A 72,089-nucleotide genomic window follows, 5' to 3' on the forward strand; every position below is an offset into this window, starting at 1 on the left:
TAAGTTTTAGTAGGGTAATTATTCAGTGATATCCAGTTTATATATACCTACAATATACATATTCTATTTCTACTGTGAATTCTTGGCTCAACGCTATCTATAATTATGTCTATGAATTCAGAATGGGATGTCATTAAAGCTCCTGCAGTTGTAATGTGTGATCCTTTTGCCCATACAGTGAATCTTATGAGAGAAAATACCTTATTCTCTTATCAGCTGCCCTCTTTCCTAAACTAAATAACGTGCCTTATGGCTACTAGCGCCTTTTAGCAACAATGTGTATTTATTGCATCATTTATTATACCATATATATACTATACAGTTTTTATCCTCTTATTGAGATTTCTGCATTATATATTTATTTATCATATAGGGACATCGGCTCCTGTCTTATATATATATATATATATTTTTATTTGTATTTCATCTTTATTCATATTTGCCTCTATAGCTATATTTATATTCATATGCAGGGCCGCTGATAGGCCAGTACAGCTGGCCCAGTTGTACCGGGCCCGGCTGGCAGGGGGGCCCGGGCTGCCGACTCCCGAGCCATTTTAATTTTTTTGCTGTCAGTGGGCTGGCTCCAGTAACAGCAGGCAGTGTGGGGGCGGCGCTCACTCACTGACGTCACACGCCTGCTCCTCCCACTAGGCGGCGCAGGCGCGTGACGTCAGTGAGTGAGCACTGCCGCCCGCACTTGTTACTGGAGGCTGGAGGGTGGAGGGAGGAGGCAGGAGCTGAATGTAAGGTAGTATTTTAGTAAAGAGATGAGCGCTGTGCCTGTGCTAAAATTAAAGTTACTGTCTGCAGCCTGCACGGCTGCACCGATTTATTAATGTATACTACTGTGAGTGGCGGGGGGGGATCTATATGGATGACGTCATGACGGCACTGTTATAGGGAGGGCGGGGGATCCGTGGATGGCACTGTTATGGGGGGGGGGGTCTGTCATGTGGATGACACTTATGGGGGGGGCCGGGGGGTCTGTGGATGACACTTATGGGGGGGATCTGTGGATGGCACCATTATGGAGGGGGATCTGTGGATGACACTGTTATGGGGGGGATCTGTGGATGACACTGTTATGGGGGGATCTTTGGATGACTGTTATGGGGGGGATCTGTGGATGGCACTGTTATGGAGGGTATCTGTGAATGGCACTGTTATGGAGGGGTATCTGTGGATGACACATAGCATAAGATGCTATATACGGTATGTGTCATCCACAGATCCCCCTCTATAACAGTGCCATCCACAGATCCCCCCATAACAGTGCCATCCACAGATCCCCCCATAACAGTGCCATCCACAGATCCCCTCCATAACAGTGCCATCCACAGATCCTCTCCATAACAGTGCCATCCACAGATCCCCTCCATAACAGTGCCATCCACAGATCCCCTCCATAACAGTGCCATCCACAGATCCCCTCCATAACAGTGCCATCCACAGATCCCCTCCATAACAGTGCCATCCACAGATCCCCTCCATAACAGTGCCATCCACAGATCCCCTCCATAAAAGTGCCATTCACAGATCCCCTCCATAACAGCGCCATTCACAGACGACCCCCCAGCGCCATAAATATCACTTGTAGACAAATCTGCATGTTGTTTCAAGGCGGCGTCTGGGGAGGGGCCAAGGGCGGGGCCAGGGGTGTGGCTGAAGGAGGGATCAGGGGGTGGAGCTGAAGGGGGCCCCGTCATGTATGCTGTACGGGGCCCCATGATTTCTATCAGCGGCCCTGTTCATATGCACCCTCCCTAATCGTGGGAAATATATATACACCTTCAATATAACAAGCCCTGTGTGTTTGACCTCGATCACGGTCCTGCGCCCCACTGTGACAGCCGCCTGGTGTGTTGTTAGTGGGAGCGCACATCCTCCACAGACCGGCGTCCCCGTAGCCATGGACACTGGCCATGTGATCGTAAGGCTTGCGATCACATGACCGGGTGCCCGTGCAAGAAGGATAGCCTAACAGAGCGCAGGCGCCGGGTACCATACACAGGAGTTACTCTGCCCCGATCACGTGACCGCATCAGTGCGGTCATGTGACTCCTGTCCTCCGTCCTTATTCATAATAAACTCATGAGAGAATCGCCGATTATATGTAATATACCCCCTTATATTATCTCTATATATCGACTGCAATTACATACTGTGACCATATGTATAATTTGAACAGTTATATTTATATTTGTGACACATTACCTGCAGCTAGCCCCTCCCATCTGTGGGCAGCTCTCAGGTAATCCGTTTTTTGGCGTTTTTTTTGTATCTTTATATACCTGTACTGACATTATTCATTGTGACTACTGTTAACCTGATGAAGGGGACATTTTGAGCCCCGAAACGCGTTGTTCTATTTTATTTATGCATTAAAAAAGATTCACCTATAAGAGACGGATTGGATCCTATATGTTTTGCGCCTGACCAGAAAACCTTCTTCTCTCTTTCCTAAACTAACCTTACAGGTACATTTTACCTTTTAGTCAATTCCATCTTGTGAGACCAACCGGGCTGCCTTCCCTATGAAGAATCAAAATTACATTACCACCCACAGAAGTCTAGGAAGTGGTCAGAAGGTAGGATAGGTTAACAGTACATGACTTAGAAGCTAAAAGTAAGTGTTATATCTCACTCCAAGTGCTTTATTCACATCACTTCATGATATCTCTATAATGTGCTCTCTGGTTCGTTCAAGTGACTCTTTGTGAGTGAGAAGTAGCTGTGGAGCAGAATCTGTTGTCTCATTGTGTAGTCTTTGGGCAGACACGATGCCTGTAAGTTTGTCTTAGATAAATCTTATAGCATATCTCCCAACAGTCACAGATCCGGCGGGACAGACCTGGATTTGAGTGGCTTTCTCTCTGTCCCAGAATGGTTGAGGTATGCCCCGTTCTCAGCTGTCTCAGTATCCATAGAATGCAGAGACTGTTTGTAATGGTGAAGCTGGGGGCCGTCGGCTCCCCGCGTCACCATTCAGCTCAGCTGCCGTGCTCCGCATTTCTGGACTGTGTAGGAGGAGTGGTGCTGGCCCAGGAATCAACCTGTGGACTCCCCCAACTCAGGCCAGCATCACGATGTGTAATAGTATCCTGATTGCTGCTGCCTATGCAGGGTGAGCTGTAATGATAATTGGATAAACTATTTCAGTATTTTTTTTTTTTTTGTAAAAGGAGGCATAACTATTGTGAAGGTTGCACATATCTGCACATAGAAGACTTACTGTCCCACATAGAAGACTTATCAATAAACTGCAGTCATTGAGCATGGACTCCCATATTGTTGAGTGGATTAGGCAGTGGCTGAGTGACAGACAACAGAGGGTTGTAGTCAATGGAGAACATTCAAAACAAGGTAATGTTACCAGTGGGGTTCCACAGGGATCTGTACTGGGACCGATTTTGTTTAATATCTTCATAAGTGATATTGCAAAAGGCCTCGATGGTAAGGTTTGTCTTTTTGCTGATGACACAAAGATATGTAACAGGGTTGATGTTCCTGGAGGGAAACGCCAAATGGAAAAGGATTTAGGAAAACTAGAAGAATGGTCAGAACTCTGGAAACTGAAATTTAATGTGGATAAGTGCAAGATAATGCACCTGGGGCGTAAAAACCCAAGGGCAGAATATATAATATTTGACACAGTCCTGACCTCAGTATCTGAGGAAAGGGATTTAGGAGTAATTATTTCAGAAGACTTAAAGGTGGGAAGACAATGTAATAGAGCAGCACGAAATGCCAGCAGAATGCTTGGATGTATAGGGAGAGGTATAAGCAGTAGAAAGAGTGAAGTGCTTATGCCGCTGTACAGAACACTGGTGAGACCTCACTTGGAGTATTGTGCGCAGTACTGGAGGCCATATCTCCAGAAGGATATAGATACTCTAGAGAGAGTTCAGAGAAGAGCTACTAAACTAGTACATGGATTGCAGGATAAAACTTACCAGGAAAGGTTAAAGGACCTTAATATGTATAGCTTGGAAGAAAGACGAGACAGAGGGGATATGATAGAAACTTTTAAATACATAAAGGGAATCAACTCGGTAAAGGAAGAGAGCATATTTAAAAGAAGAAAAACTACCACAAGAGGACACAGTTTTAAATTAGAGGGGCAAAGGTTTAAAAGTAATATAAGGAAGTATTACTTTACTGAGAGAGTAGTGGATGCATGGAATAGCCTTCCTGCAGAAGTGGTAGCTGCAAATACAGTGAAGGGGTTTAAGCATGCATGGGATAGGCATAAGGCCATCCTTCATATAAGATAGGGCCGGGGGCTATCCATATTATTCAGTATATTGGGCAGACTAGATTGGCCAAATGGTTCTTATCTGCCGACACATTCTATGTTTCTATGTTTCTATGTTTCTATAACCAGTTTAACTTTAACTGTGAAGAGGGCACATCTGGGCAAAGCTACAGTGAGGGGATACATATAGGCAAAACTACTGTGGGGGATCTGGGCATAACTACTGTGAAGGGGACACAAATCTGGGCATAACTACTTTGAAGGGGCACATATATGGACATAGCTATTGTGAAGGAGGCACATATCTGGGCATAACCACTATTAAAGGAGGCACATCTGGTCATAGCTACTGTAAAGGTGGCACATTTGGGCATAGCTACTGTGAGGGGATACATGTAGGCATAACTACTGTGAAGGAGAACAATCTGAACATAACTTCTGTGAAAGGGGACACAACTGGAAATAACTACTGTGAGTGAGCAAAATGTGGGCATTACTACTGTGAGGGGGCATAATGGAATAATAATTACTATGTGGGTATTAAGGGGACTGGGTGTGTATGATTATATTTTGGGCAGAATTAGAGGTATGGCCTAGTGTGCTTTTCAAAAGTTGGGTGGTATGGCTATAGAGGGAAAATCAGCTAAAATGGAGATACAAGTCATATAATGGCCAGATATTGTGTTATTCCTCATGTACACACATGGCAGCTTATTCTGAAAAGTTCTCTGAAAGTGTCAGTAAACTTTTTATTTCTTGTTTATTTGCTTTTGATAAAGTTTTACTTTTTTATTTTGGAAACTTTGTGACCTCTTGACAGCACATATGAAGTTTTCCTCCTCAGAGATCTCGGCCCCAGAAGACACATGAGGTAATGGTAATTGGTTTCCACAGCCCATTCTCTTCACTATGTGGATATACTATATATACAGGCGGTGACATTGCTCCTGTGAACCTCCCAGAGGTTCTCTACACCAGAAAGCTGCTGCATTACATTGTAAAATGTTCTATTCTTTTTTTATTAGAAGAATATTTACGTGGAAACAATGAATGGAACATCTCATCAATAAAGAAGTCATCTGTCAGGAAAATCCCTAAAATCTGATGTAAGTTCATATTCAGTGTGGAGACTCTCAGTCATTGCAGGAATAGATATGTGACACGGTAGGTTTATTGCTGTCAGACATTGATTTATTATTATTAGTGTTGAATGAATAGTAGTTAATGAAGTGGACTTTGATTCGAAATTTCAGGAAAAATTTGTTTCATCATGAAGGTGAATTTCCTCTTGTTTTGTGGAAATGAATCAACTTTTCCTGAAATGGTGGGGAAAAATGTGGCATCTGAGGGGTTCAATGACCGGGGGCAGCGCCATGGCGGTTCTCATTTTTGCGCCTACTACATACAATGTAATGTGATTCATGACAAAGTAATTTGTAACTAATTAAATTTCTTGTTGGAGTTTGGCAAAGCAGCCGAATCGAATTTTTGAAAACTTCGCTCATCTCTAATTATTATTATTGTGCTTGTTGTTCAATGCTGTAATGTAATTGCGACTTTATTTCAATATTTCTGCAATCTTAAGGAGACACGCCACTTTTCAGTGTGGCCTTTGTGTACGGCAGAAAAGTGAGATTAGGTTCACTGCCTAAGGGCTCATGCACACAAAACTATTTTTTGTCTGTGTCCATTCTGTTTTTTTTTTTTGCATTCATTTCAATGGGGCCACAAAAGAAAAGGAAATGACTCTGTGTGCATTCCGTATCCGTATGTCCGCAAGTCTATTCCGCCAAAAAATAGATTATGTTCTATTCTCATCCATTTTGCGGACAAGGACAGGCATTGTTACAATGTATCTGCGAAAAAAAAGGATGTAACACGGACGTTGCCTGTTTTTTTTTTTTTGCATATCAGTGTTTTGAGAACCACAAAATACCTACGGTCGGTGCATGAGCCCTAAAGGATGGTAAAACAAAACAAGAAATAACTTTATTGATACCGTATCGCTAATTAAATAAGATAAACATCCTGTAAATGTAATAATAGTTGACTGCTCCTTCTCAATATAAATGATGGGCAGCAGATAGCGGTACAGTTGTGTCCCCTGCAGTATGAGCAGCACCAGGTCCCCAGAAAAGTATCAGTCCTAGCAGTGTTCTGATGTAGTAGTGTGCAGGCATCAGTCTCTACTGTATGGCTAAACACAATGTATCTGTGCTATGTGTCAGGGACTGTGCACCACTACAGCGTGTAGTCTGTCCTGTAGACATGCAGATACTGCCAAAGGTCAAAATGTTCTGATATGGGAAAACTATGTGTATCCTTCTCTACGCCAGACAGACAGACAGAGCGTGATTCCCTAAATGCATATTGGAGTGAGGGGTGCTGGATTCACGTGCATTGAACAGCCAGTTATCCGGCGCTGGTATGGCTGTAAAAACCCACCCATTCCCACTCATTTTATGGGGATGTGCTGGAGCAGAAATGGACGCTGTCCTAACAGAGACAAAGAGGAGGGGAGACTTCTACTGTCGAAGTCAGAACCGCCCCGAATCCAAGTGCACTCTGTGTGATGTACTGTTATGTGTCATCTCATTATTTGCAAGTGGTGGTGAAGAAGGGATCATCAAGCGGCTTACAGTGATGAGCGGCAGGGCCGAAGATTTGAATTTGCAATATTTTGCGAACATTTGGGTGAATATTCATAATATATTGGCAAATCATTATTTTCTTGATTGCAAAAATCGGCAATCAAAAAATTAGCAATAAAAAAAAATGTGTTTCTTCCAAACATCTCAACTTTGGTTTAATCTGTCCACAGAATATTTTGCCAGTACTGCTGTGGAACATCCAGGTGCTCTTGTGCAAACTGTAAACGTGCAGCAATGGTTTTTTTTGACAGCAGTGGCTTCCTCTGTGGTATCATCCCATTGAATCCATTCTTTCTCCATTTTCCAGCTTTATGCAAGTCAACAATTCTTAATCGTAGGTCTTCTTAAAGCTCTTTTGTGCGAGGCATCATTCACATCAGGCAATGCTTCTTGTGAAAAGCAAACCCAGAACTGGTGTGTATTTTTTATAGGGCAGGGCAGCTGTAACCAACACCTCCAATCTCATCTCATTAATTGGACTCCAGTTGGCTGACACCTCACTCCAATTAGCTCTTGGGGATTTCATTAGTCTAGGGGTTCACATACTTTTTCTACCTGCACTGTGAATGTATACATGGTGTGTTCAATAAAAACATGGTAACATTTAATTCTTTGTGTGTTATTTGTTTAAGGAAACAGTTTTTGTCTATTGTTGTGACTTATCAGATCAAAGATCACATTTCAACAAGGTGCTGATAGCATTCTTTAGAAATGTTGGCCCACATTGATAGGATAGCATCTTGCAGTTGATGGAGATTTGAGGGATGCACATCCAGGGCACGAAGCTCCCGTTCCACCACATCCCAAAGATGCTCTATTGGGTTGAGATCTGGTGACTGTGGGGACCATTTTAGTACAGTGAACTCATTGTCATGTTCAAGAAACCAATTTAAAATTATTCGAGCTTTGTGACATGGTGCATTATCCTGCTGGAAGTAGCCATCAGAGGATGGGTGCATGGTGGTCATGAAGGGATGGACATGGTCAGAAACAATGCTCAGGTAGCCCGTGGCATTTAAACGATGGCCAATTGGCACTAAGGGGCCTAAAGTGTGCCCAGAAAACATGCCCCACACCATTACACCACCACCACCAGCCCCTGCACAGTGGTAACAAGGCATGATGGATACATGTTCTCATTCTGTTTACGCTAAAATTCGAACTCTACCATTTGAATGTCCCAACAGAAATCGAGACTCATCAGACCAGGCAACATTTTTCCAGTCTTCAACAGTCCAATTTTGGTGAGCTTGTTCAAATTGTAGCCTCTGTTTCCTATTTGTAGTGGAGATGAGTGGGGTCTTCTGCTGTTGTAGCCCATCCGCCTCAAGGTTGCGCGTGTTGTGGCTTCACAAATGCTTTGCTGCATACCTCGGTTGTAACGAGTGGTTATTTCAGTCAACGTTGCTCTTCTATCAGCTTGAATCAGTCGGCCCATTCTCCTCTGACCTCTAGCATCCACAAGGCATTTTTGCCCACAGGACTGCCGCATACTGGATGTTTTTCCCTTTTCACACCATTCTTTGTAAACCCTAGAAATGGTTGTGCGTGAAAATCCCAGTAACTGAGCAGATTGTGAAATACTCAGACCGGGCCGTCTGGCACCAACAACCATGCCACGCTCAAAATTGCTTAAATCACCTTTCTTTCCCATTCTGACATTCAGTTTGGAGTTCAGGAGATTGTCTTGACCAGGACCACAACCATACATGCATTGAAGCAAGTGCCATGTGATTGGTTGACTAGATAATCGCATTAATGAGAAATAAAACAGATGTTCCTAATAATTCTTTAGGTGAGTGTATAGCACTATATTATAAATATTTGCAAATCTTCAAAGTGCCGATATTCACGAAAAAAAACAAAAACTCGCTCTCAACATTAGTGCTCGGGCAGTTAGTACATCCAGTAATACATTCAACTGGCTAACAGTAGATATAGTCCAAGCTAAGTTAAATAAGGTAAGTGTGAACAAGGCTCCGGATCCAGACGGATAACACCCAATAGTTCTTAAAGAGCTCAGTTCAGTCAACGGCATACCCCTGTTTATAGCATAGTACAAACCGGATTCCAAAAAAGTTGGGACACTATACAAATCGTGAATAAAAACTGAATGCAATGATGTGGAGGTGCCAACTTCTAATATTTTATTCAGAATAGAACATAAATCACGGAACAAAAGTTTAAACTGAGAAAATGTACCATTTTAAGGGAAAATATGTTGAATCAGAATTTCATGGTGTCAACAAATCCCAAAAAAGTTGGGACAAGGCCATTTTCACCACTGTGTGACATCTCCCCTTCTTCTTACAACACTCAACAGACGTCTGGGGACCGAGGAGACCAGTTTCTCAAGTTTAGAAATAGGAATGCTCTCCCATTCTTGTCTAATACAGGCCTCTAACTGTTCAATCGTCTTGGGCCTTCTTTGTTGCACCTTCCTCTTTATGATGCGCCAAATGTTCTCTATAGGTGAAAGATCTGGACTGCAGACTGGCCATTTCAGTACCCGGATCCTTCTCCTACGCAGCCATGATCTTGTGATTGATGCAGAATGTGGTCTGGCATTATCTTGTTGAAAAATGCAGTGTCTTCCCTGAAAGAGATGACGTCTGGATGGGAGCATATGTTGTTCTAGAACCTGAATATATTTTTCTGCATTGATGGTGCCTTTCCAGACATGCAAGCTGCCCATGCCACACGCACTCATGCAACCCCATACCATCAGAGATGCAGGCTTCTGAACTGAGCGTTGATAACAACTTGGGTTGTCCTTGTCCTCTTTGGTCCGGGTGACATGGCATCCCAGATTTCCAAAAAGAACTTTGAATCGTGACTCGTCTGACCACAGAACAGTCTTCCATTTTGCCACACTCCATTTTAAATGATCCCTGGCCCAGTGAAAACGCCTGAGCATGTGGATCTTGCTTAGAAATGGCTTCTTCTTTGCACTGTAGAGTTTCAGCTGGCAACGGCGGATGGCACGGTGGATTGTGTTCACTGACAATGGTTTCTGGAAGTATTCCTGAGCCCATTCTGTGATTTCCTTTACAGTAGCATTCCTGTTTGTGGTGCAGTGTCGTTTAAGGGCCCGGAGATCACGGGCATCCAGTATGGTTTTACGGCCTTGACCCTTACGCACAGAGATTGTTCCAGATTCTCTGAATCTTCGGATGATGTTATGCACAGTTGATGATGATAGATGCAAAGTCTTTGCAATTTTTCGCTGGGTAACACCTTTCTGATATTGCTCAACTATCTTTCTGCGCAACATTGTGGGAATTGGTGATTCTCTACCCATCTTGGCTTCTGAGAGACACTGCCACTCTGAGAATCTCTTTTTATACCCAATCATGTTGCCAATTGACCTAATTAGTGTTAATTGGTCTTCCAGCTCTTCGTTATGCTCAAATTTACTTTTTCCAGCCTCTTATTGCTACTTGTCCCAACTTTTTTGGGATTTGTTGACACCGTGAAATTTTGAATCAACATATTTTTCCTTTAAAATGATACATTTACTCGGATTAAACGTTTGATCTGTCATCTACAATCTATTACAAATAAAATATTGACATTTGCCATCTCCATATCATTGCATTCAGTTTTTATTCACAATTTGTTTAGTGTCCCAACTTTTTTGGAATTCGGTTTGCATATAAGGCCGAAAAAAGACATTTTTCCATCCAGTTCGTCCTGTCGTCCTGCAAGTTGATCCAAAAGAAGGCAACAGGAGGGAAAAATTCCTTCCCGACTCCATTCAGGCAATCAGAATAACGCCCTGGATCAACGATCCCTCTCTAGTAGCTATAGCTAGCGATGAGCGACCCGAACCCGAACATTTTCGTAAAAGTCCGGGTTCGGGTTCGGTGTTCAGCGCTTTCTTGGCTCTTTTTGAAAGGCTGCAAAGCAGCCAATCAACAAGCGTCATACTACTTGCCCCAAGAGGCCATCACAGCCTTGCCTACTATTGGCATGGCTGTGATTGGCCAGTGCAGCATGTGACCCAGCCTCTATATAAGCTTGGGTCACGTAGCACTGCACGTCACTCTGCTGATTCAAGCATAGGGAGAGGTTGCAGCTGCGACGTTAGGGCGAGATTAGGCAGATTAACTCCTCCAAAAGACTTCATTCTGTGATCGATCTCCAGCTGTGGATCATTGAAGTGCTAATATCGAATTGCTCACTTTTTTTAGGCTGCCCAGAGCGTTTTTATATCACTTTTTTCAGGGGTGATCGGCGGCCATTTTGTGGCTTGTGGTGCGCCAGCACAAGCTATCACCAAGTGTATTTAACCATCAATAGTGTGGTTATTTTGTGCTATATCCTACATCAGCTGCAGGCTGAGCCTGTGTCACCGAAGTGCATTTAACCATCAACAGTCTGGTTATTTTTTGGCCATATACTACATCAGCTGCAAGCTGAGCCTGTGTCACCGAAGTGCATGTAATCATCAACACTGTGGTTAATTTTTGGCCATATACTACATCTGGTGCAGGCTGAGCCTGTGTCACCCAAGTGCATTTAACCATCAATAGTGTGGTTATTTTTTGGCCATATACTACATCAGGGGCAAGTTGAGCCTGTCACCCAGCGCCTAAAAAATAGACCTGACATTTCTATTCAACCAAATCTGTACTGTTTTAGCTGGTCAAGTTATTTGTAGTGACAGTAAAAGCACAGTTTTTGTTGTGGGTTGAAAAACTATTCCCAAATTTGCCATTCTCAAAATAAGTAGTTTCTGCTATATCAGGCCTACTTGAAATCTATCCCAAAAAGGATATCTTAGATTCAAGGTGCTGATAGTGTCATTCATAAAAACTTAACACACACGCTACCGTGCAGATACAAGTCTAATTCTGTGATTAAACCTATACCTGTCACACAGCGCAAAAAAAAACATGCCTCACATTTCTATTCAACCAAATCAGTACAGTTTTAGCTGGTCAAGTTATTTGTAGTGACCGTAAAAACACAGTTTTTGTTCTGGGTTGAAAAACTATTCCCAAATTTGCCATTCTCAAAATAAGTAGTTTCTGCTATATCAGGCCTACTTGAAATCTAACCCAAAAAGGATAGAAACATAGAGACATAGAATGTGTCGGCAGATAAGAACCATTTGGCCCATCTAGTCTGCCCAATATATCTGAATCCTATGAATAGTCCCTGGCCCTATCTTATTTGAAGGATAGCCTTATGCCTATCCCATGCATGCTTAAACCCCTTCACTGTATTTGCAGCTACCACTTCTGCAGGAAGGCTATTCCATGCATCCACTACTCTCTCAGTAAAGTAATACTTCCTTATATTACTTTTAAACCTTTGCCCCTCTAATTTAAAACTGTGTCCTCTTGTGGTAGTTTTTCTTCTTTTAAATATGCTCTCCTCCTTTACCGAGTTGATTCCCTTTATGTATTTAAAAGTTTCTATCATATCCCCTCTGTCTCTTCTTTCTTCCAAGCTATACATATTAAGGTCCTTTAACCTTTCCTGGTAAGTTTTATCCTGCAATCCATGTACTAGTTTAGTAGCTCTTCTCTGAACTCTCTCTAGAGTATCTATATCCTTCTGGAGATATGGCCTCCAGTACTGCGCACAATACTCCAAGTGAGGTCTCACCAGTGTTCTGTACAGCGGCATAAGCACTTCACTCTTTCTACTGCTTATACCTCTCCCTATACATCCAAGCATTCTGCTGGCATTTCGTGCTGCTCTATTACATTGTCTTCCCACCTTTAAGTCTTCTGGAATAATTACTCCTAAATCCCTTTCCTCAGATACTGAGGTCAGGACTGTGTCAAATATTCTATATTCTGCCCTTGGGTTTTTACACCCCAGGTGCATTATCTTGCACTTATCCACATTAAATTTCAGTTGCCAGAGTTCTGACCATTCTTCTAGTTTTCCTAAATCCTTTTCCATTTGGCGTTTCCCTCCAGGAACATCAACCCTGTTACATATCTTTGTGTCATCAGCAAAAAGACAAACCTTACCATCGAGGCCTTTTGCAATATCACTTATGAAGATATTAAACAAAATTGTTCCCAGTACAGATCCCTGTGGAACCCCACTGGTAACATGACCTTGTTTTGAATGTTCTCCATTGACTACAACCCTCTGTTGTCTGTCACTCAGCCACTGCCTAATCCACTCAACAATATGGGAGTCCATGCTCAATGACTGCAGTTTATTGATAAGTCTTCTATGTGGGACAGTGTCAAAAGCCTTACTAAAATCTAGATATGCAATATCTACTGCACTTCCACAGTCTATTAGTTTAGTCACCCAGTCAAAAAAATCTATAAGATTTGTTTGACATGATCTCCCTGAAGTAAACCCATGTTGTTTTTCATCTTGCAATCCATGGGATTTTAGATGTTCCACAATCCTATCCTTTAATAGGGTTTCCATTAATTTGCCAACTATTGATGTCAGACTCACTGGTCTATAGTTGCTCGGTTCCTCCCTACTACCTTTCTTGTGAATGGGCACGACATTTGCCAATTTCCAATCTTCCGGGACGACTCCTGTTACTAATGATTGGTTAAATAAATCTGTTAACGGTTTTGCCAGCTCACCACTAAGCTCTTTTAATAATTTCGGGTGTATCTCATCAGGCCCCTGTGACTTATTTGTCTTCACCTTAGACAGCAAACTTAGAACATCTTCCTCTGTAAAGATACATGCATCAAACGATTTATTAGTCATCCTTTCTAGTGGAGGTCCTTCTCCTTTTTCTTTTGTAAAAACTGAACAGAAGTATTCATTAAGGCAGTCGGCTAGCCCTTTATTCTCTTCTACATACCTTCCGTCCTTTGCTTTTAATTTAATGTTTTAATTTCCCTTTTTCATTTATATATCTGAAGAATGTCTTATCCCCTTTTTTCATAGACTGAGCTAGTTTTTCTTCTGCCTGCGCTTTAGAAGTTCTTATAACTTGCTTGGCCTCTTTCTGCCTAATCTTGTAGATTTCCTTATCTTCATTGCTCTGGGTTTTTTTATAATTACAAAATGCTAGCTTTTTATTTTTAATGATTTGGGCCACTTCTGCTGAGTACCACAGTGGTCTCCTCCTTTTTTTGCTTTTACTGACAAGTCTAATGCAATTTTCTGTTGCCTTCAATAATGCACCTTTTAAGTAGTCCCATTTCTCCTGGACTCCATGTAATCCGTTCCAGTCTGATAAGGACTCATTTATGACTAATTTCATTTTTGAAAAGTCTGTTTTTCTAAAATCTAAAACTTTTGTTTTTGTGTGGTGGGACTCTTTCACAGTTCTTATATTAAACCACACTGACTAGTGATCACTAGATCCCAAGGTTTCGGCTACAATGACATCATATACCGAATCCCCATTTGTGAATACCAAATCCAAAATGGCCTCCCTCCGGGTTGGCTCCTCAGCCACTTGTTGTAGAGATAACCCCAGTAGGGAATTTAGAATATCTGTACTCCTGGTAGAACTTGCTATTTTGGTTTTCCAGTTTATATCTGGAAGATTGAAATCTCCCATAATGATAACTTCTCCTTTCATTGTCATTTTAGCTATTTCTTCAACTAGTAGATCATCTAGTTCTTTAACTTGCCCAGGTGGTCTATATATCACACCTACACGAGTTACTGCATGGTTAGCAAACTGCAACGTAAAACAGACTGACTCTATGTTGGCCTCACCAACTTGTATTAGGTTAGATTTAATGCTATCTTTCACATACAGGGCCACTCCTCCTCCTTTCTTGCCTTCTCTGTCTCTTCTGTATAAAGAGTACCCTGGTATGGTTATGTCCCAGTCATTTCTTTCATTAAACCATGTCTCCGTAACAGCCACTAAATCTACATTCTCAGATGCCATTATTGACCCAAGTTCATTGATTTTTTTACCTAAACTGCGAGCATTTGTAGAAGACTCTGAGCTTATCATTTCTTAACCTCTGTGCTTCTGACCTGTTCTGGCATTGTTTCGGGGGGCAATTGGACTCTTTTATTTTAACTCTTTTGCCCCCCCTTCCTATATTCAAGGTGCTGATAGTGTAATTCAGAAAAACTTAACACACACGCTACCATGCAGATACAAGTCTAATTCTGTGATTAAACCTATACCTGTCACACAGCGCAAAAAAAAACAGGCCTCACATTTCTATTCAACCAAATCTGTACTGTTTTAGCTGGTCAAGTTATTTGTAGTGACCGTAAAAGCACAGTTTTTGTTCTGGGTTGAAAAACTATTCCCAAATTTGCCATTCTCAAAATTGTGGTGAACGGGAACAATGAGGAAAACATCTAATAAGGGACGCGGACGTGGACATGGTCGTGGTGGTGTTAGTGGACCCTCTGGTGCTGGGAGAGGACGTGGCCGTTCTGCCACAGCCACACGTCCTAGTGAACCAACTACCTCAGGTCCCAGTAGCCAGCAGAATTTACAGCGATATTTGGTGGGGTCCAATGCCGTTCTAAGGATGGTAAGGCCTGAGCAGGTACAGGCATTAGTCAATTGGGTGGCCGACAGTGGATCCAGCACGTTCACATTATCTCCCACCCAGTCTTCTGCAGAAAGCGCACAGATGGCGCATGAAAACCAAGCCCATCGGTCTGTCACATCACCCCCATGCATATCAGGGAAACTGTCTGAGCCTCAAGTTATGCAGCAGTCTCTTATGCTGTTTGAAGACTCTGCTGCCAGGGTTTCCCAAGGGCATCCACCTAGCCCTTCCCCAGGGGTGGAAGAGATAGAATGCACTAACGCACAACCACTTATTTTTCCTGATGATGAGGACATGGGAATACCACCTCAGCACGTCTCTGATGATGACGAAACACAGGTGCCAAATGCTGCATCTTTCTGCAGTGTGCAGACTGAACAGGAGGTCAGGAATCAAGACTGGGTGGAAGACGATGCAGGGGACGATGAGGTCCTAGACCACACATGGAATGAAGGTCGTGCCACTGACTTTCACAGTTTGGAGGAAGAGGCAGTGGTGAGACCGAGCCAACAGCGTAGCAAAAGAGGGAGCAGTGGGCAAAATCAGAACACCCGCCGCCAAGAGACTCCGCCTGCTACTGACCGCCGCCATCTGGGACTGAGCACCCCAAAGGCAGCTTCAAGGAGTTCCCTGGCATGGCACTTCTTCAAACAATGTGCTGACGACAAGACCCGAGTGGTTTGCACGCTGTGCCATCAGAGCCTGAAGCGAGGCATTAACGTTCTGAACCTTAGCACAACCTGCATGACCAGGCACCTGCATGCAAAGCATGAACTGCAGTGGAGTAAACACCTTAAAAACAAGGAAGTCACTCCGGCTCCCCCTGCTAACTCTTCTGCTGCTGCCGCCTCTTCTGCTGCTTCCGCCGCCTCGGCCTCTTCTGCTGCTGCTGCTGCCGCCGCCTCGGCCTCTTCCTCCGCCTCTGGAGGAACGTTGGCACCTGCCGCCCAGCAAACATGGGATGTACCACCAACACCACCACCTGCGTCACCAAGCATCTCAACCATGTCACACGGCAGCGTTCAGCTCTCCATCTCACAAACATTTGAGAGAAAGCGTAAATTCCCACCTAGCCACCCTCGATCCCTGGCCCTGAATGCCAGCATTTCTAAACTACTGGCCTATGAAATGCTGTCATTTAGGCTGGTGGACACACACAGCTTCAAACAGCTCATGTCGCTTGCTGTCCCACAGTATGGGACGCTGTCCCACAGCCAGGGACGCTATATCTCCCTAACTGCACACTGGGAAAATGTAGTGGCGGCTGGGCCCCAGGCGGAGAGCTGTTTGGCGCACGTCCTTCCGCCGCCAAGGATCGCAGGGCAACATTCTTTGCCTCCTGTCTCCTCCTCCGCCTACTCAGCTTCCTCCTCCTCTTCTTCCACCTGCTCATCCAGTCAGCCACACACCTTCACAACGAACTTCAGCACAGCCCGGGGTAAACGTCAGCAGGCCGTTCTGAAACTCATATGTTTGGGCGACAGGCCCCACACCGCACAGGAGTTGTGGGGGGGTATAGAACAACAGACCGACGAGTGGTTGCTGCCGGTGAGCCTCAAGCCCGGCCTGGTGGTGTGCGATAATGGGCGAAATCTCGTTGCAGCTCTGGGACTAGCCGGTTTGACGCACATCCCTTGCCTGGCGCATGTGCTGAATTTGGAGGTGCAGAAGTTCATTCGCAACTACCCCGACATGTCAGAGCTGCTGCATAGTGGATTTTCAGCTGCAGCACACATGGGTCAGTCGCACTGCGGATCAGACCCACTTCACCACCAATGACTGGGCCTCCATGCGAGACCTGTGTGCCCTGTTGTGCTGTTTCGAGTACTCCACCAACATGGCCAGTGGCGATGACGCCGTTATCAGCGTTACAATACCACTTCTATGTCTCCTTGAGAAAACACTTAGGGCGATGATGGAAGAGGAGGTGGCCCAGGAGGAAGAGGAGGAAGAGGGGTCATTTTTAGCACTTTCAGGCCAGTCTCTTCGAAGTGACTCAGAGGAAGGTTTTTTGCAACAGCAGAGGCCAGGTACAAATGTGGCCAGACAGGGCCCACTACTGGAGGACGAGGAGGACGAGGATGAGGAGGAGGTGGAGGAGGATGAGGATGAAGCATGTTCACAGCGGGGTGGCACCCAAAGCAGCTCGGGCCCATCACTGGTGTGTGGCTTGGGGGAAACACAGGACGATGACGATACGCCTCCCACAGAGGACAGCTTGCCCTTACCTCTGGGCAGCCTGGCACACATGAGCGACTACATGCTGCAGTGCCTGCGCAACGACAGCAGAGTTGCCCACATTTTAACGTGTGCGGACTACTGGGTTGCCACCCTGCTGGATCCCCGGTACAAAGACAATGTGCCCACCTTACTTCCTACACTGGAGCGTGATAAGGAAGATGCGCGAGTACAAGCGCACGTTGGTAGACGCGCTACTGAGAGCATTCCCAAATGTCACAGGGGAACCAGTGGAAGCCCAAGGCGAAGGCAGAGGAGAAGCAAGAGGTCGCCAAAGCAGCTGTGTCACGGCCAGCTCCTCTGAGGGCAGGGTTAGCATGGCAGAGATGTGGAAAAGTTTTGTCACCACGCCACAGCTAACTGCACCACCATCTGATACGGAACGTGTTAGCAGGAGGCAACATTTCACTAACATGGTGGAACAGTACCTGTGCACACCCCTCCACGTACTGACTGATGGTTCGGCCCCATTCAACTTCTGGGTCTCCAAATTGTCCACGTGGCCAGAGCTAGCCTTTTATGCCTTGGAGGTGCTGGCCTGCCCGGCGGCCAGCGTTTTGTCTGAATGTGTATTCAGCACGGCAGGGGGCGTCGTTACAGACAAACGCAGCCGCCTGTCTACAGCCAATGTGGACAAGCTGACGTTCATAAAAATGAACCAGGCATGGATCCCACAGGACCTGTCCATCCCTTGTGCAGATTAGATATTAACTACCTCCATTTAACAATATATTATTCTACTCCAGGGCACTTCCTCATTCAATCCTATTTTTATTTTCATTTTACCATTATATTGCGGGGCAACCCAAAGTTGAATGAACCTCTCCTCTGTCTGGGTGCCGGGGCCTAAATGTGTGACAGTGGCCTGTTCCAGTGGTGGGTGACGTGAAGCCTGATTCTCTGCTATGACATGAAGACTGATTCTGTGCTGACATGAAGCCAGATTCTCTGTTACGCGACCTCTCTCCTCTGCCTGGGTGCCTGGGCCTAAATATGTGACAGTGGCCTGTTCCAGTGGTGGGTGACGTGAAGCCTGATTCTCTGCTATGACATAAAGACTGATTCTGTGTTGACATAAGGCCAGATTCTCTGTTACGGGAACTCTCTCCTCTGTCTGGGTGCCGGGGCCTAAATATGTGACAGTGGCCTGTTCCAGTGGTGGGTGACGTGAAGCCTGATTCTCTGCTATGATATGAAGACTTATACTGTGCTGACATGAAGTCAGATTGTCTGTTACGGGACCTCTCTCCTCTGCCTGGGTGCCTGGGCCTAAATATGTGACAGTGGCCTGTTCCAGTGGTGGGTGACGTGAAGCCTGATTCTCTGCTATGACATGAAGACAGATTCTGTGCTGACGTAAGGCCAGATTCTCTGTTACGGGACCTCTCTCCTCTATCTGGGTGCCTGGGCCTAAATGTGTGACAGTGGCCTGTTCCAGTGGTGGGTGACGTGATGCCTGATTCTCTGCTATGACATGTAGACTGATTCTGCGCTGATATAAGGCCAGATTCTCTGTTACGGGACCTCTCTCCCCTGTCTGGGTGCCGGGGCCTAAATATGTGACAGTGGCCTGTTCCAGTGGTGGGTGACGTGAAGCCTGATTCTCTGCTATGACATGAAGACAGATTCTGTGCTGACATAAGGCCAGATTCTCTGTTACGGGACCTCTCTCCTCTGCCTGGGTGCCGGGGCCTAAATGTGTGACAGTGGCCTGTTCCAGTGGTGGGTGACGTGAAGCCTGATTCTCTGCTATGACATGAAGACAGATTCTGTGCTGACATAAGGCCAGATTCTCTGTTACGGGACCTCTCTCCTCTGCCTGGGTGTCGGGGTCTAAATGTGTGACAGTGGCCTGTTCCAGTGGTGGGTGACGTGAAGCCTGATTCTCTGCTATGACATGAAGACTGATTCTGCACTGACATAAGGCCATATTCTCTGTTACGGGACCTCTCTCCTCTGCCTGGGTGCCTGGGCCTAAATGTGTGACAGTGGCCTGTTCCAGTGGTGGGTGACGTGAAGCCTGATTCTCTGCTATGACATGAAGACAGATTCTGTGCTGACATAAGGCCAGATTCTCTGTTACGGGACCTCTCTCCTCTGCCTGGGTGCCTGGGCCTAAATGTGTGACAGTGGCCTGTTCCAGTGGTGGGTGACGTGAAGCCTGATTCTCTGCTATGACATGAAGACAGATTCTGTTCTGACATAAGGCCAGATTCTCTGTTACGGGACCTCTCTCCTCTGCCTGGGTGTCGGGGCCTAAATGTGTGACAGTGGCCTGTTCCAGTGGTGGGTGACGTGAAGCCTGATTCTCTGCTATGACATGAACACTGATTCTGCGCTGACATAAGGCCATATTCTCTGTTACGGGACCTCTCTCCTCTGTCTGGGTGTCGGGGCCTAAATGTGTGACAGTGGCCTGTTCCAGTGGTGGGTGACGTGAAGCCTGATTCTCTGCTATGACATGAAGACTGATTCTGCTCTGACATAAGCCCAGATTCTCTGTTACGGGACCTCTCTCCTCTGCCTGGGTGCCGGGGCCTAAATGTGTGACAGTGACCTGTTCCAGTGGTGGGTGACGTGAAGCCTGATTCTCTGCTATGACATGAAGACAGATTCTGTGCTGACATAAGGCCAGATTCTCTGTTACGGGACCTCTCTCCTCTGTCTGGGTGCCTGGGCCTAAATGTGTGACAGTGGCCTGTTCCAGTTGTGGGTGACGTGAAGCCTGATTCTCTGCTATGACACGAAGACTGATTCTACGCTGACATAAGGCCAGATTCTCTGTTACGGGACCTCTCTCCTCTGTCTGGGTGCCGGGGCCTAAATATGTGACAGTGGCCTGTTCCAGTGGTGGGTGACGTGAAGCCTGATTCTCTGCTATGACATGAAGACTGATTCTGCGCTGAAATAAGGCCAGATTCTCTGTTACGGGACCTCTCTCCTCTGTCTGGGTGCCTGGGCCTAAATGTGTGACAGTGGCCTGTTCCAGTGGTGGGTGACGTGAAGCCTGATTCTCTGCTATGACATGAAGACTGATTCTGTGCTGACATAAGGCCAGATTCTCTGTTACGGGACCTCTCTCATCTGTCTGGGTGCCTGGGCCTAAATGTGTGACAGTGGCCTGTTCCAGTGGTGGGTGACGTGATGCCTGATTCTCTGCTATGACATGAAGACTGATTCTGCGCTGATATAAGGCCAGATTCTCTGTTACGGGACCTCTCTCCCCTGTCTGGGTGCCGGGGCCTAAATATGTGACAGTGGCCTGTTCCAGTGGTGGGTGACGTGAAGCCTGATTCTCTGCTATGACATGAAGACAGATTCTGTGCTGACATAAGGCCAGATTCTCTGTTACGGGACCTCTCTCCTCTGCCTGGGTGCCGGGGCCTAAATGTGTGACAGTGGCCTGTTCCAGTGGTGGGTGACGTGAAGCCTGATTCTCTGCTATGACATGAAGACAGATTCTGTGCTGACATAAGGCCAGATTCTCTGTTACGCGACCTCTCTCCTCTGCCTGGGTGCCTGGGCCTAAATGTGTGACAGTGGCCTGTTCCAGTGGTGGGTGACGTGAAGCCTGATTCTCTGCTATGACATGAAGACAGATCCTGTGCTGACATAAGGCCAGATTCTCTGTTACGGGACCTCTCTCCTCTGCCTGGGTGTCGGGGCCTAAATGTGTGACAGTGGCCTGTTCCAGTGGTGGGTGACGTGAAGCCTGATTCTCTGCTATGACATGAAGACAGATTCTGTGCTGACATAAGGCCAGATTCTCTGTTACGCGACCTCTCTCCTCTGCCTGGGTGCCTGGGCCTAAATGTGTGACAGTGGCCTGTTCCAGTGGTGGGTGACGTGAAGCCTGATTCTCTGCTATGACATGAAGACAGATCCTGTGCTGACATAAGGCCAGATTCTCTGTTACGGGACCTCTCTCATCTGTCTGGGTGCCTGGGCCTAAATGTGTGACAGTGGCCTGTTCCAGTGGTGGGTGACGTGAAGCCTGATTCTCTGCTATGACATGAAGACAGATTCTGTGCTGACATAAGGCCAGATTCTCTGTTACGGGACCTCTCTCCTCTGCCTGGGTGCCTGGGCCTAAATGTGTGACAGTGGCCTGTTCCAGTGGTGGGTGACGTGAAGCCTGATTCTCTGCTATGACATAAAGACAGATTCTGTGCTGACATAAGGCCAGATTCTCTGTTAAGGGACCTCTCTCCTCTGCCTGGGTGCCGGGGCCTAAATATGTGACAGTGGCCTGTTCCAGTGGTGGGTGACGTGAAGCCTGATTCTCTGCTATGACATGAAGACTGATTCTGCGCTGAAATAAGTCCAGATTCTCTGTTACGGGACCTCTCTCCTCTGTCTGGGTGCCGGGGCCTAAATATGTGACAGTGGCCTGTTCCAGTGGTGGGTGACGTGAAGCCTGATTCTCTGCTATGACATGAAGACTGATTCTGCGCTGAAATAAGGCCAGATTCTCTGTTACGGGACCTCTCTCCTCTGCCTGGGTCCCGGGGCCTAAATGTGTGACAGTGGCCTGTTCCAGTGGTGGGTGACGTGATGCCTGATTCTCTGCTATGACACGAAGACTGATTCTACACTGACATAAGGCCAGATTCTCTGTTACGGGACCTCTCTCCTCTGCCTGGGTGCCTGGGCCTAAATGTGTGACAGTGGCCTGTTCCAGTGGTGGGTGACGTGAAGCCTGATTCTCTGCTATGACATGAAGACAGATTCTGTGCTGACATAAGGCCATATTCTCTGTTACGAGACCTCTCTCCTCTGTCTGGGTGCCGGGGCCTAAATGTGTGACAGTGGCCTGTTCCAGTGGTGGGTGACGTGAAGCCTGATTCTCTGCTATGACATGAAGACTGATTCTGTGCTGACATAAGGCCAGATTCTCTGTTACGGGACCTCTCTCTTCTGCCTGGGTGCCTGGGCCTAAATGTGTGACAGTGGCCTGTTCGAGTGGTGGGTGACGTGAAGCCTGATTCTCTGCTATGACATGAAGACAGATTCTGTGCTGACATAAGGCCAGATTCTCTGTTACGGGACCTCTCTCCTCTGCCTGGGTGCCGGGGCCTAAATGTGTGACAGTGGCCTGTTCCAGTGGTGGGTGACGTGAAGCCTGATTCTCTGCTATGACATGAAGACAGATTCTGTGCTGACATAAGGCCAGATTCTCTGTTACGGGACCTCTCTCCTCTGCCTGGGTGCCTGGGCCTAAATGTGTGACAGTGGCCTGTTCCAGTGGTGGGTGACGTGAAGCCTGATTCTCTGCTATGACATGAAGACAGATTCTGTGCTGACATAAGGCCAGATTCTCTGTTACGGGACCTCTCTCCTCTGCCTGGGTGCCTGGGCCTTAATGTGTGACAGTGGCCTGATCCAGTGGTGGGTGAAGTTATGCCTTATTCTCTGCTATGACATGAAGACTGATTCTCCGCTGACATAAGGCCAGATTCTCTGTTACGGGACCTCTCTCCTCTGTCTGGGTGCCTGGGCCTAAATGTGTGACAGTGGCCTGTTCCAGTGGTGGGTGACGTGAAGCCTGATTCTCTGCTATGACATGAAGACTGATTCTGTGCTGACATAAGGCCAGATTCTCTGTTACGGGACCTCTCTCCTCTGTCTGGGTGCCTGGGCCTAAATGTGTGACAGTGGCCTGTTCCAGTGGTGGGTGACGTGATGCCTGATTCTCTGCTATGACATGAAGACAGATTCTGTGCTGACATAAGGCCAGATTCTCTGTTACGAGACCTCTCTCCTCTGCCTGGGTGTCGGGGCCTAAATGTGTGACAGTGGCCTGTTCCAGTGGTGGGTGACGTGAAGCCTGATTCCCATGCTATGACATGAAGACTGATTCTGCGCTGACATAAGGCCATATTCTCTGTTACGGGACCTCTCTCCTCTGTCTGGGTGTCGGGGCCTAAATGTGTGACAGTGGCCTGTTCCAGTGGTGGGTGACGTGAAGTCTGATTCTCTGCTATGACATGAAGACTGATTCTGCTCTGACATAAGGCCAGATTCTCTGTTACGGGACCTCTCTCCTCTGCCTGGGTGCCGGGGCCTAAATGTGTGACAGTGACCTGTTCCAGTGGTGGGTGACGTGAAGCCTGATTCTCTGCTATGACATGAAGACAGATTCTGTGCTGACATAAGGCCAGATTCTCTGTTACGGGACCTCTCTCCTCTGTCTGGGTGCCTGGGCCTAAATGTGTGACAGTGGCCTGTTCCAGTGGTGGGTGACGTGAAGCCTGATTCTCTGCTATGACATGAAGACTGATTCTGCGCTGAAATAAGGCCAGATTCTCTGTTACGGGACCTCTCTCCTCTGCCTGGGTGCCGGGGCCTAAATGTGTGACAGTGGCCTGTTCCAGTGGTGGGTGACGTGAAGCCTGATTCTCTGCTATGACATGAAGACAGATTCTGTGCTGACATAAGGCCATATTCTCTGTTACGGGACCTCTCTCCTCTGCCTGGGTGCCTGGGCCTAAATGTGTGACAGTGGCCTGTTCCAGTGGTGGGTGACGTGAAGCCTGATTCTCTGCTATGACATGAAGACAGATTCTGTGCTGACATAAGGCCAGATTCTCTGTTACGGGACCTCTCTCCTCTGCCTGGGTGCCTGGGCCTAAATGTGTGACAGTGGCCTGTTCCAGTGGTGGGTGACGTGAAGCCTGATTCTCTGCTATGACATGAAGACAGATTCTGTGCTGACATAAGGCCAGATTCTCTGTTACGGGACCTCTCTCCTCTGCCTGGGTGCCTGGGCCTAAATGTGTGACAGTGGCCTGTTCCAGTGGTGGGTGAAGTGATGCCTTATTCTCTGCTATGACATGAAGACTGATTCTGCACTGACATAAGGCCAGATTCTCTGTTACGGGACCTCTCTCCTCTGTCTGGGTGCCTGGGCCTAAATGTGTGACAGTGGCCTGTTCCAGGGGTGGGTGACGTGAAGCCTGATTCTCTGCTATGACATGAAGACTGATTCTGCGCTGACATGAAGCCAGATTCTCTGCTATGGCATGAAGAGACTGATTCTCTGCTGACATGAAGCCAGATTCTTTGCTATGGCATGAAGAGACTGATTCTCTGCTGACGTGAAGCCAGATTCTCTGCTATGGGACCTCTGTCCAATTGATATTGGTTAATTTTTATTTTTTTTATTTTTATTTTAATTAATTTCCCTATCCACATTTGTTTGCATGGGATTTACCTACATGTTGCTGCCTTTTACAGCCCTCTAGCTCTTTCCTTGGCTGTTTTACAGCCTTTTTAGTGCCCAAAAGTTCGGGTCCCCATTGACTTCAATGGGGTTCGGGTTCGGGACGAAGTTCGGGTCGGGTTCGGATCCCGAACCCGAACATTTCCGGGAAGTTTGGCCGAACTTCTCGAACCCGAACATCCAGGTGTTCGCTCAACTCTAGCTATAGCCTGTAATATTATTACACTCAAGAAATACATCCAGGCCACTCTTAAATTTCTTTATTGTACTCACCATCACCACCTCCTCAGGCAGAGAGTTCCATAGTCTCACTGCTCTTACCATAAAGAACCCTCTTCTATGTTTGTGTACAAACCTTCTTTCTTCCAGACGCAGAGGATGTCCCCTCGTCACAGTTACAGTCCTGGGGATAAATAGATGATGGGATAGATCTCTGAACTGACCCCTGGTATATTTATACATAGCAATTAGATCTTCCCTCAGTTGTCTTTTATCTAAAGTGAATAACCCTAATGTTGATAATCTTTCAGGGTACTGTAGTTGCCCCATTCCAGTTATTTCTCCTCTGAACTCTCTCCATCTCTGCTATGTCTGCCTTGTTCACAGGAGCCCAGAACTGTATACAGTACTCCATGTGTGGTCTGACTAGCGATTTGTAAAGTGTAAATGTTCTTATCACGGGCATCTATGCCCCTTTTGATGCAACCCATTATCTTATTGGCCTTGGCAGCAGCTGCCTGACACTGGTTTTTAGTGCTTAGTTTGTTGTTTATTAAAATTCCTAGATCCTTTTCCATGTCAGTGTTACCGAAAGTGTTTTACCATTTAGTATGTACTGGTAACTTGCATTATTTCTTCCCATGTGCATAACCTTACATTTGTCAGTGTTAAACCTCATCTGCCACTTATCTGCCCAAGCCTCCAATCTATCCAGATCCCTCTGAGAAGTATCCTGTCCTCTGTAGTATATATACAGTATACTGTCCTCTTCAGTGTTAATTACTTTACACACTTTAGTGCAACATAGTATATAAGATTGAAAAAAGACATTTGTCCATCCAGTTCAGCCGGTCATCCTGCAAGTTGATCCAGAGGAAGGCAAAAAAAAACAAAAAAACTGTGAGGTAGAAGCCAATTTTCCCCACTTTAGGGGAATAAAAAATTCCTTCCCGACTGCAATCAGGCAATCAGAATAACTCCCTGGATCAACGACCCCTCTCTAGTAGCTATAGCCTGTAATATTATTACACTTCAGAAACACATCCAGGCCCCTCTTGAATTCCTTTATTGTACTCACCATCACCAGCTCCTCAGGCAGAGAGTTCCATAGTCTCACTGCTCTTACCATAAAGAATCCACTTCTATGTTTGTGTAGAAACCTTCTTTCCTCCAGACACAGAGGATGTCCCCTCGTCACAGTTACAGTCCTGGGGAAAAATAGATGATGTGAGTGATCTCTGTACTGACCCCTGATATATTTATACATAGTAATTAGATCTCCCTTAAGACGTCTTGTTTCTAAAGTGAATAACCCTAATTTTGATAATCTTTCAGGTTACTGTAGTTGCCCATTCCAGTTATTACTTTAGTTGCCCTCCTCTGGACTCTCTCCAGCTCTGCTATGTCTGCCTTGTTCACAGGAGCCCAGAACTGTACACAGTACTCCATGTGTGGTCTGACCAGTGATTTGTAAAGTGGTAGGCCTATGTACTTATCACAGGCGTCTATGCCTCTTTAGATGCAACCCATCATCTTATTGGCCTTGGCAGCAGCTGCCTGACACTGGTTTTTGCAGCTTAGTTTGCTGTTTATTAAAATTCCTAGATCCTTTCCCATGTCAGTGTTATTGAGTGTTTTACCATTTAGTATGTAAGGGTGACTTGCATTATTCCTTCCCATGTATATAACTTTACATTTGTCAGTGTTAAACCTCATCTGCCACTTATCTGCCCCAGCCTCCAATCTATCCAGATCCCTCTGTAGTAGTATACTGTCCTCTTCAGTGTTAATTACTTTACACAGATTAGTGTCATCTGTGAAAATGGATATTTTGCTATGCAAGCCTTCTACAAGATCATTAATAAATATATTGAAGAGAATAGGGCCCAATACTGACCCCTGAGGTACACCACTAGTGACAGTGATCCAATCTGAGTGTGTACCGTTAATACTCAGCCAGTTACTTACCCACATACAGAAGTTTTCTCCCAGTCCGAACATTCTCATTTTATATACTAACCTTTTATGTGGTACAGTGTCAAATGCTTTGGAGAAGTCCAGATATACGACATCCATTGATTCGCCGCTGTCAAGTCTAGAACTTACCTCCTCATAGAAACTGATTAAATTAGTTTGGCATGACCGATCCCTCATGAAGCCATGCTGATATGGCGTTATTTGCTTATTTCCGTTGAGATGCTCTAAGATAGCATCTCTCAGAAAACTTTCAAACAGTTTACACACAACAGATGTTAAACTTACCGGCCTATTATTTCCAGGCTCTGTTCTTCGACCCTTTTTGAATATTCACGATGTGAAGAGAGGAAAATAACAGGGTTGCGGCACTCACCAGGATGTAGGCAGGTATCTTTATTTAGGCTTCCTTGGAAGTCGATACATAAGGGATCCAGGGGCGGACACAATGTTGCAAGCGGCAACATTGTGTCCGCCCCTGGATCCCTTACGTATCGACTTCCAAGGAAGCCTGAATAAAGATACCTGCCTACATCCTGGTGAGTGCCGCAACCCTGTTATTTTCCTCTCTTCACATCGTGAACTTTTGTCTGGCATCTTTTGTTGCTGAGCACCATGCATTGGATTACCTTCATACCGCATGAACGCTGACTTTGACATTTACCAGCGTCTTTATTAGTGGGGGCAGTGCCGCCGTGTCTCTTCCTCTCCCAGTGTGCATTTTTGAATATTGGCACCACATTTGCTATGCGCCAATCCTGTGGGACATTCCCTGTCAGTATAGAGTCCGCAAATATCAGAAATAAGGGTCTGGCTATTACATTACTTAATTCCCTTAGGATACGGGGGTGTATGCCACCTGGTCTGGTAATTTGTCTATTTTAATCTTTTTAAGTCGCTGATGTACTTCTTCCTGGGTCAGACAAGTCACTTTTAATAGGGATTTTTTTTTTTTATATTCTGTATGTCATCTGACAGTTTATTTTTCTCAGTGAGTACATTGGAGAAAAAAAATATTTAACAGCTTTGCTTTCTCCTCATCGCTCTCTGCGACTCCCCCCTCATTACTCTTTAAAGGGCCGACACCTTCAGATTTATACTTTTTAACATTTATATAATTGAAGAACATTTTAGGGTTAGTTTTACTCTCTCGGTCTGTAGTTTGGCAGCTTTTATTTGTTTTTTACATGTTCTTTTTTTTTTCCTTATAGTTTTTCAGTGCTTCCTCGCCACCCTCCTGTTTTAGTGATTTAAATGCTTTCTTTTTTTTCATTTATTGCTTTATTTACAGTTCTATTTATCCACATTGGTTCTTTTTGTTCCTTAACCCTTTATTCCTATAAGTTATGTACCTCTCACAATTAGATTTTAGGATTCTTTTAAAGATATCCCATTTTGTGGCTGTATTTTTATTTTTGAGGACTTTATCCCAGTTAGTTAGGCCTATAGCCTCTCTTAGTTGGCTAAATTAGACTTTTTTGAAGCTTGGTATTTTTGTTCCTCCCTGTAGAAACGGTACATATTCACAAATGGATCTATGTCCTCCACAGGTAATTATAGACCAGTTAGTTTAACTTTTGTTGTGGGAAAATGTTTGAAGGACTTTAAAGGGACTATATACAGGAGTATGTGACTGTAAATAATATTATACGTGATAACCAACAGGGGTTTACCAAGGAAATAAGTTGTCGGACTAACCTGATTTGTTTTTATGAGGAGGTGAGAAGAAGCCTGGCCAGAGGGGCGTCTGTGGATGTAGTCTTTCTGGATTTTGCAAAGGCTTTTGATACTGTCCCTCATAGACATTTAATAGGTAAAGTAAGGTCTATAGCAGTGATGGCTAACCTTGGCACTCCAGCTGTGGTGGAACTGCGACTCCCAGCATGCTCTATTTATTTCTATTGAGTTCTGAGAGCAGCCAAGCAAGGGGACATCTTGGGAGTTGCAGTTTCACCACAGCTGGAGTGCCAAGGTTAGCCATCACTGGTCTATAGGCTTGGAAAGTATAGTATGTAATTGTATTGAAAAGAGGTGGAAGGACCATGTCCAGAGAGTTGTGGTCAATGATTCCTATTCAGAATGGTCCCGGGTTAAAAGTGGTGTACCCTAAGGGTCAGTGCTGGGTCCTCTACTATTCAACTAATTTATTATTGATATTGAGCACAATATTAATAGCACAATTTCTATTTTTTCAGATGACACTAAGCTGTGTAGAACTGCACAGTCTATGAAAGATGTCCATATACTACAAGCTGACTTGAACACTTGATTGGGCATCAACTTGGCAAATTAAATTAAATGTGGATAAATGTAAAGTTATGCATCTTGGAAGTAATAATCTCCGTGCATCATATGTCCTAGGGCAGTGATGGCGAACCTATGGCCCTCTCTGTGGGCACCCGCACTCTGGAAAAAGTCTATGGTGTACAATATGCCTTAGACTTTTCCTGACATTCATCAGCGCAGGGCGCACTATGAACAGCACAGGCAGCGCACCAAATGTAGGCAGGCTATTATAGCTAAATGATAAAGTACATAGAGGATATACTATATTGGACTGTAGTGTTCAGGTTAAATTGCTTTGTTGGCACTTTGCAATAAATAAGTGGGTTTTGGGTTGCAGTTTGGGCACTCGGCCTTTAAAAGGTTCGCCATCACTGTCCTAGGGGATGTAACACTGGGAGAGTCACTTATAGAGAAGGATTTGGGTGTCCTTGTAGATGGTAGTTTAAATAACAGCACAATGTCAATCGGCTGCTTCTAAGGCCACCAGGATATTGTCATGCATTAACCGAGACATGGACTCGCGGGGCAGGGATGTAATATTACCACATTACAAAGCGTTGGTGCGGCCTCATCTGGAATATGCAGTTCAGTTCTGGGCACCAGTCCATAGTAAGGACGCACTGCAGCTGGTAAAAGTACAGAGTAGAGCGACTAAACTGATAAGGGGCACAGAGGGTCTAAGTTATGAGGAAATATTAAAATAATTAAATGTATTTAGTCTTGAGAAAAGGCGTCTACGGGGGGGACATGATTAACCTATACAGATATATACTGTGAAAAACTGTTCCATATAAAATGCCATCAAACGACAAGGGGGCACTGCCTCCGACTGGAGAAGAAAAAGTTCAGTCTCCAGAAGCGTCAAAGCTGCTTTACTGTAAGAACTGTGAATCTGTGGAATCGACTTCCTCAGGAACAGTGGAAAGTTTAAAAAAAGGTTTAGATAAATTCTTAAAAGTAAATGACATTAATACTTATGAAAATGTGTAGAAATAGGAGTCCCACTATTTTCTGGGATTCACGTCCCCAACTATCCCTTGGTTGAACTTGACAGACTTATGTCTATTTTTCAACCGTATTAACTATGTAACATAAAATCCCAATAAAAAAAAACATTTTCAAAAGTTCATGTGGTATAAATACTTTTTCAGAACACTATGGGGATAATTTATTTTCCAGAAATACACCTATATTAGGAGCAATTCAGGTACAGATTGCAGCGCAATGGTTAGTTGCTCCGAAATCTACGACTTCTAAAGGCTCATGCCAGGTCTAAAAAAAGTGGGAGTCGCGTGGGCAGGGAAGGGGATGGACCTGATTTAGGAGTGGAAAATGGTTAACATAATGGTAACCCTAATAGCTAGTAAGCTAGGAAGCTGTCTTACATTTAGAACTGGCAGAGGAGCCACCGAAGTTATAAAGAGGCCGACACTTCATAACTTCGGCGATTCACTACCAGCTATAAAGTTTATTAAGACCTACATATAAAACGCTGGTCTTAATAAATGTGCCCATATATATATATAGTTATCTGTATAGTATAGCTATGTTGGTCATGGGGTGTATGCAGCTGTCCTGTGTGTGTCTGCCAGCTGTGTAGCAGAGCTGTTTGTCAGGTGTGTGTGTAGCAGTGCTGTGTGTGTAAGTTACTATCATTGACCCCTCCACTTTATTAAACTACTGGAAAAGCTTTAATAAGTAGAAAATGTTTTCTTTTAATTCTTTGTTGGTAAACCTGCATCTTTTTGTCTGGTCTTATTGACAGAATGGAAAATATTGCTTTTTATCATCTTGACAGCACTATTAGTAATGTGCACCGAGAACTTACCTGGCGGCGAGCTCTAAACCAACAAGGCATCTGATATACGAGCCTCTGTGGAACCAAGCGGTGCAGCCAGTCCAATAACTGTACTGAGCCCTCTGCATACTGCAGGCGGACTACTCTCAGGACGACGACAGGACGGGCAGCGTGTGAGACCAACTATCTACACAAGTAGTGGTGAGTTTGTCCTATAAGCCCTGAACTGGGGGAGTGATATTTACATCGGTGGACAAATCTCAACTCAGGACCTTCATTCTGTTGGCGCATCTCATCTATTACTTATTCTCTAGAGCATTCAGGCGCAGATCTCTTGGATATACTTCTGGTGCAGATCATCTATGGAAATCTGTGGCACAATTTTTGACACATACTTATATGGAGTATTCGGTAAGTATTAGTGCACATTTGTGCTCACCATAATACCTAGCGGAACATTGCCATTGCTGCAGAGCCTACAGTAAGTTACCCCTTGATTGGATTGCATACAGTATGTGGTTAAATCACATTTTTATGTTAAACACATTTTTAAGAATTTTTTGTGTTTTTTTTCTCAATTTTCCATATCACTATATTTTAAAATAAATTAATTTATTAATAAAATAAATCCTGCACTGGTCTCTAGATATAAAACATGTTAAGACTTCCTCAGAGCAGCAACATGGGCCACAGACACAATGGACAGGAGTAGAAAGACCAGCACTCCGTAATTCCAATAATGAAAGAAGAATTTCTTTATTCGTCACCCATATGTGACGCGCGTTTCGACACCAGTCTGTGTCTTTGTCAAAGTACAGGTGATAACAGCTGTACACAGACTGGTGTCGAAACGCGCGTCACATATGGGTGACGAATAAAGAAATTCTTCTTTCATTATTGGAATTACGGAGTGCTGGTCTTTCTATTACAAGAATCTGGGGAATCAACCCATTGACCGTGCACCTGGACCCCGACGGAAGCACAGTGCCGCCCATTTGTTTCTAAACAATGGACAGGAGCTGACCCTATTGACTTCTATTGGAGAGTTTTCTAAGGATGTTGAGTGACCTGTGCAGAGTTCAGGAGGGAGCAGATAAGCTGTGATATTGCCTATTCTGAGTGATGGATCCTTTGTTATCTATACAGAGGTGTTACTCGTCATTGTAATTCTGCCTGTGGTGATAATGAAAACAGCTGTTTCCTGTAGAAAACAAGAAATCGAGATCCATTATTTGATCTAGAGGCCAGTGTAAAAATTACTGGATTATATAAATGTAAAAATACAGTCAGGTCCATAAATATTGGGACATTGACACAATTCTAACATTTTTGGCTCTATACACCACCACAATGGATTTGAAATGAAACAAACAAGATGCGCTTTACCTGCAGACTGTCAGCTTTAATTTGAGTGTATTTACATCCAAATCAGGTGAACGGTGCAGGAATTACAACAGTTTGCATATGTGCCTCCCAATTGTTAAGGGACCAAAAGTAATGGGACAATTGGCTTCTCCGCTGTTCCATGGCCAGGTGTGTGTTATTCCCTCATTATCCCAATTACAATGAGCAGATAAAAGGTCCAGAGTTCATTTCCAGTATGCGATTTTCATCTGGAATCTGTTGCTGTCAACTCTCAAAATGAGATACAAAGAGCTCTCACTATCAGTGAAGCAAGCCATCATTAGGCTGAAAAAAACAAAACAAACCCATCAGAGAGATATCAAAAACATTAGGCGCGACCAAAACAACAGTTTGGAACATTCTTAAAAAGAAGGAACGCACCGGTGAGCTCAGCAACACCAAAAGACCCGGAAGACCACGGAAAACAACTGTGGTGGATGACTGAAGAATTATTTCCCTGGTAAATAATACACCCATCACAACAGTTGGTCAGATCAAAAACACTCTCCAGGAGGTAGGTGTATGTGTGTCAAAGTCAACAATCAAGAGAAGACTGCACCAGAGTGAATACAGAGGGTTCACCACAAGATGAAAACCATTGGTGAGCCTCAAAAACAGAAAGGCCAGATTAGAGTTTGCCAAACGACATCTAAAAAAGCCTTCACAGTTCTGGAACAACATCCTATGGACAAATGAGACCAAAATCCACTTGTACCAGAGTGATGGGAAGAGAAGAGTGTGGAGAAGGAAAGGAACTGCTCATGATCCTAAGCATACCACCTCATCAGTGAAGCATGGTGGTGGTAGTGTCATGGCGTGGGCATGTATGGCTGCCAATTGAACTGGTTCTCTTGTATTTATTGATGATGTGACTGCTGACAAAAGCAGCAGGATGAATTCTGAAGTGTTTCGGGCAATATTATCTGCTCATATTCAGCCAAATGCTTCAGAACTCATTGGATGGCGCTTCACAGTGCAGATGGACAATGACCCAAAGCATACTGCAAAAGCAACCAAAGAGTTTTTTAAGGGAAAGAAGTGGAATGTTATGCAATGGCCGAGTCAATCACCGGACCTGAATCCGATTGAGCATGCATTTCACTTGCTGAAGACAAAACTGAAGGGAAAATGTCTTAAGAACAAGCAGGAACTGAAGACATTTGCAGTAGAGGCCTGGCAGAGCATCACCAGGGATGAAACCCAGCGTCTGGTGATGTCTATGTGTTTCAGACTTCAGGCTGTAATTGACTGCAAAGGATTTGCAACCAAGTATTAAAAAGTGAAAGTTTGATTTATGATTTTTATTCTGTCCCATTACTTTTGGTCCCTTAACAAGTAGGAGGCACATATGCAAACTGCTGTAATTCCTGCACCGTTCACCTGATTTGGATGTAAAATTACAGCTGACAGTCTGCAGGTAAAGCACATCTTGTTTGTTTCATTTCAAATCCATTGTGGTGGTGTATAGAGCCAAAAAATTTAGAATTGTGTCGATGTCCCAATATTTATGGACCTGGCTGTAGGATAAAAGAATTCCGCAGCACATCCAAATAGTGAAGAAGTAAAAAGAAGCTTTATTCACCAGACATGCAACGTTTCAATCCTCTCAATGGGATTTTTCTCAAACAGTGACATAGTGAGCAGTGCAGTGTACATATTTAAACACATTGACATAGTTAAACAATCAATGGGTAAATTACATTCATTAAGGGTAATACATTTAAAAATCGTAATACAAACAGTGTTATCAATATGCTAATACAATCACCCCCTGTCTCGGAACTACATGCAGTGATACAGTGTAAATAATACCCATAACCGATCCGACATACAATATAAAAGAAAAATACTTTAATAGCAATCATAATCAATTCAGGTGTCAATCCTCCAAATAACCAGAGTATGCAGGTGTACCTCAGTAGAATGATGAACTGGATCACAGGAGTGCGCAATGGGGTCAATGCACAGGGGTCCCGGCGTCTCAGACATACCATTGCGCATGTCAAAAGACCTTCCTGGGGATTCCGATCACATGATCACCCATTTAAGCCGTTCCAAGGACCTTCAAGCATGTGATCACAGCATGTGATCACTCCTCCGGTCATGTGCTCAAGTATATCACATGATCGGAATAGACAATCTGGAAAACCAGGTGCTCAGTAATGTTACGAGCACATAACAGAACATGATTGTATGTTTCGATTCCAAATGTATTTATGTGAGACATGTATTTCATACCTAAGGTAAGTAGCGAGTATCAAAAAAATAAAATTATAAAGTCTTCAAAGAATAAAATTGTAAAATGCAGGCATGAGAATAGCTGAATACACATGTTAGTAGTGGCACTTGGTAGAGACTCATCGCGCTCCACAATGCATCGAACCATACGGAATGCAACATAAGTGAGTCAACGATCGATCAGGGAGATGAGAGTGACTATATATAACTGGAAGTACCAGGGATTTGTGTTTTTTGTATATGTATGTGTTTTTCTAGTGTGTCTGTCATGTTATATTTTCTGGTCAAGTAGGATAGGATGATATAGGGAGAGTCAGTCTAGGCACGAGGACAGGGAACCTCTACCTTCAAGGGGTGTCCCTGGGCTGAGTTTTTTCAGGGTCATGAAGGGATTTCTGTAGGATAGGATTGTCTCTCTTACTATGATATATTTTACCATTGAGTTAAATGATTGTTATCACGACCTCTAGACCACCATGGTTATCATTAGGGCCAATTAACCATTTGAACGCTTTTCTTACCAGCACTAGATCTCTATCTAGCCACAGAGCGTTACATCTTTTTCTGAGCTAACCATCTTACTCCATTCCTACTGGTATCTTAGCAAACCGTGAGTAACTAAATAACCTGTTTATAAGTGGCTCAACAATGTGTGAATAATCACGATATACATATCCAGTATTTCAGCTAACCGTGAATTTTCACGGAACATGTATTATGTGAACCTACGTAATTAGGTCATTCCAGCTAACCGTGAATTCTCACGGAATATATATTATGTGAATAAGGTCATTAGTGAACTTTAATACACTGTCCTATATGTTTTTTGTTTTCAGCTGTTTTTCACACAGAGAGTCACTCATGTGGGGGTAATCCTAATTCCACGGATTGCTCACCAGTACTACGTATACATCTATCCTTTATCTTGATAGATATAATTGTAGTCACATCCAATATACCTTCTTGCCATTATATGACAGTAATTGTTTCGTATGTCGACCTTCCTTGTACTTGTAGTCGGGCTGTAGGCCAGATTTTAACAAATAATCATTAAAAGGTATATTTTAATTGGGAAGGTGTTCCAGTATATATTCATTGATTCTTCCCTCTGATGTATTTACTGCTTTGCAGGTTTTTGAAGTGCTATAACTTATAACATAAAAATTTGCATTGCGAAAATTCGCATATTACGCGATTATTACCTTGCTTATTTTTCGAGTAAAAAAATCATAGAATATAACAAATATTCAAATTTGCAAATATTCAACGAATATTCTACAAAATATTTGTGAAATATCGCAAATTCGAATATGACCCCTGCCGCTCACCACTAGTAATCAATAAGTAACGTACACCTACTGCATCATTGTTGGTTCCAGTGTGAGTCATAGCGTCCCTGTCGTGCCAGTGCACATGCCCAAGCATCCGCGCATTCACCATCACTCACTGCCCGAGATTCGCTCCACGTGATCCCGGCTCACATCACACGATAGCCATCACGTGAACGCTACCTAGGAAATGCGGCCGCATCAGGGAAAGAAGGGGGAGTGTCACGTGATCCTCTGGCAGCCACAAGCACATGATTGGGGCACATGATACAAATACATAAACTTATACAGAAAATAAAATTAGAGTACTCAAATTTGTATACAATGGTTATGGCATTACTGGGACATATAAGAACAATGTACAAATCAATGAATGTAAACAGAACTAATGTATCCATCTATATATATGTGTATATGATTCATACACATCGGCTTCCATAAAGCACTATATGCAGAAGACCACATATGCGGAAGTTAGTAGCTGTGTAAAACAGGGATAGAGCTGTCCATGGTTAGTGCCCAAGTCCCTTTCATACACAACTTGTTAAACTAAAGGGGATAACGGGATGGGGTATGTAAATCTGCCGTATGGTGTGGGCAGATGAACAACATCTCGTATGGTCAAAATAGGAAGGGCAAAAATCCATGTCCATCACCAGTTGGCCAAAGTCTCATCCCAACTCTCCAATTGAGACACCTATTGAAATAAACATTCATTGTAAAAACACATAGTAACCCAACGGAAAAAATATCTATTCATTTTAAGTTAATAACATAGTACATTAATGAGAAAGGCCTAAATAAGGAAAAGACAGCAAAACTAGAAGACTGTCAACCAAAACCATCCCGATGCAGCAGTGGTAGAATGACAAAGATGACAAGAATCTGCAAAAGAAATAAAAATATATGAATATCAAGGTATAAAGCTACATCATTTATAGTAATCTACAGGTTGTCACGGTGAGAAAAGTTCAACCACAATGGACTGTGGCAAATCCCAAATTCTCAATCAAAGAGTCTCCACTTGAATTCTGAATTCAGGCACCTAGGCTTGAGGGTCTCTAGTCTATGACTCCACTGAAGAAATCTCTGTTTGAGAATTAACTCTCTATCACCACCTCTCTTAAGGGGTGGAACATGTTTTTTCACTTGATGTTTTATATTGGCACTTAATTATACAATGATGTTGTCTCTAAGCACTATGGGTATTTATAGAAGCTCTGCACATCATTTATTTCCTTGACAAAGGCCCCATTGAGATGGGCTGAAACGTTACTAAGGGAGAATAAAGGGTCTGACACCTTATCTTCGTAGGAGTGCTGCCTCATCCTTTGTAGATAGATAGATAGATAGATAGATATGAGATAGATAGATAGATAGATAGATAGATAGATAGATAGATATGAGATAGATAGATAGATAGATAGATAGAGTAGCAAAAAAGCAGCACTCCAAAATCAGGAAAAATGGAAAAATGTTTTTATTCACCCATGTGGATACGCAACGTTTCAGCTCAACACTAGAGCCTTTCTCAAGCAGTTATACATGTGAACAGATCATATATATATATATATATATATATACAGACAAAAGGAAGGCCAGCAGCACACCAAGGTTTTCAACAAAATGTGAAGTTTATTCCTCCAGAGTCTGCTGACTCTGGAGGAATAAACTTCACATTTTGTTGAAAACCTTGGTGTGCTGCTGGCCTTCCTTTTGTCTGTATACTACATTGGATCTCGGTGCTGATCCACACTGGCCTGACCTTGCACCCGCCATTGACAGAGTGCTGCATCCTCACTTTTTCATATTCTATATATATATATATATATATATATATATATATATACTGTATATATAAAGTGCATGTGCAATGAATCATGAATGAATATACACAATTAAATAAAACAAAAGTAAATTGCTAAAAATGCCATAAAAAGTGCATGGTGCCATAGTACATCATAATGTATTCATAGACTTGTGCACATAATTATCATATCCCTATACATAATACAGTGAGTACATCAAATCACATAATACCATGATTAATATGCATTACAAAACATGATTACACCTGTATACTTCATATGCAACTGATTATTGAAAGAATAGATCAAAAGATTAGGCTCACAGGGGACAAACAAGATGTGTGCACACCGATAACGGCGTTCACATCGCGCCAATGCGCAAGGAAAAATAGAGGAGGCAGAGGAAAGCCAAACGTGTATGGAGCATGTCTGACATGCACTCTGCCACTCTGGACTGTGCGGCAGCCATGTTGGAAAAGGGAAACAAGAGAGCAAAATGTTCTATAGTCAGTAATCACTGACAAGCTCTCTAGTTATTACTATGGCGCTAACACCCTATAGAAAAAGGGCAAACATGCTTGTAGGGCAATTACAGGGGGCCGGCATATATTAAATTAAACTAAATATAGAAAAGAGACGAGTACATAGAAAATAATACTGGATACTTAGGTTCTTAAGTCAACCAGAAACAGTGGGGTCTCCTTAATAAAATGGTAACGGTGTGTAAATAATGTGGCATTACTAGAGAAGTGAAGAAAGAGGTCATCACTGCAAAACTGGAGAGACGGCCCCTAACTGTCGGAAACCAAATGGTTGGACAACCCCACAAGTGTGGAGCGACCCCCCTTATAGGCCCCCCAGTAGACTCTTATACCTAGCTCACACCACAATGTCCCACCACCCATAGAACAAATACGGAAAGATATTCCGCCTCATGCATTACAGAAGAGAAATGGATAGATATGAGATAGATAGATCTGAGGTGCAAGCCTAAAGGACTGGAACTATAGCCAAAAAAAAATAAAAAATAAAATCAGCAGCACTCTCATGAAGCAAAAAGGTAAAACAGAAGAATGTATCACCCATGTGGAGGTGACGTTTCGGCTCAAACACTAGAGCCTTTCTCAAGCTTGATTGTTTTATTGTTGCTTTAGAAAGGCTCTAGTGTTTGAGCCAAAACGTCGCCTCCACATGGGTGATAAATTCTTCTGTTTTACCTTTTTTGCTTCATGAGAGTGCTGCTGATTTATTTTATTTTTTTAGAAGAAGAAGAAGAAAAAGAAGAAGAAGAAAATCCCTTTATTGTCCCTCAGTGGGGGAAATTTTGGCATAAAAGCAGCAATCACATTCACAACAGGAGCAAAAATAAGAGTAATTAGAAATTAAAGAGTAAAAATACAAGAACAACATAACACAAAATTTACCTAAAACATTCACTACTGGGTTTCTGGGAACAGTGGTGGTTATAAATCCTAACCGCTGCTGGGAGAAAGGACCTCCGATAACGTTCCTTTGTGCACCTAGGATGCAGCAGTCTGTCACTGAAGGAGCTCTCCAGCTCCACAACAGCTTCGTGCATGGGGTGGGAGACATTCTCTAACAGTGATGTTAACTTTAGTAGAGTTCTTCCGTCACCCACCTCCTGCACTGGACCAAGGGGACAACCTAGGAAAGAGCTGGCCTTCTTAATGAGCTTATCTAATCTCTGTCTCTCAGCCACAGATAAGCTTTTAGATAGATAGATAGAAATAAAAAAATAAAAAAAATAAAAGTTTTTAACACAAAAATGTATTTAAACAATAGGTCATTTTCTGATGACACATTACTTTTAAATATTGTGTGTTTTTTCATGTTGTGATTACATTTCAGTTATTGTCTTTCATATTTTTCTACGAGTAAATACTTTTGATATACACCTTGAAGCATTTATCCTTTAAATATGCTTCAATTTTGATTATTTTGATTCATATTAATGTTTAGTGAGGAGCGAAGTTTTGTCAAATTTGATTCGGCTGCCTCACCAAATTTTTATTTAAAAAAATTGCTATGTGTTGAAGCACATTTCTTTGTGAGTAGTGGGTGTGATGACATGGAGCGGCGATTGCGCAGCTTTACAGAAACCTGTTCATATCTGATCATGGCATCTGAGTTGAATGTTAACCCCTTCTACCCCAGGCCTGTTTTCACCTTCCTACCCAGAACATTTTTGCAAATCTGACATGTGTCACATGTGGGAACACTTATACTTATACCAAAATGTTCTGAGATTGTTTTATCGCTCCACATTGTACTTCATGATAGTGGTAAATATGAGTTGATATATTTCATCTTTATTTATGAAAAGAAATTCAAAATTTTCCAGAAATTTGGAAAAATGTGTTAAGGTCATTCTGAAAATGTCAACTTATATTTTTGGGACGTTAGAAGGCTTAGAATTTTAGAAGCAATTCTTTAAGAAACATAGAAACATAGAAACCTAGAATGTGTCGGCAGATAAGAACCATTTGTCCCATCTAGTCTGCCCAATATACTGAATACTATGGATAGCCCCTGGCCCTATCTTATATGAAGGATGGCCTTATGCCTATCCCATGCATGCTTAAACTCCTCCACTGTATTTGCAGCTACCACTTCTGCAGGAAGGCTATTCCATGCATCCACTACTCTCTCAGTAAAGTAATACTTCCTGATATTACTTTTAAACCTTTGCCCCTCTAATTTAAAACTGTGTCCTCTTGTGGTAGTTTTTCTTCTTTTAAATATGCTCTCCTCCTTTACCGAGTTGATTCCCTTTATGTATTTAAAAGTTTCTATCATATTCCCTCTGTCTCGTCTTTCTTCCAAGCTATACATATTAAGGTCCTTTAATCTTTCCTGGTAAGTTTTATCCTGCAATCCATGTACTAGTTTAGTAGCTCTTCTCTGAACTCTCTCCAAAGTATCAATATCCTTCTGGAGATATGGTCTCCAGTACTGAGCACAATACTCCAGATGAGGTCTCACTAGTGCTCTGTAGAGCGGCATGAGCACCTTCCTCTGTCTACTGGTAATGCCTCTCCCTATACACCCCAGCATTCTGCTAGCATCTCCTGCTGCTCTATGACATTGTCTGCCTACCTTTAAGTCTTCTGAAATAATGACCCCTAAATCCCTTTCCTCAGATACTGAGGTTAGGACTGTGTCAAATATTCTATATTCTGCTCTTGGGTTTTTACGCCCCAGGTGCATTATTTTGCACTTATCCACATTAAAATTTTAGTTGTCCGATTTTTTTTTTTTATAAAACCACTTCCAAAACCACTTCCAAAACCATTTCCAAAACCACTTTTTAAGGACCAGTTCAGTTATAAAGTCATTTTGTTGGGCTTACGTAGTGGAAACCCCCTATAAATGACCCCATTGTAGAAAATACACCCCTCAAGTAATTCAAAGCAGATTTTGCAGACTTTGTTAACCCTTTAGGTATTCCACAAGAATTAAAGAAAAATAGAGATTACATTTAAAAAATTCTCTTTTTTGACAGATTTTCCATTTAAATTCATTTTTTCAGTAGCACATTAAGGGTTAACAACCAAACAAAACTCAAAATCTATTACCCTGATTCTACAGTTTACAGAAAGAACCCACATGTGGTTGTAAACTGCTTTATGGGCACACAGCAGGGAGCAGATGAAAAGAAGCGCCATATGAAGGCAGATTTTGATGGACTGGCTTTTAGACACTATGTTTTATTTGAAGCCCCCAGATGCACCCTACAGTAATAACTCCCAAAAAATGTACCCCATTTTGAAAAAAACTATGAGAGAAGGTAACAATTTTATTGATACTATTTTGGGCTAAATATAATTTTTGTTTGCTTTACATTACTGTATTGGTTGTTTTGCCACAGTTTTTATTTTTACGACGTTCACCTGAGGGGGTAGGTGATATTTTTATAGAGCAGATTGTTACGGATGCGGCAATACCTAATATGTATACTTGTTTAATTAATTTCACTTTAACATAATGAAAGAATTTTTGAAACCAAAAAATCATATTTTAGTGTCTCCATTTTCTGAAAGTAATTTTTTTATATTTTTTGCCGAATGGTCTTATGTAGTGGCTAATTTTTTTCATGATAAGGTGACGACTTTATTGGTACTATTATGGGGTACATATGACTTCGCTTGGTGTTGCACTTTTTGTGATGTAATTGAAAAAAAATATATATTTTTTTTTGCACCGTTTTTAGTTATTTATTTTTCTCAGTGTTTAATGGGGTAGATTATGTGAAATTTTATAGAAATGACAGTTACGGACACAGTGTTACCTATATGTAGATTTATTTTTTTGCATTGTTTTATTTTAATTTTGTCCTCTCTGAGACTTCAACTTTTCCCCTCTACAATCCATTACAATACTTCCGTATTGTAATGCATTGCATGTTAGTGTATTACAATGACTAATACACTAACATTTGCCTAGGAGACACGGCCTGGGGTTGGATCTTCTAGGTTTCTGTAGAAGGCATATCCCAATATCTCTACAAGGCATTGGGTTGCTTTCTCACCCATCAATTTCCCAGCACCGAAGAGCAGGGACACAATGGAACCCTGACTGACCGCAAATACCTTCACCAGTGATGACCGTGGCATAAAAGGGGTTAATCTGTTGGCATAAGCATTTACAGCAATGCCAGCGGATACATCAGGGGCCTGGCTATCAGTGACTGCCTGGCTCCTGTACTGATTGAGCACACACCACTCCCGTGCCCGGCAATGAGCATGACGTACTAGTATGTCAAATTGCGGGAAGTTACTTTCCACTATGACGTACTATTATGTCATATGTTGGGAAGGGGTTAAAGAGTATAATAAAATTGTGCTTATTTCATCCATTTGATCGCAAAGACCCGGCCGTTGCCATCTTGATTGAAGATCCAGTGTGAAATCTTGCGTGGCCCGTGATGGCATCACCACATCGGCCGTTACCACGCATGGGATTTTGCACTGAATCTTCAATCAAGATAGCTACAGCTGGCTCTTCATGCATAAACTTATTAGGTAAGTATTTTTTTTTAACGCATTTCAGGGGACATCACATTAAAAAATCAAGAGAGGAGTTTCTGTCTCTGCATATGCAAGAGGATGAGGTGGGTAATTCACTTTATTTTATTTTATTTTTTTATATTTAAAAAATAAGCACAATATTAGAGTTGAGTGCCACTATGGATGACATTGGGTCCCACTTGAGGGAAATTTTTTACTTCTGGGAGACATTGGGCCACTATGAGTGACATTATTACTGCTGGGGCCACTATGAAGGACATGATGTATAATGCAGGGATTGGAATTCAAATTAAAAAAGCCAGTGAAAATCAGAAAATGGAAGCGAAACTGGCTTAAAAATGACCATGAAAAACTGTGTTTTTCATAGCCATTTTTTTCACCGTTGTGTGAATATAGCCCAAAGTATACATTTTCCTGTTTTTAATAAACTTGACTCATTTATTTATTTGCGACTTTGATTTGACGTTTTTCAGTTCCCATGTTTTGTGCCTGTCAGTGTTATGTTCACATTTGCATTATGGAATTCCGCACATATGTTAGACTACTTTCTTACTAGCGTTTTAGTTTTCCGGTATTGAGATCCGTCAGAGAAGCTCAATAGCAGAAAAAAAACACTTCAGTTTTGTCCCCATTTATTGTCAATGAGGACAAAACTGAAATGAACAGAACAGATTTCTCCATTCCGTTCCGTTTAGTTGCGTTCCCATACCGGAGAGCAAACATCAACATGTTGTATTTTAATTTCCGTCCTGGGAAGCGGAGCTAGACTGATCCGGCATGACCTCCAATGCAAGTCAATGGGGACAGATCCATTTTCTCTGCCACAATCTTCCACACTAGAAAACGGATCCATCCACCATTGACCTTTAATGGAGTTCATGACGGATCCGTCTTGGCAATGTTAAAGATAATACAACCGTATCCGTTCATAACGGATGCAGATGGTTGTATTATCAGTAACGGAAGCGGTTTTGCTGAACCCTGCCGGATCAAGTAAATACACTGGTGTGAAAGTAGCCTTAGGCCTACCAATTGTCTAAGTGGGTTGTCCTATTACAAACCCTTACAGCATATCCACAAGATGTGTCTGGTTGGTTGGGATCCAACTACTGTGGCCATCAGCGATCACGATAATGCGGGCCCAGTGTTCCTTGAATATAATGATGGTTTCTACATTATCCCAATATATGGGGCTGCCATAGACAGCCGAGCTCTTTTACTTAGCTGTCTCTGGCAGTCCCACAGTTTGGTGGAGTGACCATCACTCCATTCATTCGGAAAACACAAGGCCTCTATTTCTGAGATTGTTTGGACCCCTGCCGATACGGTACTTATCACCTACCCCATGTATAGGGTATGTGTTCACAATGAGACAACCCCTATAATATTTACTCCTATAAAATATCATGACAAATGCATTTAATGATTTACTTGTTCTGGTCGATAATCAGACAACTAATTCTTAACATAGTACATAAGGCTGAAAAGACATTTGTCCATCCAGTTCGGCCTGTCATCCTGCAAGTTGATCCAGAGGAAGGCAAAAAAAAACCTGTGAGGTAGAAGCCAATTTTCCCCACTTTAGGGGAATAAAAAATTCCTTCCCGACTCCAATCAGGCAATCAGAATAACTCCCTGGATCAACGACCCCTCTCTAGTAGCTATAGCCTGTAATATTATTACACTCCAGAAATACGTCCAGGCCCCTCTTGAATTCCTTTATTGTACTCACCATCACCACCTCCTCAGGCAGAGAGCTCCATAGTCTCACTGCTCTTACCGTAAAGAATCCTCTTCTATGTTTGTGTACAAACCTTCTTTCCTCCAGACGCAGAGGATGTCCCCTCGTCACAGTCACAGTCCTGGGGATAAATAGATGATGGGAGAGATCTCTGTACTGACCCCCTGATATATTTATACATAGTAATTAGATCTCCCCTCAGTCGTCTTTTTTCTAACGTGAATAACCCGAATTTTGATAATCTTTCAGGGTACTGCAGTTGCCCCATTCCAGTTATTACTTTAGTTGCCCTCCTCTGGACCTTCTCCAGCTCTGCTATGTCTGCCTTGTTCACAGGAGCCCAGAACTGTACACAGTATTCTATGTGTGGTCTGACTAATGATTTGTAAAGTGGTAGGACTATGTTCTCATCACTGGCATCTATGCCCCTTCTGATGCAACCCATTATCTTATTGGCCTTGGCAGCAGCTGCCTGACACTGGTTTTTGCAGCTTAGTTTGCTGTTTATTAAAATTCCTAGATCCTTTTCCATGTCAGTGTTACCGAGTGTTTTACCATTTAGTATGTACGGGTGACTTGCATTATTCCTTCCCATGTGCATAACCTTACATTTGTCAGTGTTAAACCTCATCTGCCACTTATCTGCCCAAGCCTGCAATCTATCCAGATCCCTCTGTAGTAGTATACTGTCCTCTGTAGTATATATACACAGTATACTGTCCTCTTCAGTGTAAATTACTTTACACAGTTTAGTTCATCTGCGAAAATTTATACTTTACTATGCAAGCCTTCTACAAGATCATTAATAAATATATTGAAGAGAATATGGCCCAATACTGACCCCTGAGGTACCCCACTAGTGACAGTGACCCAATATGAGTGTGTACCGTTAATAACCACCCTCTGTTTTCTATCATTGAGCCAGTTACTTACCCACTTACAGACGTTTTCTCCCAGTCCGAGCATTCTCATTTTATATACAAACCTTTTATGTGGTACAGTGTCAAATGCTTTGGAGAAGTCCAGATACACGACATCCATTGATTCGCCGCTGTCAAGTCTAGAACTTACCTCCTCATAGAAACTGATTAAATTAGTCTGACATGACCGATCCCTCACGAAGCCATGCTGATATGGCGTTATTTGCTTATTTCCGTTAAGATGCTCTAAGATAGCATCTCTCAGAAAACCTTCAAACTGTTTACCCACAACAGATGTTAAACTTACCGGCCTATAGTTTCCAGGCTCTGTTTTTGGACCCTTTTTGAATATTGGCACCACATTTGCCATGCGCCAATCCTGTGGGACATTCCCTGTCAGTATAGAGTCTGCAAATATCAGAAATAAGGGTCTGGCTATGACATTACTTACAGTTGCAAGACAAAGTATGTGAACCCTTTGGAATGATATGGATTTCTGCACAAATTGGTCATAAAATGTGATCTGATCTTCATCTAAGTCACAACAATAGACAATCACAGTCTTCTTAACCCCTTAGTGACCACCCATACGTGTTTTTACGGCGGTCACTAAGGGGCCTTGGGCTGGAGCGCCGCCTTTTTATGGCGGCACTTTAGCCCAAGTTAGCGCTAAAATCAAGCTCTGTAGCTCCGTTCCCGCAGCTACCGGAGGTAGCTGAGGGCTCGGGGCAGTGATCAGAGACCGTGACAAGCGGTCTCTGATCACGTGATCGCCGTGATACACTTTATCACGGCGATCACCGAAAATGCCGGCAGCGGATCTACCCGCACTAAACTTTCTCCCTCCTCTCATGTAAGAGAGGAGGGAGAAAGTCTCCGGTGCTAGGATCGGGTCCCCCAGCGCTGCAGGTCCTAAGCTGGGTCCCGATCCTCACCCCCACTCCCCCCTTACCCTCAAGGAAGATGGCGGCGGCGGCCCGGCGCATGCGCAGACTTAAAGCCGGCCGCCGCCGCTCTCTGTAAGGTCTTTCTCCTCAGGAGAGGAGAGAGAAGTTTGAATTATGCCCCGATCGGGTCCCCCAGCACCCCGATCGGGGCAATATGGCCCCAAGATATGTAATAATAAAGTTATTAGGGCGCCCCCCCCCCCCCATAATAAAAAAAAAAAAAAGCCACAGACATGCGCACTGGTTACTGTGCTGAAGATCTGCCTTCATCACAGTAACCATCAGGGACCAATAATAATGGTCCCTGATCATGTGATCTCCATGATAAACCTATCTTGGAGATCAGATCCATTATATTTACAAAACATGGCCAGGACAGGGGCTGTGCTTCTCTCTCCCCTCAGCGCAGTTGTTCTGTGAGGAGATAGAGATCAGACTTCTGTCCTGGCTCTGTGAATACTTACTGTGAAAAGAAAAAGAAAAAAAATCAAATTATAAACTGTCCGTCAGTAACTGGCGGTCAGTGGATGTCCGTGATTAGGCGTCCGTCATTAGACGTCTATTAGTTACGGTCAATTATTTTTATTAGGGACCCTGTGTCCGTCTGTTACTGGCGGTCAGTCAGTGTCAGTCAGTCGGTGGGTGTCAGTGAGTTGTTGGGTGTCACTCCGTCAGTCGGTGGGTGTCACTCTGTCAGTGGGTGTCAATCAGTCGGTGGGTGTCAGTCAGTTTTAGGGACGGTCAGTTATTTCTGAGCTGTACAGAAAAAAAAATAAATGGCTCGGAGATTGTTAAGTGCGGAGCAGGCCTACGAATTTCTCTGCTCTGACCACTGTGAATCTGGCACCGCTTCAGAGGCGGAAATATTTTCAGATAGCGGGGACTCCGATTCCATCCCCAGACCCCATAGCCCTATGGTGGTAGAAGTCACCACCTCCTCTTATTCTCCACCCAGCGGTCCCGTCCCTTCTGCTACGTGGGTTCCTGCCACTTCATTTTCCCCCCAAGTACCCCAATTTTTATCCACTCCCCAAAATTAATGTGGGTGTCGGCAATTGTACCCCTTATGATTTTTTTCATTTATTTTTGGACGATAACGTCCTTGAGTTAATTGTGCAGCAAACTAATTTGTACGCCACACAGTTTGCTGTACAAAAGCCCACGTCTATTTATGTAAGACGGTGGACCCCCACAAGTGTCCCTGAAATAAAAAAAAATTTGGGGCTTACCCTGAACATGGGCATTGTAAAAAAACCCTCTGTCTGATCCTATTGGGCTGCGAGTACTGTCCACTCAACGCCTGTGTTTGCAGCAGTTATGTCCCGTAACCGCTATGAAGTTCTAATGCGGTTCATGCATTTTTCAGACAATTCCCAAGTCCCCCCCAGAACTGACCCAGCCTTCGACCGCCTAAATAAATTGAGACCCCTTATTTCCCTCCTTACAGATTTATTCTTGAAATTATATACCCCTGAGAAAAATTTATCCGTTGACGAATCCTTTTTTAGTTTTAAAGGCCGCCTTTCCTTCCGTCAATATATTCCCTCCAAGCGTGCCAGATATGGGATAAAATTATATAAGGTGTGCGAGAGCACAACCGGCTACACCTGTGGTCTGTCTATTTATGAGGGCAGAGACTCCCAACTTAACCCCCCAGGCTGCCCTGAAAATATTGGGACATCAGGAAAAATTGTGTGGGATTTATTGGCGCCATTCCTGCACAAAGGGTACCACGTGTACACCGATAATTTTTACACTAGTATACCCCTTTATAAATCCCTCCATGCTGCAAACACAGGGGCTTGTGGGACAGTCCGCAAAAATAGAGTGGGATACCCACAACCGCTGGTCACCAAACGTTTGGAGAAAGGAACATCCTTCACCCTCGCAAGTGACCAGCTGCTTGCTGTGAAGTGGAAGGACAGGAGGGATGTCTACATGCTGACCACCTTGCATGCAGACACCACAGTGGCAGTTAGGGAGAGGGGGGCTACGGCGGACAAGCACAAACCAGTCTGTGTGACAGACTATAATAAATTTATGGGAGGTGTAGACCTCTCGGACCAGGCGCTTCACCCCTACCTGGTGAAGCGAAAAAACAGGGCCTGGTATAAAAAGGTAGCAGTCTACCTCATCCAGATTGCTACCTACAATAGTTTTATTTTATTTAAAAAGTCCCAGGGAAACCTCAACTTCCTAGAGTACCAGGAGAAGGTGATTGAGAGTCTCCTGTTTGAGTCCCCCGCCCCTAGGCAAACCTTCGAATCGGAGGACGTTCGAAGGCTTTCAGAACGCCATTTCCCTCACCCCGTCCCTGCCACTACCAGCAAAACGTATCCCCAGAAAAGATGCCGGGTGTGTAGCAAACATGGAAGGAGGAGGGACACCCGGATTTACTGCTCCAGTTGCCCATCACAACCAGGCCTCTGTAATTACCCCTGCTTTGAAACATACCATACGGTTGCGAATTATTAATTTTATTTAATTAATACCAAAAAGAACGGGGGGGGGGGTTCAGGAATTCAATTTATTCTCATTTTCTGTTTAGTTTGTGGGCTTTCCAGGGAGGGAGGGATCCCTTTGGGATGGGTCGTAGAGACATTGGAATAAATTTTACCTTTTCTGATTTGCTTTGCATAAATTTCTACAAAAAACTAGGGGGTCTACATGCTCACTACACCCCTAGGTGAATATCTTAGGGGGTCTAGTTTTCAAAATGGGGTCCATTATGGGGGTTTTCTATTGTTTTGGCAGCTCAACGCCATTACAAGTGTGCAATGGGGCCTGAACCATTTTCAAGCAAATTTTGTGTTCTGAAAACAACTGGGTGTTCCTTTATGTTTGGGCCCTGCCGTTTGTCAAGACATAAGATTAGGGCCACAATGGGGGTATTTCTGAAGACAGGAGAAAAATGGGGTGATACATTTTGGAGTGTACATCTTCATTTTCATGTGCTCTGTAGAAAAAAATCTGTCTTTCAATTGACACTTTTGTGTAAAAAATGAAAATTAAATTTTTTCCGCCTGCTTTGCATTAATTTCTACAAAAAACTAGGGGGTCTAAATGCTCACTACACCCCTAGGTGAATACCTTAGGGGGTCTAGTTTTCAAAATGGGGTCCATTATGGGGGTTTTCTATTGTTTTGGCAGCTCAACGCCATTACAAGTGTGCAATGGGGCCTGAACCATTTTCAAGCAAATTTTGTGTTCTGAAAACAACTGGGTGTTCCTTTATGTTTGGGCCCTGCCGTTTTTTTAAGACATAAGATTAGGGCCACAATGGGGGTATTTCTGAAGACAGGAGAAAAATGGGGTGATACATTTTGGAGTGTACATCTTCATTTTCATGTGCTCTGTAGAAAAAAATCTGTCTTTCAATTGACACTTTTGTGTAAAAAATGAAAATTACATTTTTTCCGCCTGCTTTGCATTAATTTCTACAAAAAACTAGGGGGTCTAAATGCTCACTACACCCCTAGGTGAATACCTTAGGGGGTCTAGTTTTCAAAATGGGGTCCATTATGGGGGTTTTCTATTGTTTTGGCAGCTCAACGCCATTACAAGTGTGCAATGGGGCCTGAACCATTTTCAAGCAAATTTTGTGTTCTGAAAACAACTGGGTGTTCCTTTATGTTTGGGCCCTGCCGTTTGTCAAGACATAAGATTAGGGCCACAATGGGGGTATTTCTGAAGACAGGAGAAACGGGGTGATACATTTTGGAGTGTACATCTTCATTTTCATGTGCTCTGTAGAAAAAAATCTGTCTTTCAATTGACACTTTTGTGTAAAAAATGAAAATTACATTTATTTTCACCTTCTTAGCATTAATTTCTTTAAAAAACTAGTGGGTCAAAAAACTCATTACACCCATAGATAAATACGTTAAGGGGCCTAGTTTTTAAAATGGGTTCACTTTTGGGGGCGTTCTATTATTCTGACACTTATAAGCCTCTGCAAACTTGGCTTGTTGCAGGAAAAAATATGTACTTCAAAACTGTTAAAATTTATGTTAAAATGTAAAGTCTCCTAAATAAAAAAATAAAAAGTAAAGAAAAATTGTGAGTGCAGCCAAAATAAAGTAAAGATGTGAAAATATATTTCTGATAAAAAAATATTGAATAGTATTTATGTATGTATATGAAATATTGCAGTTTAAAATAGGAAAATGTGCAAATTTTTACAAATTTTCATAAATTTTCACTTTTTTAATAAAGATACGCATATTTTATCGGTATAATTTTACCACCTAAGTAAAGTACAATATGTGACGAGAAAACAATGTCAGAATTACTTTGATGTGCAAAACCGTTACAAAGTTATTCTAAGCTAAAATGACACATGTCAGATTTCCAAAATTTGGCTTGGTCATTAAGGCCCAAACAGGCTTGGTCACTAAGGGGTTAAACTAATAACACACAAAGAATTAAATGTTACCATGTTTTTATTGAACACACCATGTAAACATTCACAGTGCAGGTGGAAAAAGTATGTGAACCCCTAGACTAATGACATCTCCAAGAACTAGATGGAGTGAGGTGTCAGCCAACTGGAGTCCAATCAATGAGATGAGATTGGAGTTGTTGGTTACAGCTGCCCTGCCCTATAAAAAACACACACCAGTTCTAGGTTTGCTTTTCACAAGAAGCATTGCCTGATGTGAATGATGCCTAGCACAAAAGAGATCTCAGAAGACCTACGATTAAGAATTGTTGACTTGCATAAAGCTGGAAAGAGTTATAAAAGTATTTTCAAAAGCCTTGCTGTTCATCAGTCCACGGTAAGACAAATTGTCTATAAATGGAGAAAGTTCAGCACTGCTGCTACTCTCCCTAGGAGTGGCCGTCCTGTAAAGATGACTTCAAGAGCACAGCGCAGACTGCTCAATGAGGTGAAGAAGAATCCTAGAGTGTCAGCTAAAGACTTACAAAAGTCTCTGGCATATGCTAACATCCCTGTTAGTGAATCTACGATACGTAAAACACTAAACAAGAATGGATTTCATGGGAGGATACCACAGAGGAAGCCACTACTGTCCAAAAAAAACCAGTGCTGCACGTTTACAGTATGTACAAGAGCACCTGGATGTTCCACAGCAGTACTGGCAAAATATTCTGTGGACAGATGAAACCAAAGTTGAGTTTTTTGGAAGAAACACAAAACACTGTGTGGAGAAAAAGAGGCACAGCACACCAACATCAAAACCTCATCCCAACCGTGAAGTATGGTGGTGGGGGCATCATGGTTTGGGGCTGCTTTGCTGCGTCAGGGCCTGGACGGATTGCTATCATCTAAGGAAAAATGAATTCCCAAGTTTTTCAAGACATTTTGCAGGAGAAATTAAGGCCATCTGTCCACCAGCTGAAGCTCAACAGAAGATAAGTGTTGCAACAGGACAACGACCCAAAGCATAGAAGTAAATCAACAACAGAATGGCTTAAACAGAAGAAAATACTCCTTCTGGAGTGGCCCAGTCAGAGTCCTGACCTCAACCCGATTGAGATGCTGTGGCATGACCTCAAGAAAGCGATTCACACCAGACATCCCAAGAATATTGCTGAACTGAAACAGTTCTGTAAAGAGGAATGATCAAGAATTACTCCTGACCGTTGTGCACGTCTGAACTGCAACTACAGGAAACGTTTGGTTGAAGTTATTGCTGCCAAAGGAGGTTCAACCAGGTATTAAATTCAAGGGTTCACATACTTTTTCCACCTGCACTGTGAATGTTTACATGGTGTGTTCAATAAAAACATGGTAACATTTAATTCTTTGTGTGTTATTAGTTTAAGCAGACTGTGATTGTCTATTGTTGTGTCTTAGATGAAGATCAGATGACATTTTATGACCAATTTGTGCAGAAATCCATATCATTCCAAAGGGTTCACATACTTTTTCTTGCAACTGTAATTCCCTTAGGATACGGGGGTGTATGCCATCCGGTCCTGGCGTTTTGTCTATTTTAATCATTTTAAGTCGCTGTTGTACTTCTTCCTGGGTCAGACAAGACACTTTTAATGGGGAATTTATTTAAACATTCAGCATTTCATCTGACATTTTATATTCCTCAGTGAATACATTGGAGAAAAAAATATTTAACAGCTTTGCTTTCTCCTCGTCGCTCTCTGCGACTCCCCCCTCATTACTCTTTAAAGGGTCGACACCTTCAGATTTATACTTTTTAACATTTATATAATTTAAGAACATTTTAGGGTTAGTTTTTACTCTCTTTGGCAATTAATCTCTCGGTCTCTAGTTTGGCCGCTTTTATTTGTTTTTTACATGTTCTATTTTTTCCTTATAGTTTTTCAGTGCTTCCGTGCCACCCTCCTGTTTTAGTGTTTTATATGCTTTCTTTTTGTCATTTATTGCTTTCTTTACATTTCTGTTTAGGCCTCTTTCACACTTGCGTTGTTGGGATCCGGCATGCACTTCCGTTGCCGGAGGTGCCCGCCGGATCCGGAAAAACGCAAGTGTACTGAAAGCATTTGAAGACGGAGCCGTCTTCAAAATGCTTTCAGTGTTACTATGGCACCCAGGACGCTATTAAAGTCCTGGCTGCCATAGTAGGAGCGGGGAGCGGGGGAGCGGTATACTTACAGTCCGTGCGGCTCCCGGGGCGCTCCAGAATGATGTCAGAGCGCCCCATGCGCATGGATGACGTGTCCAATGTGATCACGTGATCCATGCGCGTGGGGCGCCCTGACGTCACTCTGGAGCGCCTGGGGAGCCGCACGGACGGTAAGTATGCTGCTCCCCCGCTCCCCGCTACACTTTACCATGGCTGTCAGGACTTTAGCGTCCCAGCAGCCATGGTAACCACTCGGAAAAAGCTAAATGTCGGGTCCGGCAATGCGCCGAAACGACGTTTAGCTTAAGGCCGGATCTCGATCAATGCCTTTCAATGGGCATTAATCCCGGATCCGGCCTTGCGGCAAGTCTTCAGGATTTTTGGCCAGAGCAAAAAGCGCAGCATGCTGCGGTATTTTCTCCGGCCAAAAAACGTTCCGTTCCGGAACTGAAGGCATCCTGATGCATCCTGAACGGATTTCTCTCCATTCAGAATGCATGGGGATAATCCTGATCAGGATTCTTCCGGCATAGAGCCCCGACGACGGAACTCTATGCCGGAAGAAAAGAACGCAGGTGTGAAAGAGCCCTTATCCATATTGGTTTCTTTTTGTTCCTTAACCTTTTATTCCCATACGGTATGTACCTCTCACAATGAGATTTTAGGATGCTTTTAAAGATATCCCATTTGGTGGCTGTATTTTTATTTGTGAGGACTTTATCCCATTTAGTTAGGCCTATGGCCTCTCTTAGTTGGCTGAATTTAGCTTTTTTGAAGTTTGGTATTTTTGTTCCTCCCTGTAGAAACGCTCTTTTGAATGATAATTGGAAGGTTATTACTTTATCTTAACACTTTTATTGTTATTTATGCAGGAGAAGAACATGACTACGGTCACTGAGTTTTTCATTGTAGGATTTCAAAGCAGCCGTTATTTAAGAATTTTCCTAATCTGTCTCATCCTGATGATATATTTTGGGACAATATGTGGGAATCTCCTGATCATCACCCTGGTGTCCACCAGCAAGAACCTCCATGCCCCAATGTACTTCTTCATCTCACAGTTGTCTATTACTGATATCTTCTTAACTGCAAATATTGTTCCCAACATGCTCCACATCCTACTGAATAATGGGGCGACCATTACCGTTATTAGTTGTATGACACAAGTGTATGTTTTTTGTACTACAGAAGGATCTGAATGTTTTCTACTTACAGTGATGTCTTATGACAGATATGTGGCCATCTGTAATCCCCTCCTCTATTCTTCTATCATGACAAAAAAACACTGTCTGATATTGGCCGCCATGTGTTGGGTGTTAAGTTTCTTCTTGGCATTTATTGAAACCTTATTTACATCAAAGCTGACGTTTTGTGGACGAAATGTCATTGACCATTTCATCTGTGATCTAGTTCCCTTAATGAAAATTGCTTGTTCTGGGGTGTATACTATGGACTTAGTGAACTATATACTGAGCTTTCCTGTACTCCTGAGCCCAATAACGATAATTATCATATCTTATGCTAATATTATTGTCACCATCTTGCGGTTTCAGTCCAGAATCAGTAGACAGAAAGCCTTCTCCACCTGTAGCTCCCACCTCACTGTAGTCATCATATTCTTTATTACTCTACTGAGTGTTTACGTATTCCCAACAGAAGGACAAACCCTGAATAGTAGTAAACTCCTATCTCTGCTGTATACTGTATTTACTCCATTCATCAACCCCATCATATACAGTCTGAGGAATAAGGAAATCAAAAAATCTCTGCAGGAAATATTCAATAAACGTCGAATTTGCAGTTATATAATTTAAGTATTGTAACGGACCGTTCAGCACACAACTCCGTTCAGACGATATTCCCCTTTCCATGCACAGGTAGCTACTGCAAGCACCAGTCTGCCGAACTGCAAACTGCACAAATCCTGGAAACCGCGGAACAGGAAAAGCATACAATCGGCTTACACTCCTGGCAATCAGCACACAATCCAATTCCCCCAAGAACGAGACGACACTTCGCTTGAGGGTTAAGCAGAACTGACTGTCCTGGGGCATACAGCCTCTTTTATTCACAATCCACAAACATAGTACTGCCCACAGGGTTTTGAAATACAACCAATCAATCCGTACAATACACACAGACACTCCCACACAAAATCCTCCTCTCGGCCTGTGATAGGATTACTGAACACAATGGCGAATATAATTATCAAAGGCAGAGAAATACAGTTTTATAAAACATATCACAGGAACCCCAAAACATGCAATAACCCCATAACCAGTATATCCTCGGAACCGGGGGATCTGGGTGAACCACATATCCAAAATTCACCCACATCCGTCCAGTAGTTTTCTAGATAATGTTTTATGCCAGTTACACCGAAAATATACAAGTTATACAGAAAATAGTCACTAATAAATGTGTCCCCTGTTTGGTAGTTTCAAACTACTGAATGATGTCTCTGTGCACCAAATACAGGCAAGATGGCACCGTGTTGAAAAGTCAGAACAGTGTCTGTGAGTTAAAATGACCGCTATCTATTGTTCTCACCATGTGCTTCATCCATTGTTCTCACCAAGGGAATAGTAAAATCCAAGCAAGTAAGGCAAATAATGCAATCCAGGGACAGAGGGCTCAGTCCCAAGTGCCTTAAGACCCAATAACTTAAGGGACCATAATCCCAGGGCAAGAGGCGGGCATGCAGCCCCCTCCAAAAGCTCATGGCAAACTCTGGCAAAAAGGTGAGTTTGCTACATTTCTCCCCTTTACCAAAAGGACTATGCAGACTCCAGACCTTCAATCGGTCTGGGGTTCTGATAGTCGGCCGGCCTTTCTCACCCAGTGTAGCTGTCCCAGTGTCCTCCTGCCACATGTGCTCCGTCATAAATCCATAGTCTGGTGGAAAGGTACCCAGGGTGCCCTCTCCCCCAGTTGGACAAAGCTGTTGCTGGAGGGGAAGACCGACTGTCTCCCCTTTGGATAAACATCCCTGCTGCTGGGGAACAGGACCGACTGTCCCTACTACCCGTATTCTATGTGCAGAGACTGCAGTCCCATCTGTACCGGTATGGAGCTTTTTGTCTCCCCTTTGTGGGCTAAGCTGCCACTGGGGAGAGGGGGTAACAAGCTCCTCTCCCTTAGATACTTTCAGCCACTGAGAAGTAGTACTGGCTGTCTCTACTCCGGGTACATCCAGCTGTAGTAGGGGATCTGGGACGACTGTCCAGCATCTCTGTGGAGTTGGTACAGAGACCTCGGTCCCATCTGCACTATCCATGCTGAATGGGCAGAGGCCAGCAGCGCTCTGCCCAGCTGCCAGCTCTTCTGCTGGGAGGGGGCCAGAGGGGGCTAAAGACCTCTCTACTGACCCCAGTATCTGGTTTGGAGTTGGCTGTGGAGGGGAGGGGTTGCTTACCTCCTCCTCCTGGTACTCACACTGCCGCTGGAGATCTGGGCCGACTGCCCAGCATCCCTGTAGGGCTGGTAGAGAGACTTCGGTCCCATCTCCCCTTGCCTGCTGGGAGTCCTCCCAGGACCAGTCTATGAGGTCCCCGACCTCTGGTACTTCTGGTCCCTGTTGGGGGAGAGGACCGACTGTCTCTTCTCCCATGAATACACACTGGCGCTGGGGAGTCAGGACGGCACCTTCAGTTCCCTGGGACTCACTTGGCTGCTGGGGAGAGAGACCAACTATCTCTGCTCCCTGCAGGACACACTGCCGCTGGGGAGGAAGGACGATACCTTCAGCTCCCTGGGACTCACTTTGCTGCTGGGGAGAGAGACCAACTATCTCTGCTCCCTGCAGGACACACTGCCGCTGGGGAGGAAGGCCAGCACCTTCAGCTCCCTGTGGATCACTTGGCTGCTGTGGAGAGGGACCAACTGTCTCCTCTCCTAAGGGTACACACTGCCGCTGGAGAGAGAGACCGGTTGTCTCTGCTCCCAATACAATACTCGGCTGTTGGGGAGGTAGGACGGCATCTTCAGCTCCCGGGAACTTGCTCGGCTGTTGGGGTATCTCCCCCTGTTTACCGCTGCCATGGCCTGCAGGTACTCTCTGATCCTCCACTTCAAGATCTGCACGAGGCCCTCCGCAGGGTTGGGTCCCAAGAGAGACAGCACCCCATTAACCTCTCTATCAAACTCCTCCTGAGTGTAGCAGGGCTCCATGCTTGCTCTGCTGATTTTGGTTCCTTTGTAGATAGGGGCGCTGTACGGGTACTAGCGTTGCCCTCAGTTTGTAATCCAGGAACTGGTGTTGCCTTGTAGCTGTCCTTCTGGGCCGTGAGAATGATCCCGTTGCTTGCCACCAATTGTAACGGACCGTTCAGCACACAACTCCGTTCAGACGATATTCCCCTTTCCATGCACAGGTAGCTACTGCAAGCACCAGTCTGCCGAACTGCAAACTGCACAAATCCTGGAAACTGCGGAACAGGAAAAGCATTCAATCGGCTTACACTCCTGGCAATCAGCACACAATCCAATTCCCCCAAGAACGAGACGACACTTCGCTTGAGGGTTAAGCAGAACTGACTGTCCTGGGGCATACAGCCTCTTTTATTCACAATCCACAAACATAGTACTGCCCACAGGGTTTTGAAATACAACCAATCAATCCGTACAATACACACAGACACTCCCACACAAAATCCTCCTCTCGGCCTGTGATAAGATTACTGAACACAATGGCGAATATAATTATCAAAGGCAGAGAAATACAGTTTTATAAAACATATCACAGGAACCCCAAAACATGCAATAACCCCATAACCAGTATATCCTCGGAACCGGGGGATCTGGGTGAACCACATATCCAAAATTCACCCACATCCGTCCAGTAGTTTTCTAGAGAATGTTTTATGCCAGTTACACCGTAAATATACAAGTTATACAGAAAATAGTCACTAATAAATGTGTCCCCTGTTTGGTAGTTTCAAACTACTGAATGATGTCTCTGTGCACCAAATACAGGCAAGATGGCACCGTGTTGAAAAGTCAGAACAGTGTCTGTGAGTTAAAATGGCCGCTATCTATTGTTCTCACCATGTGCTTCATCCATTGTTCTCACCAAGGGAATAGTAAAATCCAAGCAAGTAAGGCAAATAATGCAATCCAGGGACAGAGGGCTCAGTCCCAAGTGCCTTAAGACCCAATAACTTAAGGGACCATAATCCCAGGGCAAGAGGCGGGCACGCAGCCCCCTCCAAAAGCTCATGGCAAACTCTGGCAAAAAGGTGAGTTTGCTACAAGTATAAAGGATTTTTTTACTCTATTTTCACTACTTTTAGTGCATTTTTTTAAAAAAATATCATTGATAAGTCTTATGGAGATATTAGGATCAAGGTCAAATTCCAGTACTTTGGTGACATCAGAAGAAATTATTCTTGAGGTCCAACCCCCATATAATCAATAAAGTCTCATAGGTCTTCAATCAAGGAAATATACCCTAGTGGCAAGTGATGTTCTCCAAAGTTAGCTTCACTTAGTCGATTCACTGAAAGTGCCATAAAAATTAACATTTTTTTTTTTGTATAATATAAATCTTTGTACATTAATTAATTCAATATGAACTAGAATTTTAATCAAAATTCCGAACTGAATTTAATAGAGCACTAATTTGATATAATTAACAAATAATATGTATAATAAATATAAAAAATATAAAAAATATAAAAAATATAAAAAATAACAAAAATAAAATAATAAATAATAGTAATAAAATATAATAGTAATAAAAAATATAATAAACAGAAATAAAAATAAAAAAATAAATAAAAAAAATAAATAATAAATAATAAAAAATATAAAATAATATTTAAAAAGAAACAATATAAAAAAAAATAAAAAAATAATAATAATAATAATATCTATATAATAACTTAATTACAGTATAACAAAATAATTTGAATAGAAGATAGAAATTATATTGAATTCAAAAACACAATGGTAGAACTCACTTAATCAGGGTTTTTTGATTATATATTTATTGGATAGTGAAGGGACGGATTTTCAATCAATTTTTTTATTTATTTTTTATTATTTTTGATAGTATGTACACATATATGTATGTTTTAGCTTTATATGCAGCATTGGACTGAGCATGTGGGTAGATGGTATGTTGTTGCATTAAACTAGGAAGGGGGGGCAAAAGAGTGAAAATAAAAGAGTCCAATTGCCCCCCGAAACAATGCCAGAACAGGTCAGAAGCACAGAGGTTAAGAAATGATAATCTCAGAGTCCTGTCTACAAATGCTCGCAGTTTAGGTAAAAAAATCAATGAACTTGGGTCAATAATGGCATCTGAGAATGTAGATTTAGTGGCTGTTACGGAGACATGGTTTAATGAAAGAAATGACTGGGACATAACCATACCAGGGTACTCTTTATACAGAAGAGACAGAGAAGGCAAGAAAGGAGGAGGAGTGGCCCTGTATGTGAAAGATAGCATTAAATCTAACCTAATACAAGTTGGTGAGGCCAACATAGAGTCAGTTTGGGTTACGTTGCAGTTTGCTAACCATGCAGTAACTCGTGTAGGTGTGATATATAGACCACCTGGTCAAGTTAAAGAACTAGATGATCTACTAGTTGAAGAAATAGCTAAAATGACAATGAAAGGAGAAGTTATCATTATGGGAGATTTCAATCTTCCAGATATAAACTGGAAAACCAAAATAGCAAGTTCTACCAGGAGTACAGATATTCTAAATTCCCTACTGGGGTTATCTCTACAACAAGTGGCTGAGGAGCCAACCCGGAGGGAGGCCATTTTGGATTTGGTATTCACAAATGGGGATTCGGTATATGATGTCATTGTAGGCGAAACCTTGGGATCTAGTGATCACCAGTCAGTGTGGTTTAATATAAGAACTGTGAAAGAGTCCCACCACACAAAAACAAAAGTTTTAGATTTTAGAAAAACAGACTTTTCAAAAATGAAATTAGTCATAAATGAGTCCTTATCAGACTGGAACGGATTACATGGAGTCCAGGAGAAATGGGACTACTTAAAAGGTGCATTATTGAAGGCAACAGAAAATTGCATTAGACTTGTCAGTAGTGTTGAGCGAACAGTTCGAGCATAGTTCGGGTCCGTACCGAATTTTGGGGTGTTCGTGACACGGACCCGAACCCGAACTTTTTCGTAAAAGTTCGGGTTCGGGTTCGTCGTTCGGCATGTATTTTGGCGCATTTTGAAAGGCTGCAAAGCAGCCAATCAACATGCATCATACTACTTGCCCTAAGATGCCATCGCAGCCATGCCTACTATTGGCAAGGCTGTGATTGGCCAAGTGCAGCATGTGACTCAGCCTCTTTATAAGCTTGTGCGCACGTCGGGACGTGCTCACTCCCGATGTGAATAGAACAGGGTTAGACGCAGCTGATGCTAGGGCGAGAATAGGCAGGGATAATTGAATAACTGGAAGCAAATTTCTCTCCTCCACCTGTGATTCATCTGAACAACTGCAGCTGAGCTGCTTTTTTGATAGGGATTGGCTATTTTTAGAGTGGCCAGAGTGATTTTTCCATCCACATGTACCCGGGCTGACCGCCGGCCGCCATTTTGCGACTTGTAGTGCTGCAGCAGAAGCTGCCACAGTGTGCATTCCAAAGCTCCAAACAAGTCAGACATCTACACCTGGGATTCAGACCAATAGCGATTTAGCAGCACAGTCCAAGGCTATTTTTTTTAAAGGTTGTGCAGACCATTTTGTGGCACATGTTACTGGGCTGATAGGCGGCGGCCATCTTGGGACTAGTGCTGCAGCACAATCTCTCCCAACGTCCATTAATCACTTGTAATAGTGGTCTGTACCATAGAAATCCTACATCAGGGACTTGGGTGTGCTTGTGTCACCCCTACTAATACCAGTCCACCTGTAATCCATACAGTGAAAAGCCATAAAGTATTCCAGTGAGGGAATTTTTATTTTATTTAAAAAAGGCCAAGTTAGTTTATCTGGCGTTCAATATACTAGATACAGTTAGGCCTGCGTTTCATACATCTGGAATTAGCAAACTAATGTGCTGGGGTTGGGAAAACATATATGTACCCATACTAGAATCTGTCAAAGAAAGCGGTACTCACATATAACAGTCATTCCATCTGTAATCCATACAGTCAAAAGACTGAAAGTATTCCAGTGAGGGAATTTTTTTTATTTAAAAAAGGCCAAGTTAGTTTATCTGGCGTTCAATATACTACAGGGAGTGCAGAATTATTAGGCAAGTTGTATTTTTGAGGATTAATTTTATTATTGAACAACAACCATGTTCTCAATGAACCCAAAAAACTCATTAATATCAAAGCTGAATATTTTTGGAAGTAGTTTTTAGTTTGTTTTTAGTTTTAGCTATTTTAGGGGGATATCTGTGTATGCAGGTGACTATTACTGTGCATAATTATTAGGCAACTTAACAAAAAACAAATATATACCAATTTCAATAATTTATTTTTACCAGTGAAACCAATATAACATCTCAACATTCACAAATATACATTTCTGACATTCAAAAACAAAACAAAAACAAATCAGTGACCAATATAGCCACCTTTCTTTGCAAGGACACTCAAAAGCCTGCCATCCATGGATTCTGTCAGTGTTTTGATCTGTTCACCATCAACATTGCGTGCAGCAGCAACCACAGCCTCCCAGACACTGTTCAGAGAGGTGTACTGTTTTCCCTCCTTGTAAATCTCACATTTGATGATGGACCACAGGTTCTCAATGGGGTTCAGATCAGGTGAACAAGGAGGCCATGTCATTAGATTTTCTTCTTTTATACCCTTTCTTGCCAGCCACGCTGTGGAGTACTTGGACGCGTGTGATGGAGCATTGTCCTGCATGAAAATCATGTTTTTCTTGAAGGATTCAGACTTCTTCCTGTACCACTGCTTGAAGAAGGTGTCTTCCAGAAACTGGCAGTAGGACTGGGAGTTGAGCTTGACTCCATCCTCAACCCGAAAAGGCCCCACAAGCTCATCTTTGATGATACCAGCCCAAACCAGTACTCCACCTCCACCTTGCTGGCGTCTGAGTCGGACTGGAGCTCTCTGCCCTTTACCAATCCAGCCACGGGCCCATCTATCTGGCCCATCAAGACTCACTCTCATTTCATCAGTCCATAAAACCTTAGAAAAATCAGTCTTGAGATATTTCTTGGCCCAGTCTTGACGTTTCAGCTTGTGTGTCTTGTTCAGTGGTGGTCGTCTTTCAGCCTTTCTTACCTTGGCCATGTCTCTGAGTATTGCACACCTTGTGCTTTTGGGCACTCCAGTGATGTTGCAGTTCTGAAATATGGCCAAACTGGTGGCAAGTGGCATCTTGGCAGCTGCACGCTTGACTTTTCTCAGTTCATGGGCAGTTATTTTGCGCCTTGGTTTTTCCACACGCTTCTTGCGACCCTGTTGACTATTTTGAATGAAACGCTTGATTGTTCGATGATCACGCTTCAGAAGCTTTGCAATTTTAAGAGTGCTGCATCCCTCTGCAAGATATCTCACTATTTTTGACTTTTCTGAGCCTGTCAAGTCCTTCTTTTGACCCATTTTGCCAAAGGAAAGGAAGTTGCCTAATAATTATGCACACCTAATATAGGGTGTTGATGTCATTAGACCACACCCCTTCTCATTACAGAGATGCACATCACCTAATATGCTTGATTGGTAGTAGGCTTTCGAGCCTATACAGCTTGGTGTAAGACAACATGCATAAAGAGGATGATGTGGTCAAAATACTCATTTGCCTAATAATTCTGCACGCAGTGTAGATACAGTTAGGCCTGCGTTTCATACATCTGGAATTAGCAAACTAATTTGCTGGGGTTGGGAAAACATATATGTACCCATACTAGAATCTGTCAAAGAAAGCGGTACTCACATATAACAGTCATTCCATCTGTAATCCATACAGTCAAAAGACTGAAAGTATTCCAGTGAGGGAATTTTTTTTATTTAAAAAAGGCCGAGTTAGTTTATCTGGCGTTCAATATACTAGATACAGTTAGGCCTGCGTTTCATACATCTGGAATTAGCAAACTAATGTGCTGGGGTTGGGAAAACATATATGTACCCATACTAGAATCTGTCAAAGAAAGCGGTACTCACATATAACAGTCATTCCATCTGTAATCCATACAGTCAAAAGACTGAAAGTATTCCAGTGAGGGAATTTTTTTTATTTAAAAAAGGCCAAGTTAGTTTATCTGGCGTTCAATATACTAGATACAGTTAGGCCTGCGTTTCATACATCTGGAATTAGCAAACTAATTTGCTGGGGTTGGGAAAACATATATGTACCCATACTAGAATCTGTCAAAGAAAGCGGTACTCACATATAACAGTCATTCCATCTGTAATCCATACAGTCAAAAGACTGAAAGTATTCCAGTGAGGGAATTTTTTTTATTTAAAAAAGGCCAAGTTAGTTTATCTGGCGTTCAATATACTAGATACAGTTAGGCCTGCGTTTCATACATCTGGAATTAGCAAACTAATGTGCTGGGGTTGGGAAAACATATATGTACCCATACTAGAATCTGTCAAAGAAAGCGGTACTCACATATAACAGTCATTCCATCTGTAATCCATACAGTCAAAAGACTGAAAGTATTCCAGTGAGGGGATTTTGCTTATAAAAAATAATATATTTCATTGTGGTGCGAGTTGAATCGCAACAATGAAGAAAAATACTATTAAGGGACGAGGACGCGGTCGTGGTGGTGTCCGTGGAGCCTCTGTTGCTGGTAGAGGACGTGGCCATTCGGCCCCAGGCGCACACAGTAGGGAACGAACTCCCTCAACTAGCCGGCAGAATGTACCGCAATATCTCGTGGGGCACAATGCCGCTCTTAGGATGGTAAGGCCTGAGCAGGTACAGGCATTAATCGATTGGGTGGCCGACAGTGCTTCCAGCACGTTCACCACATGGTCTTCCACCCAGTCTTCTGCGGAAAGCGCACAGGTGGCACCTGAAAACCAAGCCCATCAGTCTGTCACATCACCCCCAAGCATATCAGGGAAACGGTCTGAGCCACAAGTTATGCAGCAGTCTCTTCTTCTGTTTGAAGACTCTGCTTCCAGGGTTTCCCAGGGGCGTCCACCTAGCCCTTCCCCAGTGGAGGAAGACATACCATGCACTGACGCACAACCACTTATGTCTCCAGATGAAGAGGACATGGGAATACCACCACAGCAGAGTCACCGACTCTCTGATGATGACGAAACACAGGTGCCCACTGCCGCGTCTTTTTGCAGTGTGCAGACTGAACAGGAGGAGGTCAGGGAGGGAGACTGGGTGGAAGACGATGCAGAGGACGATGAGGTCTTAGACCCCACATGGACTGAAGGTCGTGGCGATGACTTTCACAGTTCAGAGGAAGAGGTAGTGGTGAGACCGAGACAACAGCGAAGCCAAAGAGGGAGCAGGGGGCCAAAGCAGACGAGCCGCCGCCCCCAGAGTTCGCCTGCTACTGGACATCGCCAACAGGGACCCAGCCCCACAAAGGCAGCTTCAAAGAGTTCCCTGGCATGGCACTTCTTTAAACAATGTCCTACCGACAAGACCCGAGTGACTTGCACGCTCTGCCATCAGAGCCTGAGGCGAGGCATTAACGTTCTGAACCTCAGCACAACCTGCATGACCAGGCATCTACATGCAAAGCATGAACTGCAGTGGGGTACACACCTTAAAAACCAGGCACTCGCTGAGGCTCCCCCTGCTCCCTCTACCGCTGCTGCCTCGGCTTCCGCCTCGAGAGGAATGTTGCCACCTGCCGAGCAGCAAACAGAGGATGTGCCACCGACACCACCACCACCGCCACCGTCAACTAGCGTCTCCACTATATCACACAGCAGCGTTCAGCTCTCAATATCTCAAACCTTAGAGAGGAAGCGCAAATTCCCCCCGAGTCACCCTCGAGCCCTTGGCCTGAACGCCAGCATTTCTAAACTGCTGGCCTTTGAAATGCTGTCATTCCGGCTGGTGGACACAGACAGCTTCAAACAGCTGATGGCCATGGCTGTCCCGCAGTATGTGGTTCCCAGCCGCCACTACTTCTCCAAGACAGCCGTGCCTTCCCTGCACATGCAAGTGTCCGATAAAATCAAGTGTGCACTGCGCAACGCCATTTGTGGCAAGGTCCACCTAACCACAGATACGTGGACCAGTAAGCACGGCCAGGGACGCTATATCTCACTAACTGCACACTGGATGAATGTAGTGGCGGCTGGGCCCCCGGCGGACAGTTCCTTGGCGCACGTCCTTCCGCCCCCTAGGATCGCAGGGCATCATTCTCTGCCTCCTGTAGCCTCCTCCTCCTACTCGGCTTCCTCCTCCACTGCTTCCACCAGCTCATCCGGTCAGCCACACACCTTCACCACCAACTTCAGCACAGCCCGGGGTAAACGTCAGCAGGCCATTCTGAAACTCATATGTTTGGGGGACAGGCCCCACACCGCACAGGAGTTGTGGCGGGGTATTGAACAACAGACCGACGAGTGGTTTCTGCCGGTGGGCCTCAAGCCAGGCCTGGTGGTATGCGATAATGGGCGAAATCTCGTGGCAGCTCTGGGACTAGCCGGTTTGACGCACATCCCTTGCCTGGCGCATGTGCTGAACTTGGTGGTGCAGAGGTTCATTCACCACTACCCCAACATGTCAGAGCTGCTGCATAAAGTGCGGGCCGTCTGTGCGCGCTTCCGCCGTTCACATCCTGCCGCTGCTCGCCTGTCTGCGCTACAGCGGAACTTCGGCCTTCCCGCTCACCGCCTCATATGCGACGTGCCCACCCGGTGGAACTCCACCTTGCACATGCTGGAGAGACTGTGCGAGCAGCAGCAGGCCATAGTGGAGTTTCAGCTGCAGCACGCTCGCGTCAGTCATACTGCCGAACAGCACCACTTCACCACCAATGATTGGGCCTCCATGCGAGACCTGTGTGCCCTGCTGCGCTGTTTCGAGTACTCCACCAACATGGCCAGTGGCGATGACACTGTTATCAGCGTTACAATACCACTTCTATGTCTCCTTGAGAAAACACTTAGGGCAATGATGTTAGAGGAGGTGGCCCAGGTGGAGGAGGAGGAGGGCTCGTTTCTAACACTTTCGGGCCAGTCTGTTCGAAGTGGCTCAGAGGGAGGTTTGTTTAAGCAGCAGAGGACAGGTTCACAAGTCGCCAGCCAAGGCACTGTACTGGAGGACGAGGAGGATGAGGAGGAGGAGGTGGAGGGGGACGAGGATGACGCAAGTTCACAGCGGGGTGGCAGCCCAGGCCCATCACTGGTGCGTGGCTGGGGGGATACGGTGGACGATGACGATACGCCTCCCACAGAGGACAGCTTGTCCTTACCCATGGGTAGCCTGGCCCACATGAGCGAATATATGCTCCAATGCCTGCGCAACGACAGCAGAGTTGCCCACGTTTTAACGTGTGCAGACTACTGGGTGGCCACCCTGCTGGATCCCCGGTATAAAGACAATGTGCCCACTTTAATTCCTGAACTGGAGCGCGACCGTAAGATGCGCGAGTACAAGCGCACGCTGATAGAGGCGCTCTTGAGAGCATTCCCACATGTCACAAGGGAACAGGTGGAAGGTGAAGGCAGAGGAGTGGCAAGAGGTCGCCAACGCAGCTGTGTCACGGCCAGCTCATCTGAGGGCAGGGTTAGCATGGCAGAAATGTGGAAAAGTTTTGTCTCCACGCCACAGCTATCTGCACCGACACCTGATACGGAACGTGTTAGCAGGAGGCAGCATTTCACTAACATGGTTGAACAGTATGTCTGCACACCCCTCCACATCCTGACGGATGGTTCGGCCCCATTCAACTACTGGGTTTCGAAATTGTCCACGTGGCCAGAGTTAGCATGTTATGCCTTGGAGGTGCTTTCCTGCCCGGCGGCCAGCGTTTTATCTGAACGCGTATTCAGCACGGCAGGGGGCGTCATTACTGACAAGCGCAGCCGCCTGTCCACAGCCAACGTGGACAAGCTGACCTTCATAAAGATGAACCAGGCATGGATCCCACAGGACCTGTCCCTCCCTTGTGCAGAGTAGTCCTTATTAACTGCCTAAAACATGTCTTGTTGTGCTACGGGCCACTTCTTTATTTGATACAAATTTTATGAAACCCACAGTTGAATGAAACTCTTCTCTGTCTGGGCGCCGGGGCCTAACCAGATGAAAGTGGCCGGTTAAACTAACGGGTGACATGAAGCCATAACCTCTGCCATGCTACCTCTGTCTTCTGTCTGGGTGCTGAGGCCTAAGTCAAATAAAGCGGTCTTCTGCTGTGCTGGGGGATATGAAGCTAATCTCTGACCTCTCTCCTCTGTCTGGGTCCAAAGGCCTAAATCACTGAAAGAGGCCTTCTCCTGTGGTGTGCGATATGATGCCAGAATATGTGCTGTGGGGCCTCTCTCCTCTTCCTGGGTGCAGGGGTCAAATAAACTAAATTGTGGCCTACTCCTGTGGTGGCTGATATGATGCCAGAATATGTGCTGTGGTGCCTCTCTCCTCTTCCTGGGTGCAGGGGTCAAAGTAACTAAATGGTGGCTTCTCCTGTGGTGGCTGATATGATGCCAGAATATGTGCTGTGGGGCCTCTCTCCTCTTCCTGGGTGCAGGGGTCAAAGTAACTCAATGGTGGCTTCTCCTGTGGTGGCTGATATGATGCCAGAATATGTGCTGTGGTGCCTCTCTCCTCTGTCTGGGTCCAAAGGCCTAAATCACTGAAAGAGGCCTTCTCCTGTGGTGTGTGATATGATGCCTGAATATGTGCTGTGGTGCCTCTCTCCTCTTCCTGGGTGCGGGGGTCAAAGTAACTCAATGGTGGCTTCTCCTGTGGTGGCTGATATGATGCCAGAATATGTGCTGTGGGGCCTCTCTCCTCTTCCTGGGTGCAGGGGTCAAAGTAACTCAATGGTGGCTTCTCCTGTGGTGGCTGATATGATGCCAGAATATGTGCTGTGGTGCCTCTCTCCTCTTCCTGGGTGCAGGGGTCAAAGTAACTAAATGGTGGCTTCTCCTGTGGTGGCTGATATGATGCCAGAATATGTGCTGTGGGGCCTCTCTCCTCTTCCTGGGTGCAGGGGTCAAAGTAACTAAATGGTGGCTTCTCCTGTGGTGGCTGATATGATGCCAGAATATGTGCTGTGGGGCCTCTCTCCTCTTCCTGGGTGCAGGGGTCAAAGTAACTCAATGGTGGCTTCTCCTGTGGTGGTTAGTATGATGCCAGAATATGTGCTGTGGGGCCTCTCTCCTCTTCCTGGGTGCAGGGGTCAAAGTAACTCAATCGTGGCTTCTCCTGTGGTGGCTGATATGATGCCAGAATATGTGCTGTGGTGCCTCTCTCCTCTTCCTGGGTGCAGGGGTCAAAGTAACTAAATGGTGGCTTCTCCTGTGGTGGCTGATATGATGCCAGAATATGTGATGTGGTGCCTCTCTCCTCTTCCTGGGTGCAGGGGTCAAAGTAACTAAATGGTGGCTTCTCCTGTGGTGGCTGATATGATGCCAGAATATGTGCTGTGGTGCCTCTCTCCTCTTCCTGGGTGCGGGGGTCAAAGTAACTCAATGGTGGCTTCTCCTGTGGTGGCTGATATGATGCCAGAATATGTGCTGTGGGGCCTCTCTCCTCTTCCTGGGTGCAGGGGTCAAAGTAACTCAATGGTGGCTTCTCCTGTGCTGATTGATATAAAGCTGATGGTTGTGCCATCTGACATGGTTGCCAGGGTCTGATTCAATGGGGGCCTACTCCTGTGGTGGGTGATCTAAATGCCTGATTCTCTGCTGTGAAACCTCTCTCCTCCGTCTGGGTGTAGGGGTCAAAGTCTTTCAAAGTCGCCTTCTCCTGTGCTGATTGATATGAAGCTGATGGTTGTGCCATCTGACATGGTTGCCGGGGTCCCATTAAATTGTGGCCTACTCCTGTGGTGGTTGATATGATGCCTGATTCTCTGATGTGGAACCTCTCTCCTCTGTTTGGGTGAAGGGGTCAAAGTAACTAAATGGTGGCTTCTCCTGTGGTGGCTGATATGATGCCAGAATATGTGCTGTGGGGCCTCTCTCCTCTTCCTGGGTGCAGGGGTCAAAGTAACTCAATGGTGGCTTCTCCTGTGGTGGCTGATATGATGCCAGAATATGTGCTGTGGTGCCTCTCTCCTCTTCCTGGGTGCGGGGGTCAAAGTAACTCAATGGTGGCTTCTCCTGTGGTGGCTGATATGATGCCAGAATATGTGCTGTGGTGCCTCTCTCCTCTTCCTGGGTGCGGGGGTCAAAGTAACTCAATGGTGGCTTCTCCTGTGGTGGCTGATATGATGCCAGAATATGTGCTGTGGTGCCTCTCTCCTCTTCCTGGGTGCAGGGGTCAAAGTAACTAAATGGTGGCTTCTCCTGTGGTGGTTGATATGATGCCTGATTCTCTGCTGTGAAACCTCTCTCCTCCATCTGGGTGTAGGGGTCAAAGTCTTTCAAAGTCGCCTTCTCCTGTGCTGATTGATATAAAGCTGGTGGTTGTGCCATCTGACATGGTTGCCAGGGTCTGATTCAATGGGGGCCTACTCCTGTGGTGGGTGATCTAAATGCCTGATTCTCTGCTGTGAAACCTCTCTCCTCCGTCTGGGTGTAGGGGTCAAAGTCTTTCAAAGTCGCCTTCTCCTGTGCTGATTGATATGAAGCTGATGGTTGTGCCATCTGACATGGTTGCCGGGGTCCCATTAAATTGGGGCCTACTCCTGTGGTGGGTGATCTAAATGCCTGATTCTCTGCTTTGAAACCTCTCTCCTCCGTCCGGGTGTAGGGGTCAAAGTCTGTCAAAGTCGCCTTCTCCTGTGCTGATTGATATAAAGCTTATGCTTGTGCCATCTGACATGGTTGCCGGGGTCTGATTCAATGGTGGCCTACTCCTGTGGTGGGTGATCTAAATGCCTGATTCTCTGCTGTGTAACCTCTCTCCTCCGTCTGGGTGTAGGGGTCAAAGTAACTAAATGGTGGCCTACTCCTGTGGTGGGTGATATGATGCCTGGTTCTCTGCTGTGGGACCTCTCTCCTTTGTCTGGGTGCTGTGGTCAAAATAATAGTAAGTGACCTTCTCCATTGGTGGGTGACTTGAAGCTTGATTCTGTGCTATGGGACCTCACTCCAATTAATATTGTTTAATTTTTATTTATTTTATGTTAACTCATCATTTCCCTATCTACATTTGTTTGCAGGGGATTTAACTACATTTTGCTGCCTTTTGCAGCCCTCTAGCCCTTTCCGGGTGTGTTTTACAGCCTTTTTAGTGCCCAAAAGTTCGGGTCCCCATTGACTTCTATGGGGTTCGGGTTCGGGATGAAGTTCGGGTCGAGTTCGGATCCCGAACCCGAACATTTTTCGAAAGTTCGGCCGAACTCGTCGAACCCGAACATCCAGGTGTTCGCTCAACTCTAATCAGCACGCTAGCGTGTGTCTTAGGTTTTTCTGAATGACACTATCATTTCAAGTAGGCCTCAAATACCAGAAACTAGTTATTTTGAGAATGGCAAATTTGGGAATGGTTTTTCAACCCAGAACAAAAAGTGTGCTTTTACGGTCACTACAAATAACTTGACCAGCTAAAACAGTGCAGATTTGGTTGAATAGAGATGTGAGACCTGTTTTTTTTTGCGCTGTGTGACAGGTATAGGTTTAATCACAGAATCAGACTTCTATCAGCACGGTAGCGTGTGTCTTAGGTTTTTCTGAATGACACTATCAGTACCTTCAATGTAAGATATTCTTTTTGGGATAGATTTCAAGTAGGCCTCAAATACCAGAAACTAGTTATTTTGAGAATGGCAAATTTGGGAATGGTTTTTCAACCCAGAACAAAAAGTGTGCTTTTACGGTCACTACAAATAACTTGACCAGCTAAAACAGTGCAGATTTGGTTGAATAGAGATGTGAGACCTGTTTTTTTTTGCGCTGTGTGACAGGTATAGGTTTAATCACAGAATCAGACCTCTATCAGCACGCTAGCGTGTGTCTTAGGTTTTTCTGAATGACACTATCAGTACCTTCAATGTAAGATATTCTTTTTGGGATAGATTTCAAGTAGGCCTCAAATACAAGAAACTAGTTATTTTGAGAATGGCAAATTTGGGAATGGTTTTTCAACCCAGAAAAAAAAGTGTGCTTTTACGGTCACTACAAATAACTTGACCAGCTAAAACAGTACAGATTTGGTTAAATAGAGATGTGAGGCCTGTTTTTTTTTTGCGCTGTGTGACAGGCTCAACTTGCCCCTGATGTAATATATGGCCAAAAAATAACCACACTGTTGATGGTTAAATGCAGTTGGGTGACACAGGCTCAGCCTGCACCAGATGTAGTATATGGCCAAAAAATAATCAGACTGTTGATGGTTAAATGCGCTTCGGTGACACAGGCTCAGCCTGCAGCTGATGTAGGATATAGCACAAAATAACCACACTATCGATGGTTAAATACACTTGGTGATAGCTTGTGCTGGCGCACCACAAGTCACAAAATGGCCGCCGATCACCCCAGAAAAAAAGTGATCTAAAAACGCTCTGGGCAGCCTCAAAAAAGTGAGCAAGTCAATAATAGCACTTCAATGATCCACAGCTGCAGATCGATCACAGAATGAAGTCTTTTGGAGGAGTTAATCTGCCTAATCTCGCCCTAACGTCGCAGCTGCAACCTCTCCCTACACTGATCATAGCAGAGTGACGTGCTGCGCTTCGTGACTCCAGCTTAAATAGAGGCTGGGTCACATGCTGCACTGGCCAATCACAGCCATGCCAATAGTAGGCATGGCTGTGATGGCCTCTTGGGCCAAGTAGTATGACGCTTGTTGATTGGCTGTTTTGCAGCCTTTCAAAAAGCGCCAAGAAAGTGCCGAACACCGAACCCGAACACGGACTTTTACGAAAATGTTCGGGTTCGGGTCCGTGTCACGGACACCCCAAAATTCGGTACGA

At 44.1% G+C, this 72,089-nt stretch overlaps 1 long non-coding RNA gene across 1 annotated transcript; it reads right to left on the reverse strand.

The window, feature by feature from the left end:
* Nucleotides 1-32,619: 32,619 nt before the first annotated feature.
* LOC120987278 lies at nt 32,620-55,666 on the reverse strand. Its single transcript, XR_005775976.1, has 3 exons — nt 55,269-55,666; nt 42,483-42,493; nt 32,620-32,633 (listed from the first exon to the last, which is right to left on the reverse strand). It is a non-coding gene; the product is annotated as an uncharacterized LOC120987278 (long non-coding RNA).
* Between the last annotated feature and the right edge of the window lie 16,423 nt (nt 55,667-72,089).

This window comes from Bufo bufo, chromosome 1 (genome assembly GCF_905171765.1).
Source record: "Bufo bufo chromosome 1, aBufBuf1.1, whole genome shotgun sequence".
In the NCBI taxonomy this organism is placed as follows: Eukaryota; Metazoa; Chordata; class Amphibia; order Anura; family Bufonidae; genus Bufo; species Bufo bufo.